The 72,089-nt window shown below is 43.9% G+C and overlaps 2 protein-coding genes across 3 annotated transcripts in view; both read right to left on the reverse strand.

The window, feature by feature from the left end:
• LOC117972946 (SAM and SH3 domain-containing protein 1-like) overlaps positions 1-6,692 on the reverse strand; it is a 51,470-nt gene extending 44,778 nt beyond the window's left edge. Inside the window, exons 1-6 of the mRNA XM_059030598.1 lie at positions 6,539-6,692; positions 4,898-5,038; positions 2,862-2,908; positions 1,009-1,049; positions 707-796; positions 326-438 (exon numbers count right to left, since the gene is read on the reverse strand). Coding sequence (XP_058886581.1) covers positions 326-438; positions 707-796; positions 1,009-1,049; positions 2,862-2,908; positions 4,898-5,038; positions 6,539-6,562 — 456 coding nt within the window. The 5' untranslated portion in view covers positions 6,563-6,692. The remainder of the gene's footprint in view (positions 1-325; positions 439-706; positions 797-1,008; positions 1,050-2,861; positions 2,909-4,897; positions 5,039-6,538) is intronic.
• An 8,803-nt stretch (positions 6,693-15,495) lies between these two features.
• On the reverse strand, positions 15,496-45,836 carry LOC117406036 (nuclear receptor-interacting protein 1-like). 2 transcript variants are annotated; one of them, XM_059030599.1, is made up of 2 exons: positions 45,725-45,836; positions 15,496-21,803 (listed from the first exon to the last, which is right to left on the reverse strand). In XM_059030599.1, exon 2 carries the CDS (start codon positions 21,407-21,409, stop codon positions 17,930-17,932), a length of 3,480 nt encoding a protein of 1,159 aa, XP_058886582.1. In that variant the 5' UTR covers positions 21,410-21,803; positions 45,725-45,836; the 3' UTR covers positions 15,496-17,929. The 2 variants fall into 2 exon arrangements, with proteins under 2 accessions (XP_058886582.1, XP_058886583.1); XM_059030600.1 differs by having other exon boundaries at positions 44,431-45,836.
• Between the last annotated feature and the right edge of the window lie 26,253 nt (positions 45,837-72,089).

Here is a 72,089-nt window from a genome sequence, read left to right on the forward strand (position 1 = left end):
CCTGCTCTTTGAACTGGCTCTTCATCTCCTGCTCTTTGAACTGCCTCTTCCACTCCTGATGTTTGAACTGGCTCTTCCACTCCTGCTCTTTGAACTGCCTCTTCCACTCCTGCTCTTTGAACTGGCTCTTTCACGCCTGGTCTTTGAACTGCCTCTTCCACTCCTGCTCTTTGAACTGCCTCTTCCACTCCTGCTCTTTGAACTGCCTCTTCTACCCCTGCTCTTTGAACTGCCTCTTCCACTCCTGCTCTTTGAACTGCCTCTTCCACGCCTGCTCTTTTAACTGGCTCTTCCACGCCTGCTCTTTTAAATGGCTCTTCCACACCTGCTCTTTGAACTGCCTCTTCCACTGGCTCTCCTTCACGTTCTTGTCTTTCAACAGGGTCACCCTGTCTTCAGCATTCAAGAAATCAGCCAGAAAGTAATCTTCCACCAAGTCTAAAGTCAAGCAGAAGAAAACATCATTGGCTTTATTTAGTGTAATATACTGTGCAGCAGTTTGTATATACGAGTAGTATTGTACACGTGTGTGTATTCCTGCACTCATCAGTGTTGTAGTGAGTCATACAGCAGTAACAGCACTCTAACAGAGAGCTTCTCAGGAGGGCTGGTTAGATCGCTCTCTTCCCCTCTCCCCCCCCTCTCTCTCTCTCTCTCTCAAGTTGTATCCACACTGTGATTAGGCAGGTTTGAACTGCTCCTGTACCTTCATGAAGACAGTTCTTTCCACGGCTCGATAGACCATTCCCTTTCTTTGTGGAAGTCTTCCAGAGCAGAGTATTACACTCCGTGTTATCTAACGGAAGGAAGAAAAGCATTTACTGAAGGACATTTCGGTTTACAGGGAGGGGCTTTTAAGAGAACGTCAAATTAGCTTTCGTTTTTGTTTCTTTTTTTACAAGTGCCTTCATCTTGCTGTACTATCAAAATGTTAAATATGAGTATTATTTACAATACTATTATTATTATTATTATTATTATTATTATGAAATTGAAAAGCATACAGACCTAAAGATTCATTCTGAGACACAGATTTCTGGATCGGCGTTCTGAAACATAAGAAAAAGTTTCTTATGATTACGATGTATGCGTGTATTTTATTATTGTACCTTTTCAAACAACAAATCAATTACTATCCTACTGATAAACTATGCAGCCAAAGAAATGTGCGGTTTGTGGCCCACGAGCAGCGTGTGGACGTGGCTTCGATTTTACAGCGGTCAAAACTGCCAGCGCTTTTATTACAGAAAAGAAATATATATTTTAACGGGAAGATAAAAAGCATGACTTTACATCTATTCATTTAAAATGTTTTTGTATGAAACGTTGGTTTGCTTTGTTGAGTGGGGTCAAACAGCGAGTTTTCATTTACAGTTTATTCAAGGGACACTGTGAACGCAGACTCAGAGCTTCTGGATTGTATTGCATGTAAAAAATGATTGGGTGAGCAGGACTATCACCAGGATTTATAGGAGGGCTGTCAATGATCCAATGAACCATCAGAAAGGGGCTTTAAAAATAAACTTCCCATTCACAAGTCCTTCAGGTTGACTGCTTTGCTACATGATGCGGTTCCGTGACTCATTTTATATTCAATCGATGACGTCACTCATTCAGTCCTGGCATGCACTCGAGGGTATTGAAATGGTCTGCTGAGGGGGTTAAGTCAGGGGAGTGCGATTAACGTGTATTAAAACAATGCAGCTCCTAAAGAATTCACACATTAATTGCAAAACTTAACGCTGATTCATTCACAGCCCTAATTTATACATGTTTAGGGTCTAAAGCTGAGGGAACAAGAAGCCACTTTGTGGCTTGGAACTTGGTTTCAGGAGACTTGGGGTTTGATACAGCGAAGTTGCCTCTAACTAGGCTGTAGATACAGTTCAGTATTTCTTGTGGATGAAGATCTTGGGAAATAAGAAAACGTTATTCTTTTATAACATTTCTTACAATTTATTGTAAAAAAAATATTCTTAAGTGAGGGCTTTGAATTTAAAATTATGATGTCAGAAATGTTTAAACTAGGACTATGTCAGTCCTGTTCATTTCTACTTCAGCTGAGATCAGACCTGTTTAAACTGGACTCTGTCAGTCCTGTTCATTTCTACTGCAGCAGAGATCAAACCTCTTTAAACTGGACACTGTCAGTCCTGTTCATTTCTACTGCAGCTGAGATCAAACCTGTTTAAACTGGACTCTGTCAGTCCTGTTCATTTCTACTGCAGCTGAGATCAAACCTGTTTAAACTGGACTCTGTCAGTCCTGTTCATTTCTACTGCAGCTGAGATCAAACCTGTTTAAACTGGACTCTGTCAGTCCTGTTCATTTCTACTGCAGCTGAGATCAGACCTGTTTAAACTGGACTCTGTCAGTCCTGTTCATTTCTACTGCAGCTGAGATCAAACCTGTTTAAACTGGGACTTTATAGTACCACAGACACAGGGATGGAAATAAGACTCTGCTTACATAGCAGTCCGATCCATTCCTGGTTTTACTGGGAGTTTAATCAGACACACCTGAACTTGTAACCTGCACACGGGGACTAATCAAGCGCATATTAAAACCTATAATGGGTGAAAGTGCTATGCAGTAGGAGTCTAATTTCCATCCCTGGTACCTGACTCTTTATTGTATTTTTTCCATGACAGAGTGATATAAATAGAGAAGTGAGGGAAGCTGGCTTGAACTAGTGCTGCATACATTTCAAAGCCTTCTCTTCTGGTATGATGTGTGATGTGAGGTCAGTGTGCCTTAGCTCCCACTGCATACGGGTTACCTCATGCACTCGGCACTATGCATGCCAATATTCAAATACAAACAGCAAATTCAACAGCAAAACGAGCAGAAAATACACTTACTTTCTTTTCTTCTTTTTTAAACCCATACTGCAGGATTGAGAAAAATCCTAAAGAAATTAAAACAAACATACAAACATATCATTGAAGGTGTTCGACTGGGTTAGGGTTAGGGTTAGGGTTAGGTAATACTACAATAAAAACCACGTTGTTTTAAGGAAGATGTGCTAAATGCATAAACACTATGGGGCAAATATTCAAAGGTCTTGCGAATTTTCTCATCTTTCTCGCAACTGCTTGCGTTGCGAATGTTTTGCGTAAAATCAAAGTGAGTGAAATCCAAGAGTTGCGGAGAAACTGCAATTATCACAGCGCTGCAGAAACGAATAAATTAACAGGAATTAACACAGGAAATCCACCGCAACTCTCTCAAGGTATAGAACCAGCGCAACTTTTTGCAAAATGAAGACGCATTATTTGGGCTTGACGAGGCACAGCCCCGGCACCTTTTCAGTTATGAAAGTTAAAACTGTCATAAAATGTTTTGCTCTCAAATGCGTTTTCTTACAATTCTCAACACAGTTTTATAATTTCTGCAAGTTCTTGCGTGCGCTAAACAGAGACAGTCCACTGCCAGGGACATTTCATTACTTTACCATTGACGTCCTTAAAGATGACATTGGCTGCGAAAGAAGGACTCCGACTCTTGTCGTTTTTAATACACACATGAAATAAGCTTACTTGGATTTGAAAAACGTCTTGAACGATACAAGCAAATTCCTACACTACTTGGTTTGATTGAGTGAGTCGTACACAACAAACTTCAATATGAAAGTGGAACATTAATTTCAATAAACAACACGTTTTAACACATATTGTAGCCTACTTCACTAAAGTGAAAACTGGCTTCTGTTATTTTTAAATAACACTGCTACTACTGCTTAATAACAGGATCAACATTTTATTCAGGTTTAGTGTTGAATTTAAACGCGTTCATGCCTGCATGTACCCCTACCTCCACGCAGGTACATTGCCTGCTAACTTCCCTCTATTCAAAAAAAAATATATACAGCATATAAACATTAAGAACGGTCTTGTTCTCTCTCTCCTTTTTTCAAATAATATAATTTAATTAATAGAGAATAAAAAACAAACCAATCTAACAACTATCTAGCCTAAACAGAAATTGATGTATTTATTTATTTATTGCAATCTTCACAAACAAAACATAGAAATAGAATAATAGTGCATATACACGGAGCAAAAAAAGCGGACCGGCAAAATACATAGCTGTCGTCCGCCTGTCGTCCGCTGAGTACAGTTGCTATACTGTTGCTGCAGGTCTTCAACGTTTCTCACACATTTCTCTAGTCTAAATGACATTTAATCCAGTTTACTAGATGAATAAACCTCAGTATTGGCAACATGCATTCATAAATCACTTTAAGAGGTGTCACTGTGTGATGGAAGTGTTTTTGAGGCTGTTATTACTCTTGCCTGAGCTCTCAGTTTAAACACGAAGACACACACATTTAAAAAGGTGCACGTTCACCTCCCTAATCCATGCAAAACCACTTCCAAGAAGATCTGAACACAAGCCAGCACTCTGGTCTGCTCTCTGCAGCCTACACTTCCAATAGATCCAATTAGTAACAGGAACTAATTAGACCAAGAGGATCACCGTCAGCTGACATTATCCCAACAAGCTCACAGTGATGATGTGAAAATGAGACATTAACCCAATAAGCTCACAGTGATGATGTGAAAATGAGACATTAACCCAATAAGCTCACAGTGATGATGTTTAAATGGTTGATTTTGAATATATTTTCTGTTTTGCTTCTGATGAAGACCTAGAGTTTGAACATCGCTGTCTTTTTCTAAAGTTGAAACGATGAAATCCATTTCTGGACTTTGTCTGAGAGAGAGAGAGCGTGGTCACTATTTTATGAACGCCTGTATAACAGAACTTAGCAGCAGGAGAGGACATTTTGGAACCTATAGGTTGTATGTATTTGGAAAGCTGCTCCACTTTCTTTAGAAGCATTTGTAAACATGATTTCTGGGAACCCTGCAATGGTACAAAGTGACATACTGACCAATGAAATGGATCGCTCCGGCCCACCCCATGTGGGCATCTCGGGGTGTGCCGCTGGGCTGCTGGGTCTGCTGTGGACTGTGTAACCCTGGGCATCATGGGGCTCCTGGACTGGCTCGTAGAGACTATCCATTGAGCCCTCCTGGAGAAACAAGGATTACCAAGACCTGTAAACAGAGCTGCCCATAGCAGTGCACTGTTGTTTAAAAGTCAGTTTAGATTTATTAAATGCAGTTTGATGTTCCTGATGAAACTGTTTTAGACGGCTCTTTTGGATTCTTTAATAAGGCCTCTTAAGGACACTGAAATGTGGGTAACACTTTCCATGAAGTGTCTCTAATTACTGTGTGTTTACAGAGCAGTCACTGAGTAAATACCGGGGCACTTACACATCATTACAATGGGATTATGCACAGTTACAATGCCCTTATGGTGTCAATCTGTTTGCACAATAAATATATAAGTACACAATTGAATCAGAAAAGGATTAGGTTTAGAGTTAGGGTTGAGGTTGGGGTTGGGGTGGGGGTGGGGGTTAGGGGTAGGGTTAGGGTTGGGGTTACATTGTAACCATGCATAATAACATTGTAATTATGTGCAAGTACACATGCATTTATAAATAACTACTATGTAAATACACAGTCATTAGAGACACAATGTAGCGTGTTCCATACAGAAATGTGTTTGTTTATCATTTTATAACGTGGCTATAGTAACTGAATAGAACCCGTACATGCCTTTCAGAACAGAGCCTGCAGCAGTGTGCAATACTGAATATCCAGGGGGCTCAGCTTCTGTGCATAAACTGCTCTGATGCTGGCCAGCCCTAACCCCTATACACAAAATATTATGAAGGTTTGCAGCGTTCCAATCAGTGCACTAAGCCCTTTATGTGTGTCATTCATGGTCTGTGTTTGTATTTATCCTGACAAAGGAACCTCATAATATCCATGTACAGCCTATTGTCTATATTCTAAACAAACCCAAAATATAAAAGCGCACTGAGACTGTATGCTGATGGGTAAAGGTAACTGCTGTATCTATACCTGTCTGAAGAGCACATTGTAGGACTGCCTGTGAAATGAATGTGTCTAAATTATAACTGTGCAGAAAACATACCCGTGCCAGATATTCATTATCAATAACAATAACAATATAGCTGAGTTTCTGAATGCAATTATGAAAACACACAAAAATAACAAGTCACACTGCCATCTAGAACACATTGTGCACTGAGCATATCGTTCATGGGTATTTAGGTTAAACTGACAAAAAAACATTATCGAACTGCTCTACTTCTCAGTGTAAGAAATGACATGGATCCTCTTTAAAAGAACATGTGTTCACATTATCAAACTGCTCTGCTTCTCAGTGTAAGACATGACATGGATCCTCTTTAAAAGAACATGTGTTCACATGTTTTTGTTTAGCTTGTTCACTGTGTTCCCCCAGGGCCAGCACAGGTGCACCTCAGTAAGCAGGAGGTATATTTGACATTGTTGAACAAGCTGTTTGTTAGGATCTGCACTGTCCAGATAGAAATCGGTACTTCACAATACCAGCACAAAACTGAAGAGCATCCCGAGGAACTGGGAAAGCCAGCAGACAGTCCACACGACCAAAAATACAAGAAAAAACTTACCAGCGAGAAACAGAAGAGATTCATGTTGCCCAGACCGTCTCCTGAACCTGTAGACACTGGGATAGAGGAGGAATTCCAGAGAGAATGAAGCTGATTCCCTCCCACAGCTCTCCCAGTCCGGATTAACGGAAGACAAAATCCCTCCAGTAATCCGATAGATTCAGAGCCATTACTAGATAAGACAGACTTCCACGCACACACTGCTTCTACATGAGAGCTAGAAAAACAGAGGGCTGCAGGATTCTCCCTGGGAACCTTCTTTTTGGGTTGATTGTGTGTGACTGTCCTGCTCTTTAAAGGGGAGTGGGTAGACTGAAGTTTGGTGGGGTGGCAGCTTGGATTTAGCTAAGGGTTTATACGAATTTGCTTTCTGTATAAACATTAATTTTCAAAAACACTAAAATATTTTATTTACAAAACAAATGTGTGCACAATGGTACCATGTTAAGCTTCCTATCTCTGTATCTATTTTAAAATGCATATATGTTAGTTTTTTTGTTAGTTATGGCAGGGCAACTTCTCAACCTCCATAGAGTTGGAACAGTGTGACTGGAGCTTGAGAAAGACAGCCGCAGCATCTGCGTCCGGGCTCACAAATACGTGAGACCAATGAGCCAGGAAGCCCCCAGCTTATCTGCACTGCTGACAGATCTGGGTTTATTTCCCTTCAGCGTGACCATGTGTTCTAGTGAGATGGCGCTCCAGCATGCTGCACTACGCCAGGGCCTGTAGCTGCTGGAGGCACGTTCCAGGCAGCTGGATTGGAAGAGGAGGCCTGTGAGTGGGAGCTCAAGGTTACCATCCACACAATGGAGTTCACTGCCTGGTCAGCAGCATCCCATCAGACCTGCCAGCAAAGAGTGGGGTGTGTTTGATTTGTCAGCCTCCGTGAAAGCTGCACTGTCCCGGGACCTGCTGAGCACTGGGCTGCTGCTGCATGTGTGCGGTTAACATTGAGACACTGTCTAGCAGACGAGCTGTATGGAAATAAATAACCCCAATTAACCACCCCCCCTGGTCCGCACCTCTCTCACCCCTTCCAGAATCGCACATGACCCAGCAGTGCCAGCCTTTATCAACTAGCAGCCCCTAAAAGCACTTTAATCCTCTTCCTGCTTTTCTCCATCTGTGCCCGTTGAGCTGATGTGTAAATTCCGGGATTACATTGTCCTGCAGCGTCGGTCCCTTCGTCCTCATAGACTGGAACTCTAATGACAAGTCAAGAGCATGTAGTGAAATATGACCTCCGTTCATTCGTGTGTAAAGCCTCTCTGCACAGACTGGAGTGGAAACAGGAGCTGTTGACAGTTCTTAACAAGGAACACGTCTAACCAGGCACCCTGACCTCCTCGTGCCTCTTATATAATAAAGCATGACTTCATTCATTTACATAACCTGAGAGACGAGGGGATTCAGCACCACTTCAAAAGGGACTGGAAAATCCTGACCAGTGTCTCTCTGGTGCCCCCTGGTGGAGATATTGACTACATTTAACCATCCCCCTGTAGGTGGCAGTGTGGTCACATTCACACGAAGATATGGTAGGTATTAATGGAAATTGTACCAGGGGGGGCTAAAGATTATCCCTATGTTTAAATACTTTCTGAAACGGCCAGCAGGTGGCAGTATGGCTCAAGCAGTTTTATTCTAAAAGTTTAAGCAGACAGTTGCCGGAGCTCAGCAGAAAGGAATATCCGGTAGAAACTGTCCTCACCAACCCCCACCCCAGCCCTAAAACTTAACCCTAACCCTAAACCCAACCCTTAAAATCATGTGATGCCCTGAAGACAGTTTCTAGTGGATATTCCTGTGTGCTGCTGCCACAGCCTGCATATTACTGTACGACACTTCCAGGGTTATACACTCACTGATTTCTATTTAAACGTATTAATGTGTCTGGGATGTCATATACTAGATCATGTAACGCTCTACTCTCTGGTTTGATAAGATTCATGAACAGTTTGCTTGTAGCAGATGACCCAGCACATGAAGTGTAGCTCTGCTGTTTAATTAAGTTTTTTCAGTGAGCTTCCAGACGCTCTGACTGGTGGGCATAAGCTTGTATTGAGCAGCTCCCAGTACAATATTCCAGATGTACTGTGGATAAGATCTGCTATTGCATTTGTAACTGTCAGCATGCCAGCATGGGTGTTTGCTCTGTTTCTGGCTAGGTGCACCAGATCGGCAGATAGAGAAAACACAAGGGACGCTACACTGTGTGCAATGCATCTGGTTAGTCTGTGCAGCGGTATCTGTGCAAAGAGTGAAGAGACCTGAAACCCAGCTGGCATTCTGACTGTCTCACATTCTCATGCTTAAACAGAGGCACAACCTAGTTTCAATCAATAGCTGGGGTTGCTAGTGCAGAGCGACAGGGATTATCAAGAACAACGTCACTGTCTATGATTAGAGCCTGAGGAGTCACAAGCCAGCCTTCTTTACGTGATTCACACGCGTCTGACCTGCTGCTGCTGCTGTCGTACGAGCCGGGAACAGCAAAGTAAGACGCGCATTCGCTGGAGACAGATGTTACATCCACAGAGACACATTCTGTACACTGTGGCTGAGACAGGCGTCTGGGGGATTTCTGAAAAAAGGCACTGTGCAGCGACATTCAGCATTTATAATTAAAAAACAAACAAACTATAAAACCACTTCTCGTTCGTTAAGGCAGCTCTTTCTAGCGCTGGTTATAGTGTGGCATGGCTGTGGCGTTGTCTCCTTCATGCTGTTTCACACGCAGGAACACAAACAGTAACAGCACAGCCACGCCACCATGTCTCCTATATACAGTATTCTAAAGCTTGATTTTATAAGTGTAAGAAAATGTGAAACAGGAGTGTTAAAAAAGTGAAGAAAGGAAGGACAGCTGTAACTGCACTGGGGGTGTGGTCTGGAGCTCCTAATGAATTCAAACACTGTTACCTTGGATCCCACCTCACACTTCAAAGCGAATCTGAACAGCAATCGCCTGTGACGTTCTTGGAAATGAATCAGGGCCACGGCCTAGTTTCTGCACCTGATTTCGGATGACAAAGGCTATGCTGGCTAAACATGTCAACCTTCACCTGGTTACAAGGAAACAGCTTGGAGACAACAGTCAAAACAACCCAGAGCTGGCCTCACACATTCTCTACACTTACTGTACGCTGCTGAGTCATGGTCCAGGCAATAGCAATGCCTGGCGTCTTCACTTTTCACTGATATGCTTGCTAATAACGCAAGCCTGGATCGTTCAGAGCTTTGAAGTGAGTGTCCCATTTTAGCATATTCTTTAATGACTTAAAACGACAACAACGAAGAGGCGTTAGCTAGAGTCCTACATGGGGTCGGGGGTCAGGCGGATTGTCAACTTTCAGGTGCGGGTCAAAAAAAATAAATTTTGGGGTCAGACTCGGGTCTGAATTTGAAATCACCAAAAACATTTTCTGTCCTTTCAGCGTACTCGGCTGTACCGCTTTCCCAAATAACGTATTAGAAGGTCAATGTATTTCCTGCACCAGAGCAGGAGGTGATTCGGGAGGAATCAGCTGACTAAGCAGTGTTCTCGGTTTGTATTGTGGCTTGTTTGATACGTTGCAAGATCCTTTTATCATGTCTGCTTGGTGATAGCGCAGGATTATATCATGTAGTGGATAACAGTGCGACGGGTAAACCACACGTGTGGAATTATATTGGAATCATAGCCAATGAAAATAATGAACATGTGACTGGATTCGCTGCTTGTAAAACCTGTCATCGTGTTTCTGTGAATGACAGCCACAAAACTGGTACATCATCTCTGTGAAAGCACAGGTGTAGCTCCCTTTCAACGGGTGGCACGAAAGCAATAGACAAGCATTTCATAGTAAAGTAAGTAGAGATAGTTAATATGTTACAATGTAAAAATACATGCATGCCACTAGAGAAAGCTACCACACTGTATAGCCCATTGTATAAACTCAATCTGTGGAGGATGGTAAAGATATCTGTGATAGAGTCAGTCTGTGAGAGAGTCAGTCGACGCAGGCAGTAGGTAAGACAAACACTTGCGGGTTCGGGTCGGGTTGCAGGTCTTATTAAAGCGTGTTGGGTTGGGTCGCGGGTAAGAAGACGGTGCTGCAGCGGGTTGTGGGTCTGGGTCAGGACTCTGGAGTCAGCACAAGACTGACCCCTGTGGTGTAAATGAGGTAGTGCATGCAAAGGGAATATACCTCAGCCCTTTCAAGACAGCCTGTGGCTCTAGGGCAGGCCTGCAGAGGTTTTGGAATGCTGGAGGAGTACCAGCCTCTTTGAATAGGCACGGGGCAGAGGGCAGTCCAGCTGTCCTTGAGGAGTACCAGCCTCTTTGAATAGGCATGGGGCAGAGGGCAGTCCAGCTGTCCTTGAGGAGTACCAGCCTCTTTGAATAGGCACGGGGCAGAGGGCAGTCCAGCTGTCCTTGAGGAGTACCAGCCTCTTTGAATAGGCACGGGGCTGAGGGCAGTCCAGCTGTCCTTGAGGAGTACCAGCCTCTTTGAATAGGCATGGGGCAGAGGGCAGTCCAGCTGTCCTTGAGGAGTACCAGCCTCTTTGAATAGGCGCAGGGCAGAGGGCAGTCCAGCTGTCCTTGAGGAGTACCAGCCTCTTTGAATAGGTGCAGGGCAGAGGGCAGTCCAGCTGTCCTCCTTGGAGCAGCTGATGTATAATATTTCTCAGTGACTTTACTACATGACAAGTGAGGATGACTATAAAACATCCAGAAAGGGTTAACTGAATCTCTTTGGCCTTACAACAGCTGCTCTTTCAGGAGCCCAGGTTTACTCTCCAGAAGCAGCACGTCTTCTTAATAAATGACTAACCTGACAGCGCCTCCCTGGACAGATCAAGCCTGAATCAGAGTGTGGTAATGGAGGATCCCGTAAGCGTCCTCTCTGTGTAAATTCTTGGCTGAGAGAACAGAGCGCTCGCTGGATGAAAATGCTCAACATGACATTTCTAACAAGCCTTGCTCATGTCCCGTGGGCCAAGACAGTCCTGCAATGTTTTCTTAATCAGACAAGGGGCTGATTGTCAAGTTCAGCTGCTAACCTTGACTGCTACCTCATGACCAGTTCAGTTTTTTCAGATGAAGGAATCGCGGGGTCATTCGTAGTTCGAGCAGGATGTACATTAGCTGAAAGTTCATATAAAGATGAGAGGTTGCTTGGAGTTTGAAGAAAGAGTAGTAAGTGGAAGCGCAGATAAAGGGGAGGTTAAATGGACGATGTGAAATGGGACTGAAGGCCAAGCCTGGCAGAGTTTTGTGTGCCTCTCTCAGCACACAGCGCTGCTGTTCTCTTTTAACAGGAGGCTCAGTAACTATCACAGTCCTCATACAGTTTCCATGTGTTTATATGGGACAGAGTGGGGCATGTATTGTGAACATAATCCTCTACAGTATTAGTACAGTATTAGTATTGTAACCAACGTTTTCAGTATTTATAGATCCCACTTTCTGTCTGAATATAGGAGTGTCGAGACTCCATCAGTAACACTGTTGATGCCAAACACTTACTGTATCAAGGGTGGGAATTAAACTTGCTGTGGTGGACAGAATAATTATTAACACACACAACAGCTTCCTTTACTCGTTCAAACAAAATAAAAGAGCTCTAATGTCAGCAATAGATTCAAAATGTAAAACGAAATAAAATGTGCTCTCGATCCAGAATCGGTCATGCTTTTGCTCGAAGCTTAGTGCTGCTAAGCCACTGCCGGTCATATCCTTCCACAACGAGCACACAACCTATTTTTACTTTTAAATCCTGACCTTGGAGTAAAAGTCTGTCTGATGCTCACAGAAAGAAAGTATGACCTGCTTACACCTCTGCTGCTGCTGCTGCTGCTCAAACCAGGGCCTTCATTTAACCAACAGGTGGGCCGTGGTGCAGACTGTTGCCACAAACACAAGAGCCCATGTGACATCCTACAGTCATTACACAGACGCTCTAGGGCTGAGACCCCCTGTGACATCATACAGTCATGACACAGAGCCTCTATGGTATGCTGTTAATATAGTATACAGTGCCTTGCATAAGTATTCACCCCCTTGGACTTTTCCATATTTTGTAGTGTTACAACCTGGAATTAAAATGGATTTAATTAGGATTTTTTGTCACTGATCTACAGAAAATAGTCCATAATGTCAAAGTGGGGAAAAAAATTTACATATTTTTCAAAATTATTTACAAATAAAAAACTGAAAAGTCTTGATTGCATAAGTATTCACCCCCTTTGCTGTGACACCCCTAAATAAGCTCTGGTGCAACCAATTGCCTTCAGAAGTCACATAATTAGTTGAATGGAGTCCACCTGTGTACAATTAAAGTGTCACATGATCTCAGATTAAATACACCTGTTTCTGGAAGGCCCCAGAGTTTGTTAGAGAGCATATCTAAACAAACAGCATCATGAAGACCAAGGAGCTATCAAAACAAGTCTGGGATAAAGTTCTGGAGAAGCACCAATCAGGGTTAAAAAAATATCCCAAACTTTGAACATCCCCCGGAGCACCGTTAAATCCATTATTAAAAAATGGAAAGAATATGGCACAACCGCGATTCTGCCTATGGTAATTCTGAAGGAGCTGGAGAGATCCACAGCTGAGATGGGAGAAACCGTCCATGGGACAACTATAACCCGGACGCTCCACAAAGCTGGGCTTTATGGAAGATGGCGAGAAGAAAGCCATTGCTGAAAAAAAACCATATCAAATCCCGTTTGGATTTTGCCAAAAGGCATGTGGGAGACACAGCAAACATGTGGAAAAAGGTTCTCTGGTCTGATGAGACCAAAATTGAACTTTCTGGCCTTAGCGCAAAACGCTATGTGTGGTGCAAAGCCAACACTGCTCATCACCCTGAGAACACCATCCCCGCGGTGAAGCATGGTGGTGGCAGCATCATGTTATGGGGATGCTTTTCATCAGCAGGCTGGGAAACTAGTCAGGATTGAGGGCAAGATGGATGGAGCCATATACAGGGAAATTCTAGAGGAAAACCTGTTTCAGTCTGCAAGAGACCTGGGACTGGGGTGGAGGTTCACCTTCCAGCAGGACAATGACCCTAAACACACAGCCAAAGCTACACTGGAGTGGTTTAAAAACAAGAACCTGAATGTCTTAGAATGGCCCAGTCAAAGCGCAGACCTCAATCTGATTGAGAATCTGTGACAAGACTTGAAAATTGCTGTTCACCAACGGTCCCCATCCAACTTGACAGAGCTTGAGCAATTTTGCCAAGAAGAATGGGCAAAAATTGCAGGATCCAGGTGTGCAAAGCTGGTAGAGACTTACCCAGAAAGACTCACAGCTGTAATTGCTGCCAGAGATGCTTCTACCAAGTATTGACTCAGGGGGATGAATACTTATGCAACCAACAAATGTCTTTTTTTTGTTTAATTAACTTTTGTGTCACAATAAAAAATATTTTGCACCTTCAAAGTGTTAAGTATGTTGTGTAAATCAAATGGTAAAAATCCCAATTAAATCAATTTTAATTCCAGGTTGTAACACTACAAAATGTGGAAAAGTCCAAGGGGGGTGAATACTTATGCAAGGCACTGTAAATCGAGATATACAACTGAATACGTGTGTGCTGTTAATATAATATATACTGTACACAAGATATACAACCAAATACATGCATGAGCTGTTAATACATCAGATTTTCATGCAAAACACCGCTGGGGCTGTTCCAGAGGGCAGGGAAATTGTCATCTTCTACACTTTCAGGTCCACAAAGCATTTTGTTAAAGAAATCAAGGGGGAAACAGGTCACAAGTGCAGGCTTCATTTGCAACCTGTAAGTCAACAAAGGGCTGCGTTTACACAGCTCCTCAGAGCCCCGTTAGCAAGGGCCGAGTTTATACAGCTCCTCAGCAAGGGCCGAGTTTATACAGCTCCTCAGAGCCCTGTCAGCAAGGGCCGAGTTTATACAGCTCCTCAGAGCCTTGTCAGCAAGGGCCGAGTTTATACAGCTCCTCAGCAAAGGCCGAGTTTATACAGCTCCTCAGAGCCCCGTCAGCAAGGGCCGAGTTTATACAGCTCCTCAGAGCCCTGTCAGCAAGGGCCGAGTTTATACAGCTCCTCAGAGCCCCGTCAGCAAGGGCCGAGTTTATACAGCTCCTCAGCAAAGGCCGAGTTTATACAGCTCCTCAGAGCCTCGTCAGCAAGGGCCGAGTTTATACAGCTCCTCAGCAAAGGCCGAGTTTATACAGCTCCTCAGAGCCTTGTCAGCAAGGGCCGAGTTTATACAGCTCCTCAGAGCCCCGTCAGCAAGGGCCGAGTTTATACAGCTCCTCAGAGCCTCGTCAGCAAGGGCCGAGTTTATACAGCTCCTCAGAGCCCTGTCAGCAAGGGCCGAGTTTATACAGCTCCTCAGAGCCCCGTCAGCAATCAGGTGAACTCGTGGTTGCTGGTGTCGGGATTACACCCAATCAGCTTGTGCTTTTTCCTCCCGTCGACCTACAAGCATTGCACTATATCTAAATAGCTGGGGGTTTCCTCATCTTGTTCCACAAAAGGGTGAAAGGATTTAAATGGTATTCATATAGACTGCTGTTTAGATCACATGAGTAGCTCCCACAATGCAATGCAGTGCTTAGTCAGCTTCTCACACTGGTTGCTATGGTGAACGTGTCAAGCCCACTGCCCTTTAGTTACTCAGTGAACGAGGGAAAGTGAATCAAAGCACTTTAACCTGTGAAGTGCTAGCAGGCTGCCCCTCACCTCTCTGACATGCACTCCCTGTTGCGAGGTAAAGAACTGGGATTGACAGAGTGCTGTTTGTTGTTGCTCGGTGGGCAGGTGCTTCTGTATCCAGGACTGCAACACGTTCTGCAGATCACTGTGATCTGTGCCATCACCACTGAACACAAGACCTAGAGCAGGAGAATGAGAACTGCCACACACCTGCCAGGAAAAGAAATGAAACCACGCCAAAAAAATAAGAACAATGTTATGCAAATAGTGCGTTTTAGTACTTTATTTAAAGTCTGTGCAAGTAAACACCAAAAACTAAAAGAAAATAATAATCATTATTTAAGAAAAAAAAAAAAAAGAAGTAATGCTGCAGCATGTGACCTGGAACGGCGACATAACATCTTGATAGCGATCTGCAATTGTAATCATAATGTTGCTATTTTACAGCTCTTTGCTCTGCTCTATATACAGGTATACATACATACAGTACATTACTACTGATCACATCAGAAGTCATGATTAAGACTTTCCACCCCCCCCCCCCCCCCCAACATCCAGCTTTAATGCTCAGGGTCCTGGTCCCTCCCCACATGCTTTTGCATGCAACAGGCTGCAATGCAGAGCATCACACATAGAGATTATCATAAGCTTACCACATACAGACACATGCAAAAGAAACAGGTTCACCCCAGGCTCGTTATGTACAATTTTACACAGAATTTACATTACCGTCAGGAGTTTTAAAACTAGTACTTTTTTTTTTCTTTGAACAATACAAAATAGCCATCTTTCATAATGAAAGTACTATTTACACAAATAGTTTCTTAATAATAAAAAAAAAAATAAACACATATATACACATCACTCGATATGACTGAACTACTAAAAACAAGTTAAAATATTTCATACTTAAGACTTAAAGCTGTGTGTGATAAACAGTACCAAATCAGACCCTCCAGTTCTTTTTTTATTTATTTTTATTGAATAAATAAAAATAGCCGAATAAATAATACCAGTATAATATTTACCAAAACCAATCCGGTGAAAAAAACACACAACAGTATCACCAACTGCATACAGAATGGCCCATTTCATTTATTTGAATGAAATCCTCTTTTTTCTAGTCAGATTTTCACTTTAGGTAACAGAGGGTTGTTTAATAAAAGTCTGGGTCAGCTTGACATTGCTCATGCAGTCTCTAGCCAACAAGCAACATCCAAAAAATAAATAAAAAGCTGACCTTCATTTATCTGAAATTCTTCTTTGTTGATAGCAACAGTTCAATTTCAGTGTTAGGGTTTGTTTTTTACATTCTGGAGGGTCTGAATTACACAACACAGTTCCACATGCGATGTGTTTCTTTCAAAAGAAGAGAAAAAACACACACAACCAAAACCTTAAAATAACAAAATAATAAAAATAATAATTATAAAACTTTTTATACAACGTTAAATAAAATAAAAAAAACACCTCTTCACAGTATAGACATGCTTTTAAAACTCAGAAACACCTAGCCAGTCTCATGACTAACACAATCAGCATGTTCTGTGATCAAACCTACGAGGGTAGGTATGTTTCTGCTTGGTCTTAACGGCATGTTACCTCTCAAGTTCAGTAAGAAGGATAGTCTACGGATTAGCATGGACAGTACAGTGATATCAGAAGAGGCAACAAGCAGAACCGCTGGTAAGGGCCCCATCCTTTCAGAGGGGAATACTGTCTTTAAATATGCACCCAGGTATTACGTTGGTTTCTCGGGAGAATTAACAGAATCAGAAAGCTCAAACACAGGGAGCTCTGGCAGGGAAGATGCATAGATGAACCAAAAGATGTACTAAAACACAGACCTTCCAAAACAGGTTTACCATGCACACAGATCAGCGGTCTGCCGTCATTACCAAACCATTAAAAGATGCTTCACTAAAAACATACGTTTAAACTGGAAGTAAGAGAACAATATATCTGAGCGGCGATAGCAATGAGCAATCAATAAGTGCCCATGAAACAAGCAGACAAACCGAGCAACCTTCCCACGACGAGCCTGGAACTACTGGAGGCTGTGGATTAGAACAGAGATTTACATCTGAATGCTGCTGAAATCCAGCGGCCCTTAGAAAAGTTTACCAAGGTATTTTTGCAGTTTTCGCATGCTTTTCCCATTGGTTACACTATGCGTTTCCCATAGTTTACCCTGGTTTGAAATGTGTATGAATATGCTTTACCATACCTCGCTATTGTTTACAATGCTTACGTAGGCTTGACCATGCTTTCACTGTGCTATGCTTTTACTGTGGTAAGCTTTTATATGGGGTGGATGATGTACTCGGACTGCTCCCACCATTACATTTCATTTACAGTTGGATTCACTTTATATAGATATATAAAAAAAAAAAAAAGAAAAAAGAATATTTATAAAGCATTAGGCAGGGTGGCGATGCATAGGACTGGGGTGCAGGATGCGCACTACATGCTTTACCAACATGGATGTAGGATCCGAGCACCTCCCTTCAGGCTGCTTTTCTTACTCTCCAAATTCAAAACATCAAGGCATACCAGTATCACATGTACAATAATACAAAATATATACACACACACACACACACACACACACACAGCAGATTGGAAATCACTAGTGCTCTGCTTGACACGCCACTTGCTCTCCGAGTTCGTCTGCTGGCTTGTCTCTAACATTAGTCAGGCTCGGTCTTGATTGCCGGCACTTTTTCCAATATATCACTCGGTCCTCCGTTGTGATTTTTACGCAGCCTGGACTGCGCGTAGCGTTTCAGGTTCATTCCGTGGTTGTAAGCTTCCTCTTCAGATGTGGGCTCCTGTTTAATTTGAACCTGCAGTCCATACTGTACCGGCTCAGGCGGGCTGACTACCTGAGCTCTCCTTTGCTTTCCCTCTTTGCTGAGGCTGGAGTTGCCTTTCTGGAGCATGTAGTAAAGTATGGGGTTTGACCTGGTCAGTCTGGGGTAATCTTTGTTCGCGTCGCACTTCTCATCCCCCCGGATTACCCATCTAATAGGGCCCTCCGCCTCACTATTGACAGGGACGAGGTTCAGTTGTGGCGATTCTTGTCTTGCCACATGGCCCCCCCAAGGAGAGCCACTCGGGCTGCTTCCGACAGATGCATGCTGGGAGATCTTGAGGTCTAGAGGGCCCGATGCTGGCGGGCTGAGATTACGCTGAAAGCTGCTGGTTTCGGGACTGTATTTCAATCTTCCGTTAGGCTTGCAGTCATTCTGCAGAACCGACGGGCTGGCTGTACCTCTCTGCTGGGACAAATCTTTCAGGCAGTTATCGGAAAGGAGCAACTGCTTCAGCACGTTGAAGTCTTTACCGTCTTTAGCACACCCAGGAGACTCGCTGGCTGAACACCCAACATGACCGACAGCCTCAGCCTCCACCTGGGTCCCAGCGTGGCGGGAGAGCCACGTCTCCGAGGACCTGCAGAGGGGCTCCGTCGAGGAGGTGTGCTGCTCATTGGAAATCTCCATTCGGACCGGGCTGAGAAAGCGCTCTTCAGAAGCAAGGAAGAGTTTTCTCTTTTTGGGGACGACTGTTCCTTGATTCAGCGTTTGCGTTTCTTTCAGACTGTTCACATTCCCATCAGTGTGTTTATTTGCATGATAAGCACTGGGCGGCTGTTTCAACAGCTGGCTCAATAGGCCGTCTCGAGGGACAGGTTCCTGAGCTATAGTGCCAGGTTCCTGCTTCATGTCTCTGGGTGAAGCAGAGACCTGGAGAGGGACAGGGCTGTGGTGTTTTTCACCTCTTTCTTCAGACTGGCTTGTATCTGCTTCACATTCATACTCGGACGTGCAGGTCTCCTCTTTGGGTTCAGTCTTTATTTTCACCTCCAGCACGGGTTCGATTAAGCCTCCGCTGCTGTAAGATTGGCCGGGCTGCCTCTCTGATAAGCCCACCTTGCTTGTGGATCTTTTACGTGTAAACCGAGTCTTTTCTTTGCTGTCGCCCGTTCCCATGAGAAGCTGCAGGACGGAGCGTCTTTCCAGCAGGTTCTCTATTTCTGAACCAGAAGCTACACAGGATTCTGCCAGAGAAGCTGGCTCTCTCATATTCATGCTGGCTTCTTCTAAAGCAGAGCTTGTATTCCTTGCAACAGGAGCACTGAGCCTTTCCAGCAAAGCCACTGGCTTGTCCGCTTTCACTTCGAATGTCTGCCTTTTACTGGCAAGCACTGAAGGCAGTGAAGGAGGAGACTGGGCTGAGTTTTGTAATCCGCATTGAGCTAAGTTTTGCAACAACTTGCTAGCACTAAATGATGCTTCTTCTGCGGCCTCATGAGGGGATGCTCCTGCTCTGCCGGCGCTAGTATTATCATTACTGCTCTTCCTCAGATCCAATAGAGGAGTCAGTGTTGGGATCACCTGCATCCTGGAAGGTGGTCTCAAGCTGTACGGAGATGCAGACGGAGATGAAGCAACAACAGCTTCTTGAGAATGACGGAATTTAGGCAAGCTTTCAACTTTCCCAAAACTCAGAGCATCTGGGGAGTTTCTTTTCATCGACTCCTCGCACCTTCTGACTGGAGTCACTCTCCCAGTCGGTGCGCCGCGATGCTCAGGGCTGAAACCATTCTGCAGCTCTCGCTTATCTGAACCCATGTCCGTCTTTTCACTGTTTTTATGATCCAGGAGCAACTGCAGAAGAGTCACTTTCTGATAAGGTTTTGTAACTGAACAGTTTTCTCGAGGTCTGGTCTCCGGGGTAGGAAGCCGAGGGGTCTCTGGGTTCCAGTTGCTTATCAGGGACTCGGTCAACGTCTCCAAGGATCCTGCTGAACCGAAGCTCGGACGGCTTGTCCGGGCTCTCAAGGAAAGGTCTATCGGGGAGCAGCGTGAATGAAAGCTTTCCGCATCACTGCTGTCTTCGGTCAGACTGTTGTCGTGATTTGAGTATTCTCCGGAGGATCGCGGCGCCGGTGAGCTGTGGTTTGAAAAGGCGTGGTAACTCCCCTCCATCAGACGATGGCCATTAACTTGCTTCTGCGTGTTGTGGTTATTCAAAAGGTGCAAAAGCAAGCTGCTGCAGTATGGCGATGCTCTGGGGCTGGGCTTCACAAAGGCGCCTCTGTCTCTCAAAGAACTGGGGTTCCTCGGGGAGCTGCTGTGTCCTGGAATGGGTGTAGGATTGTGTTTGCTCGAATCGGCACTTTTGAGGAATGGACCGCACTGACCATTTAAAGGGCTTGTCGGCTCCTTGGACAGCTGGGGCTGGCCTCCGTGTGTCTGCGTGTTGTCCTGCAGCTTCTGACTGGCAATGGCAGCAAGCCTCTCGCTGGCTGACCGCACAGCTAGTTTGGATTTTAGGGCTTGCTCCCGGGAATACTGCTGCAGGTGGGCTTCGCTGGAGAGCAGCAATGCCAGCTGGCTGCAGGCGACGCTGGGTTTCGGGGAAGCGACAGGGCTGGACCTGTGCTCGACCAGGCTGGCCACTGCCTTCAGCCTCGCTGCACAGGACAGAGGCTCAGAAGCTGGCGGCGCCGCTTGAGGGGATTCGGAAGCCCTCTCCTGACTGTTTCTCCGCCGGTAAGGCACGCTGCTCCGGCTCGGCACTTTGTTCTTCCTCTTCATCAAGCCCTTCAAGCGGCTGGATGCAATTCCGTAGCAGCCGAGGGCCTCCTCTTCATCCGGGGCACTCTCGTCACTCCGAGGATACCCCTGATGCTGCAGGCTCTGCATGATCTGTTGGGACAGCGCCACGCTCTGCAGCCTTGAGCTGAACGACTGGAGCAGGGAGGCGAGCAAAGTGCTTTCCTGATTGCATTTAGGAGAGTCGCCCAGAGCTCCCGTTAACAGGTCCCTGCTTTGTCCGTTCAGATCTACAGTGGGATCGGGCAGCCTTTGCCTCTCGGGTGCACTCCAGGCTTCGGAGGACTGCAGCAGTCTGGCTTTCTTGAAGTGTTGCGTGCCGCTTCTGGGACCTGTGCGCCTTTCCTCCTGACAGGAGCCATGGCTCGGCAGAAGATAGCTTGTGGCGGGCTTGTTGTTGTGGTCCTGGTCGCTGTGCCCAGCTTCTGACCGTCTGGTAGCTGCGGCACCTGACCCCCCGGCTACCTGATGCATTAGTAAACCTTCAAGGTAAGTTAAAACAACGGAATCCTGGTGCATCTCAGAGCCAGGCTCTTCCCCATGAGTCATGTTCAACAGCAGGATTCTCCAATATGATCCCTCACCTCGATTTAAATAACAATACAAAAAATTGGTTAAAGTCACAAAATAGAAGAATGTATTTCCTAGTGTAGAGCAATCCACTGCACACACTCGTGGTGGACTATCCAACTGTCATATTTTTTATTTTATATATATTATTTTTCTGCAGGAATGAATGCAGTGGGGCATTGCAGTGGGGCAGACTGATAATCCTCAGCACATGATGCTGTGTGATTAACGTGTTCCAGCTCCCAGGGAGTCTCAGAAGGATCCCTCCAAACTGAATCCACGGAGATGGGATCTGCTCCAAGGGTCTGCGCGCTTCCACAAGCCCACAGATTCGTTTTTTTCCTTTTCCTTCTTTTATGAAGTGGAGATTCACCTGAAAGAAAAAGAGCATGCAATGAAAACCAACAGACAGTACTATTATAAATATATCAAAAGTATATTGTACAGCACTAAGAAAGGTCCCGACAGGACTGAAAAGGTTAAGAACACAAATTAAAAAGTTAATCATTGAGAAAAAAAAAAATGTTTTAGAAAAAAATAATAAAGCTTTAGGCTTTTATTTATATTAAAATTACCTCCTCCTGACAAATATCAAATTGGGAAATTTACAATTTAAATAAATACAAACAAATCCTTCTAAACACAAAGCATATCACACAAGACTTGTAAAAACAGCAGTGTTATAGACTGGCTGTACAATTTCTGGATCTTGAATCACTGTCTCCTGTAGTGAAAAGATTTGATCTGTTCAGTTTGAAACATTCTCTGCCATACACCACCTTTTAAACACTAATGGAGTGGAACAGAACCTGAAACCTTAACCACTCACAGTTCAGTGAGGTGAATAATCTGTGCTCTCACGGACTGGTAGATAATCTGCGCTCTCACGGACTGGTAGATAATCTGCGCTCTCACGGACTGGTAGATAATCTGCGCTCTCACGGACTGGTAGATAATCTGCGCTCTCACGGACTGGTAGATAATCTGCGCTCTCACGGACTGGTAGATAATCTGCGCTCTCACGGACTGGTAGATAATCTGCGCTCTCACGGACTGGTAGATAATCTGCGCTCTCACGGACTGGTAGATAATCTGCGCTCTCATGGCCTGGTAAATAATCTGCACTCTCACGGACTGGCACTTCAACTCTTATTTATTGAGTGTGCGCGCGCGTGTACATGCGTGTGTGTGCACGTGCGTGTTACATGACTGCCACAGATTAAACATGCTCACATACACTGGTATAATTCTCCGGTTCTCAGTGGTCACATGCTAAGGACATCAGTGAGAGTTTACATACACGCATGAGATGTGTGTCTGACTAAACTACACGACAGCCTCACTGTGTCACGTATTCAAACAAACATGCCCACAGGTCTGTGACCTTTGAGATAAACACTTTTTTTACGAGTTCACAGGCAATACAAAAGGATTTACAGCAGGGTATTATTAAATCAAGATATCTGCCCGGACTGCTGGTTTGCTGTAACCCTGACTCGGGTTTCTGAACCTGGGTCTGTCCCTGAAGATGGAGATCAGGGTAACCGTTTCTGATGCACCTTTTAAAACTGTACTGGCAAAATGAACACAGGATGTTTCTTTGACTGGAATAAAAATAAATGTACAGAAAACACTTGAAACTGAAATGTTATAACCACCATGCAATACTTACAACTTTTAAACAAGCTTAAAAGGAAACCAATTCTGGACACTGTGGTTATTAATTAAAAGGTTGTTTTCCTAATAAGCATCTGTTTGCATGTAACTGTGCACAGTCTTGTTTACTCTTTTGAAACCCCTAGAGCAGAGAACAACCCATATAATAAAATCAAAGGAGTGACAGAATATTGTAAAACTACAGCATTTATCCAGTAAAGCCTTTTACTCTGTTAACCAGACCCTAGTAGTTTTCTCTACAGATGACATCGTACAAGCCGGATATTAAAGTGGGGTACACCCTACGACATCACTAGCTGGGCATCTGTTATCAGATACCACGGGGTGCACTGCAAGATGAGACCGCGCCTTTTTACCTCTAGGTCAGTACTTTGTTTCTGACCCAGATCAGTCATCATGGCAAGTCGTTACAATTGGACGCTGTGAAGTGATTTGTGTCCGTCTCCGTCGTCTTTCCAGACACGCGTCCACATCACGAAGCCCACACACTAATTGGAACCTCTCCTGCCCCCTTAGAGAGGGACATACAGGACTGCATCTCCCAGGCAGGGTGCAGTCAATATGGAGCAGTGCGGGGGGACGAGGGAGGTTAGGACTCTGGTTATGTCAATGTGGAGCAGTGTGGGGGACGAGGGAGGTTAGGGTTAGTGTTATGTCAATGTGGAGCAGTGCAGGGGACGAGGTGGGTTAGGGTTAGTGTTATGTCAATGTGGAGCAGTGCGGGGGACGAGGGAGGTTAGGGTTAGTGTTATGTCAATGTGGAGCAGTGCAGGGGACGAGGGAGGTTAGGACTCTGCTTATTTAACTAAACATTTAAAGTTTAGCCTAAAACAGGTTTAATCTTTATAACACAATGCACATTTTTTGTAACTCGCTCATCGATAAAGCCACCATGAGAAGCCCTCCACTCGAGGGCTGTGCCCTTATGTTGCACCGTGACGTATACGGACCAGACTACTGTATATGTGTGCAACATTCATGCTTCTATGAGAAAGGACAATCTGAAATCTTTAAAGGAGTGTGAATGAATAAAACAGCAACATCCGTCTGACTGGTTTTGACTGGAGACAGCAGTCTGCCTCTTAGGTAGATGTAGAACCATGGTCTCAAATCACTGTTCACCGACTCACTGGAGTTGTTCAATACCCAAAGCAATTTAAATGTATTTATTTATATATATTTCATAACGCTCAATCGGAATTCTAAGGGACTGCAAAACTATTCTGCTACCACAGTATTTCCTCTTTTCAGTACACTAAAGAACCCATTGTCTACTTGACTTGACTCACTGTGGTTTTGAAAGAATAGTTTGCTTTGAAATGTTTCCTTTGAAGTCAATCACTGCAATGACACACTGCAATGACGCCACCAATACGAAAGGGACAGTTAAAGAAAGGCTAGGATGAAAAAATAAAAGACACACACACACACACATCTTAACTACTGTGTCGGGGGTTTCAGAAATGGTGAAATAAGTCACCTTCTGCATCGCTCTTATCCCAGTGTATTAGAAGGGCACAGAGACAACCCCACAGTAGGGGAAGGGTAGTGCATCTCTGTAATTATCTATTCTCTTTGACAATGTCATGCAATAACATCCTACAGCATTTTAAATGATTTTCACTAGCCCCTGGCAAGGAAAGCAGTGCGGACACAAAAGCTATCTCATCTGATGAAAAGATGTGCTCTGCTCACTTGGAGACATTCCGTATATGAAGGTCGTGACATTATTAACAGCAGTAGCTTGAAGACCTGGTGATGGTAGAGTTATGGATCTCTGTGAATATGTACCTAGATAACATTGCACAGCTGTGATATCCACAGCCAATCTACCAGCACTCAAATGAGTAGTGCAAGATTAATTGTCACCAAAATACTGGAGAATAAATGGCTTCCATTGTTCAGGAATTGTAATCCATTTAAGCTATTTAAAATGTGTGATGTATGAATTCCAGGATGTACAGTTGAATTCAAGGTCATGGGCAGCCAAGACTTTGGACTGATGTAACAGCTGGCATCTACTCAAAGCGTTTGAGTTTTAAAAATGAAGAGACAAGCCTGGCCTGGATGCCTGCATCCCTCCTAATATGGGACAGCACTCGAGATGAGCATGTGTCCCAGTGCAAATCAATGTTAAATTACAAGACAAGCCAGAGCGAGGGGAATCAAGGAGAGGCAACGACTGCAGAAGACACTTTGAAAACTACGCTAACCTTCAACCCTCTTCATTCCTGCACTGAGAGGACGCACGTCCTGGGTGCCAGTTTACTACACTCTTCCACAGGTGTTTAAATACACTACAGCATGGGGCTCATACACCAAGCCAGTGTCCTGGTGTTTAAATACACTACAGCATGGGGCTCATACACCAAGCCAGTGTCCTGGTGTTTAAATACACTACAGCATGGGGCTCATACACCAAGCCAGTGTCCTGGTGTTTAAATACACTACAGCATGGGGCTCATACACCAAGCCAGTGTCCTGGTGTTTAAATACACTACAGCATGGGGCTCGTACACCAAGTCAGTGTCCTGGTGTTTAAATGCACTACAGCATGGAGCTCATACACCAAGCCAGTGTCCTGGTGTTTAAATACACTACAGCATGGGGCTCGTACACCAAGTCAGTGTCCTGGTGTTTAAATACACTACAGCATGGGGCTCGTACACCAAGTCAGTGTCCTGGTGTTTAAATACATTACAGCATGGGGCTCGTACACCAAGTCAGTGTCCTGGTGTTTAAATGCACTACAGCATGGAGCTCATACACCAAGCCAGTGTCCTAGTGTTTAAATACATTACAGCATGGGGCTCATACACCAAGCCAGTGTCCTGGTGTTTAAATACATTACAGCATGGGGCTCGTACACCAAGCCAGTGTCCTAGTGTTTAAATACACTACAGCATTATTCGCGGTGCTAAAATACTAACAAAAATCAAATGAAGTCAGGTAGGCTAATGTTTCAGCTAGTGCCCTCTTCAGTGTACAAGGTTGTGTTGTAAAGCCCCACAACAGTAAGCTGAAGGCGGCAGGTGAAATGTGTGCCTACTGCAGCTGACTTTGTTACTTACAGTTTTAATTAAAAATAAATTAGTAATAATAATTAATAATAAAAAAAAAACACTCTAAAACTTTCAAGAAAGGGCTGATGGAAGTACGTAGAACACTGAATCTGATTGGAAGGTCATGGGTTCAAATTCTCAGACATGACTGACTTGGCCTTGAATGACGCACGTCAACAACATGTACAGAGAGGGAAATCTACTTGTTTAGATATGCAGGCGGGACAGAGCGAGCTGCCCGATGCCTATTAGTGATGTCCTCACCAGTGTAAACCTGCACGCACTGAAGCACTGGGTTTGTTTTGTGCCTCATTGCCCTGCTGAACCCTGCTGTGGGCTCCTGACTATTTGTTTTGTGCCTCACTGCCCTGCTGAACCCTGCTGACTTCTTCCTTTACTCTTCTAGTTGAACTTCACAGCTTCTACAGATCCTGTCACAATCACAACATCGTCTGGTGCACCAGTTCTGACAGATCCTGTCACGGTCACAGCATCGTCTGGTGCACCAGTTCTGACAGATCCTGTCACGGTCACAACATCGTCTGGTGTACCAATTCTGACAGATCCTGTCACGGTCACAACATCGTCTGGTGCACCAGTTCTGACAGATCCTGTCACGGTCACAACATCGTCTGGTGCACCAGTTCTGACAGATCCTGTCACAATCACAGCATCGTCTGGTGCACCAGTTCTGACAGATCCTGTCACAACATCATCTGGTGCACCAGTTCTGACAGATCCTGTCACGGTCACAACATCGTCTGGTGCACCAGTTCTGACAGATCCTGTCACGGTCACAACATCATCTGGTGCACCAGTTCTGACAGATCCTGTCACAATCACAGCATCATCTGGTGCACCAGATCCGACAGATCCTGTCACGGTCACAGCATCATCTGGTGCACCAGTTCTGGCAAACAATGGTTTAAGGACTAAGCTATTCACAATTAGTCATGTCATGTATTTATTTAAAAGTTTTACAGTATTGTGGTAGCATTTAGTAGGAACTCTTGCAAACAGTAAATACAAATGTAGGTCGAGCGCCTATGTTGAAAATACATTGTTAAGACATGGCAGCTATGGAAACAACTACAGTAACACAGTATAGTGGTTTTCTAAACTACTGTGAGAAGTGTCCATAGTGTCGACAGTACTATACTTTGACATAAACCAAACCCCATTCACAAAACTGAAACGTTCTGGTATTCATGAAACATTGCACTGTTATTAAAGAAGCCAACAGCAATCTAGAAAAGTTCTGAAAAGAATATTGAACTTTATACTCATCATCATCACAACAGATAACGGTCTCGTGATGCAGCCATCTCTGCTTGAACTGTGGATGAACTTTCATATGACTTACAGTATAATGGATCGGGCCAAAGTCTTCATTGTACCAATACTAACACTTTACAAATCAATCAATCAATACATAAAAGAGCCGATTCACAGCTCAAGCAATCCAACACACGAGCACATCACATTGCCTCCATTTAGACCTAAAAATGAATGTTTAAATAAATATATTGAAGCAATAAATCACTCAAAAAATAACCCCCACCCCCTTCAATTATTAAATCACAAAAATAAATTCTATGCCACCTCTGACTTAATTAAAGAGCTATCTGTCCTAACAGCATGCAGTTTTCATTAAATGTTTTATTCCAAATTCTAACATCATACTGTACCTAAATCATGTTGTATCACAGGAAGCAGTTTTTCTAAAGATGTCACAGAAGGTTAAGAAGTCCTGACATGCTCTTCTTGCAGCATGTAAAGCAAACAAACAAACAAACAAACAAACAAACAAACAAACATTATATATATATATATATATATATATATATATATATATATATATATATCAGCCCTACCTTTCTTCCAAAGCAGTGATGTCAAGTACAGGTACACTGTAGTAATCAATTTGCTCTGCAGGCAGCATTACTCTGCAAGAATACTAATGTGAATCCTTCTCTCTCTCTCTCTCTCTCTCGACTCTCCCCTCTGCCCCGGTCCTGACCAATGCAAAGGGAGGGCGGACTGTCTTCTGCTGAGATAACCACTGCCACTAATCAAGTGTACGTGTACAAGGGCGTGGGATTAAAGTGCTTGCACAGTCTGACTCAGGCACTGAAAAGCAGCTAAGTACACGAACGACAAGGTCAGAATTAAACCTACAGTAACCCAGCCAGCAACACACATACCTGCCAAGCAGCTCACTCTCACCCCCACACCTCCCAAGCAGCTCACACCCACCCACCCACACACCTCCCAAGCAGCTCTCTCACACACACACACACCCCAACACCTCCCAAGCAGCTCTCTCTCACACACACACACACACACACACACACACACACCCCAACACCTCCCAAGCAGCTCTCTCTCTCTCACACACACACCCCAACACCTCCCAAGCAGCTCTCTCTCTCTCACACACACACACACACACACACACACACACACACACCCCCCAACACCTCCCAAGCAGCTCTCTCTCTCTCTCTCACACACACACACACACACACCTCCCAAGCAGCTCTCTCTCTCTCTCACACACACACACACACACACACACACACACACACACACACACACACACACACACACACCTCCCAAGCAGCTCTCTCTCTCTCTCACACACACACACACACACACACACGAATAGAGGGGGGAGTCTACTTGAGTGAACTAATTCATCACATTTTACCTCTGATGGGTTTTTATCCAGAGAATGAAATAACATCCTAGAGGACCAACAGCAACAAGGAGACTCGGCGATCCTCCTAATTTTGCAAAGTTAAGGACATCTTGAGGAAAGATGAAGTGGAGATATAATAGAAAACATCCAGCCGCTGTCATGGAATTCAAAGTAAAAGCCCTCAGCACCGTTTCCAGAGCAGATGCAACAAAACAGGCTCTTCTTTGTGTTGCTATTTCATTATGTACATTGTGATTGTGAGTTCTGATGCAGGGGCACAAACTCTTTCTATTCACCTACATCGAAAGAACGATTTCAAGGAAAAACACACACACACACACACACATACACACACACGTAACGGAACACACCCATACCTGAACACACGCTCGCACACACACACGTGAACAAACGCAATGGAACACACACACACACAGACACCTGAACGAACATGCAACAAAACACACACAACGGAACACACACACACCTAAACACAAGCAACAGAACACACACACCTGAACACATGCAATAAACACGCGCAGACACAACAGAACATGCACGCACATGCACACAATTCCCATATCCTCTCCTTCACTGTTTGAACTGACAACTTGTAGCAGGAAACTGCAACAAAACACCTTTAAAAAAAAAAAAAAAAAAAAGGGCATACCACATGCCAATAGCGGTGCCCTTGACATCAGGCTGCGGTCACGTGACACTCTGTCATCCGCCACCTGGCAGCCTCTCCACCTTCACAAGCCCCTCTTGCAGGAGGCCCCTCCCCTGCAACTCCCCAGGAAGGAAAGAAGGAAGGTCAAGCAGGTCACCCTGTCCTCATCTCTAATCCACCGTCATCCGTCAGCAGGGAAGAGAAGGAGGAGGAGGGGGGGGCAGGCAGGCAGGCAGGCTCGCTACAAGGGGAGAATGCCCAATTAGGCAGCTGTCACACAAAGCGCAGGCTGCAGAATTATCCCGTCAGAAGAGAGCAGCTGTGGGGCCAATCACAGCAACCTCTTAACCCTTGAGGCTCCAGGAGAGACTGAAGGAGGGGGGGGGGGGGGGGGGGGGGGGTTGCATTCCTCTGATTTTGATCTTTGTTGTTGTTTGTTTCTTGATAGACCCCAATCATCTGCAGTTTATTATTTCATGTTTGCAGCAGTCGAGCTGATGATTCAGGTGTTACTGTACGCTTTCACATTGCACAGCAGAGCGAGCCAAACCAGTGACAACTGAGCTGAATTATCAGACCACTGAGAGGAGAAGCAGAAGTAAATACCTGGGATTAATCAAAACTGCAGTCTCACTTACATCTTTATAAATTTAAAAAAAGGGCTCAAAACGTCTTAACGGTTTCTGCCACATCCATACCTACAAGTGCAGCATGCGTGCCGTGGCGTTACCGTTAACTGGAAGAGGCCAGGACTTGACTGAGCCGATGCACACAGTAGAGCTGGGAGGGCAGCAGGAACCAACACACTCGTGGTTCAGTCAGTACCTACTGTACAGCAGAGTATTCCAGGCTGGTACAGGTACTATTACCAGGTCAAACCCAGGAGATTTAATATCTTCTTTACAGCAGTGACCTGCGCTGCCAAGCCAAGGATGAATTAAAAAGCATACGTATCAGGAACCAGAGCTGTCATGCTGTACACTTGGAATGAAGTTCACCCCAGAGCTGGAAATGCTACCAAGATGTGTGTGTGTGTGTGTGTGTGTGTGTGTGCGTGCGTGCGCAAGCAAGTATATATGTATGTATTCATGCATGCGCAATACATTTCAAAACCAAGTCTTTCATTCCATCAGTGCTTCTATCAGGAGGCAGAGCTGTGCAGCTACTTTTTGTAGCCAATGTCCATGCAGCACTGCAATTCAATTCCAGGTTATGCAAGCAGTTATGAAAACTAAGCTTTCATTAAGGCAACAAAATGCAAAACCTCAAGATTATGAAGAAAGTAAAAAAAACAATCCCTGACCCAAGTGTCACCACCACTGGATTAGCATTCCTTTCTTTGAGTCTTATTAAACCCACTGTGGGCTTCTTCAGAACAAGGCTTTCTTAAAGGTTTAGGGACTACAGTTTTACAGTATGCCTTTACCCAAGGCTTGTGTCTTAACAATGAAATTCCATTTATTTATCAGCATTACAAACCATTAAAGTACTGTGTGTGACTAGGGGACTTCCCTCGAGCCAGAATGCCAGCCAGCTATTTATTATTATTATGCATTTGAAGTACGAGCTCATCTGATAAGCAAATCACACCTGTACACCAATCCTACTTCTTCAGAATTACATAAGCGGTCTGCCCGTCTACCTGTATGGAATATTTATGTACAGTACAGCGAGTGCATGGCCCTTTAATATAATGCTGGATCTCTCTAAAAACTACAAGCCGTGAACGCATTGTAACTCACTCGGGCACCTCCATTCATTGTTAATGATCCCAAGCTGGTGCAAGTTGAATCTAAAATGCCGTTGCTGCTGTATCTGCAGACTGTATCTTGGGCCAGCTTGTTGACCACAGAACCACACTTAAAGAAGCTTAATCCAGCACTACCATGCTGCCTGGACACGCACCCTGACGCGTGTGCAGACGCAGCAGTGGAGCTGGTGGTGGGGCAGCTTCAATCACAACCATTCATTCGAGCTTCTGCTGACGGGGCTCCTGTAGTATGGATTAGAAACCCAGGCGCGGAACCTACAGTACAGTCTGGATTTACTGGAGCCTGGCTCTCTCCTAGCGATACTGCTACTGCACATCTTGAAGGTTTTACAGGAGGCTGACAGTGTTTTGAGTAACTCGTTACATTTGAAGATTTGTAGCCCAATGAAATCACCTCCTGTGCATTCCGATACCCTTTAGAATCAGTTGATAGACATGCAGTCCAGCGGGTCCTCAGAAACGCATGCTAACCACACGGCTACAGGAGGCTAGGAGTGTACTGTACACAGGCATGGAAAGAAGACTCCCACTGCATAGCGGTCTGATCCGTTCCTGGTTTTACTACTGTAGGAGTTTACTAAGACACACCTGAGTTTGTTACCTACACACTGTGGCTAATCAAGCTCGTAGTAAAACCTGGAATGGGTGAAACTGCTATGCAATCGGAGTCATATTTCCATCCCTGGTATGATGAAAGTTTCTTTAAACGTCTTAACATTTATTTGGAACACATGTTGAACAAAACTCTTGTTAACTTTACAGCATGGCCTAACTTCCAAAAACCTAGAAACATAAGAGTTTACTAAGAAGACTATAAAACCAAGTCACATCCCCAGCTACCTACAAACAACGAGACACAGCAGGGGAACAAGAAACCCTCATGCAGATCAATCAGTGGGAATGCAACGATATTTGTGACATCACTGCATCTTATTAAGACTCCCTCACTCACTACAGTAAGCAGCAGAAATTACAGCTAATAACCCGGGATAAAAATAAAACCAGCGCAGTCACGACGATGACCAGAAAACCTGAGCCTGTGGGGGCTGAAGCCGGACGTCTAGCCCTTTAAATAACTGAAATCCTGCTCCGTCACCTGCAGAGCTGTTCTGAAGCCTTTAAACTTTGTCCTGTACGTGTGCTCTCACTAGGATAAGAGAGAAAAGAAACCGTGGATTATACGAAAGAGAGAGAGCAGTGAACAGTAGGGAGCCGTGTAGTTGGAGAAGCAGAAGTTGAAGTCTCATGCAGTACAGTAAGAGCTCAGGAGTGTGTCAGCTGGCTGAATGCAGAGGCGATCGCACTGCATCGTGTTTGCTCTGTTGTTGTTGAACGTCACAGGGCAGGGTTAGACTGACCTTGAGCTGCAGCAGCGGCACAGCAAGGGTCGAGACGCCTGCAGAACCCCTGTACAGGATTTGAAAGACAAAGACCTTCAAACTGTCTGAAGGGCATGATCACGCATCTCTCAAAGCCTGCTTTTTATATCCTCTTAACTAATCCGCACTGCTCTGAGCCACATCTGTGCAGGAAGAAAAAAAAAGAAAAGCAGCGTTTCACCAGGACGGCGTCTCCTTAACCTCACGACTAAACTCAAAATCAGACTGCAGTCCTTCAAAAGGAGTGTTTACTACTGTAGAGACAGGGAAACCAGCCCGTTTTAAAAAGGGCTCTTATTAAAAATGTAACCTGAAACCTTCAGGCACAATGAGACGCACTGCCAGCCAAGCAGCCTTCCACTTGTATTTCTATGGTCAGAATGCAATATACAAGATAATAATAATAACAACAGTGTTGATGCAGTACTGGCAGACAGTTTCAACTGTATTTATTATTTGTTTATTTAGCAGACGCCTTTATCCAAGGTGACTTACAGAGACTAGGGTGTGTGAACTATGCATCAGCTGCAGAGTCACTTACAATTACGTCTCACCGGAAAGACGGAGCACAAGGAGGTTGTGACTTGCTCAGGGTCACGCAGCGAGTCAGTGAGTGAGCTGGGATTTGAACCGGGGACCTCCTAGTTACAAGCCCTTTTCTTTACCCACCAGACCACACAGCCTCCTGTTGTAATTCAAGGTCTACTTGCTGTACCTCACCTGCTTTACTGAAGAAGCTGCACACATACTGCACCGTCCCGCTGTACCGTATATAAATATCTTTCTATGTACTGTATTTGCAGGTCTCTGGGGCAACATGTTTTAAACAGCTTGCATGTGCACAGTGTGTAAAGTCCACAGGCTGTAACCTGGACAGACAAACAGTAATTAGTTTTTTCTGCAACTGTTTATGTCACATTACAGATTATGTGAACACCTGTCACAAGCTCAGATAAGGAGAAGCACATTCATACCAGCTGCTCCGTGTGCATCAGAGGTCAAGGCTGTGCAGAGCAAGGCGAGGGTCAGAACCAGAGAGTCACGGCTAAACAGCTAGAAGGAAAAAAAAAACACTATCTTGTGCAATTGGTTCAGGGGCTATAAAAACCACCTAAAGTGCAGACAATGAACAGCACTGTAACTGTGCAATGAACTGGTGTGACAGTGTTTGCAGAGTCTTGCACAGCAGTCCGTGGAACGACCTTAAACTTTCCCCTGCAGGCTAGAGAAACAATCCCATGGTTATACATTAAACACTGTCTTCATACACACTGCAGTATCACCAGCTTGAATTTTATCAACAACGACGACCGAGGTCAGTGTCTGAAGGAAGAACCAGAGCTCACTTCACCGCTGTCACGGAGCACATCGGAGCTCAGCCTCGGCAGACAGCCAGTGCAGAGAAGAAGAGCTGTGCTGACTGTTCAACTCCACTTCAATACTGCACTGTGCTGACTGTTCAACTCCACTTCAATACTGCACTGTGCTGACTGTTCAACTCCACTTCAATACTGCACTGTGCTGACTGTTCAACTCCACTTCAATACTGCACTGTGCTGACTGTTCAACTCCACTTCAATACTGCACTGTGCTGACTGTTCAACTGTGCTTCAATACTGCACTGTGCTGACTGTTATATTCCCTGTATAACTTGGAACAGACAAACTTTCTGCAACAACGTACTGACTGCATTTGAATTTGTTTTAAAGCTAGAATGACAGTTCATCTTCTGAACATTCACGACTCACAGCGAGAATCACAGTTCATCTTCTGAACATTCACGACTCACAGTTCATCTACGGAACATTCACGACTCACAGCGCGAACAGGCCTTGAACTTCAGGCGAGATTTTTTTTTTTTTTATTAATTATACACAGCTGTAATATATTTACATGAAATAAAATTGGGTTAAGTGATAGAAACATAATGCAATCATATTTCTTACATCATATCCATCTGATCAAAACAGAGACACTACTAGGAAAACTGAACTGAATACATTTCAACATCATATTAAGAAAGTTGACGATGAGGCAGTTTCTTTTTACCACAAAATCAATCAACCAATCAATAAATGGTTGGATATTCTTGGAACAATGCTCAATGGAAACCAACAGCTGTGCTTGAATGTTGAATGTTCTTCCCATTAATAATCAAGGCCACGTTAAGCGTTAAACAAAAGCTGTGCGCTGTGCCTCGGAAACTCCCTCACACCGCGCCGAGCTCTGCTGAACTTCCTCTACGGTACATATTCAAATTTTAACCTCAGTCTGCCCTTCAGCACAAGGCAATAAACTTTCCCTTGAACCCAGGCTGGTGATAAGCGCAGCTTGCATTCATTTACATGGATCCACATTGTTCCAGAGTGAAGTCACCGTCTGCAAGGTTACAAGACCCCCTCCAGCAGGCAGAGCTGGGGATTTAGGCTGTGTTGCACCACAGTAAGAGATGACAAAAACTTACCAGCAACTGTGCAGGGGAGCAAGCAGCGTGCTAAAAGCAACACCACACACCTGCTGAGAGAGACGAGCAACCTGAACGCAATGCTGTTAAAGAGGTTTACAAATAGTACTGCAGTGTCTGTCCATTCACTGTGCAGCTCCCACATGTGCACTTATCCAAAGAACAAGATCACATACTGGACTGGTATCACATGATAAAGTAAGCCAGCATGCCTTACTGTCAGGTGATCTGCAGAACTGTAGCTACAGTATTACCCCTGATAAAGAAATCACACTCATTTTAGGAGTGTAGAATGCTGCACTGCTTGTTATACAGAAGAGTTTAAATGACAGTTACACTGCAGTTCAGCTACCATGGCCGAATCAGAATAATATAAATCTACAGCACAATCAGATCACATTCCTTTTCCAAACCTTTTACTGAACCGACGCGACCCTTCTTTTCTGCAGGCACAGCGAGTTATAAATAAAGGAGCTGAGGTTCACCAAATAAGGGCATCCTCCTCATTCTGTAGTGCCTACCCTGGCGCTGCAAAGACTGGCCCATTTTATAAAGGATACAAATCCAGGTTACAGAACCACAAGCCTCGTCAACCAGGCCAAGCCACAGCGAAAAGTGCAAAAGTAACAGCTGTGACCGTGTCACTTCCTTTATTACTACTGGTGAACGAACATGGAGCTAACACTGCTGCCACTCAGTCTATAACACACTGTAGAGGCGGCAGTGTTAACAGTGCTACAGTACAGGTGTAAGAAAATAAATGAGGTGGCATTTCTGTACTGCAAGTTCAGGCACACTGCTGCTCCTGGTTTCGATACTCTCAATGTTAAGAACATCCACGCCAAGTTTAACTACAACTGGAAGGACTCTCTCTCGAAGTCCGAGTGAAAGTACTTGTGGCCATCGTTAACATGCATCCCCGGGGGGCGGGACTAAAAAGCACATCTCTGGTAATGTAGCCGTATCTGCAGAGTCTCAGCTGTTCAGCCCTCTTTGCCAACGGCACACAACAAAGCAGCAACACCTCCAGGAATCCCCAGATCCGAGCCGGAACGAACGCTGACTGACTGCTACAGCAGTTCCATTCACTGATGGGCAAGCGCACACAAAACACATACAGCAAGGAGCCAGACTATCAACACATACTCTACTGCAGCTCCCAAAATGCATGCTTCCATTCACAATGAACCCACTTCATTGGCTTGGAGGAGATCATGTGCTCCACAGGGCTGACATAACATCTTATAAAACAGAGGCTGACCTTGGAGCGACTTCAAACTTGGAGAGCAACCTTGAACTGTAACTGAACCACCCATAGACCTCGAACACTTTCCATCCCAGCATTCATTAACACAAGCCATTATTACATTACAGGTCACACAAAACACAAAGTGACATGCTGTCAAACAGCAGCTTAACTGATCAAAGACCGTCTTTTTTAATACTGTGCAGCACATAAAAAGGTCATTTTCTACAGTCTGATTTGCAGCATATTCATTCTTCTATTATTATTATTTATTTCTTAGCAGACGCCCTTATCCAGGGCGACTTATTGTTACAAGACATCACATTATTTTTACATACAATTACCCATTTATACAGTTTTTAGGGTTTTTTTTACTGGAGCAATCTAGGTAAAGTACCTTGCTCAAGGTTACAGCAGCAGTGTCCCCCACCTGGGATTGAACCCACGACCCTCCGGTCAAGAGTCCAGAGCCCTAACCGCTACTCCACACTGCTGCCCTCTACGTTACAGTGAAGAGGCATTTCTGAAAGTTAGGAGACAAGAGAAGTAAAAAAAAAAAAAAAAAGTGTTGGCACAATAAAATCGACAATATCGATAATCACGATAACTGTTTTCCAGCGATAAATTTCTTGCACTGAAAAATGATTATCGATGATCATAACTATCGCCCGTGACCCAGTGAAGCAGGAAGCGGCTGTACATTGTGCAGTGAGCAGCACTGCACTGTTTGAGGTGTAAACATGATCCGTGTGAGTGCGGTGTACATGTGAAGTATTGATTTTAAACAATATGCTGACGCTTTTAACTTTACATCAGGGTTTCGTTTTGGTAATACATTGGCAAAGCATGACGGGTTTTCTAACATAAAAACACAAATATTGTTGTTTGTAAAACTGAAAAACCGCTCGCTGTAAAATTACTGCAGAAAAGTGCAACTTTTGACTATTAAACATTGACACAGGATTTCTTTGTTTTTTTTACATAAATTGAATATAATTGCAAAAAGAAACTACAAAACCAAAACAAAAAAAACCCACACTCAACCGCATGGCAAACGTTTACTACAGCCTAAACAGCTTTGTTGCTTCTTTATTTGAAACTACAGTAAAGACAGGAGTTCTGCACTGCAGCCTATGCACCGCACAGGGAACAATAAGCTTGATATCTATCTGTTCCCACGGTGTCGCTATTGTAAAATAAATAGAACAGAGTCATCTTTTAATGGAAGGAGAGGCAGTTTATTAGATTTAAACTGTCTGCAAACAAGCAGCCATGTGCAAAACTCAGCATGTTCCTGTACAACTATATATATATAGAGACACACACACACACACACATAAAAATATACAGATGTATTTTATAGGAAAACGACATCATTTACTAACATGCAAATCACAATAGGTGTATTTTTATGCTCACGTTTGTTCTGCGCACTCAGCAGAAATGTAAACTCAAAAGCGCATATACTGTCTAATTATTTATTTATTTTTTTTCTTCTAAACTCAGTGACTTAGTCTGGCGGTTGTCATGCTGCTCAAGTATACATTTGACAAAATTATAAGAATTTTTAATGTTTTATTTATTCGGCCGATAAATCAGGATTATCGTGATAATTTAGAGACGATAATCGATAGCTGAAGATGTCATTGTCGTCCAACCCTAGCGCAGAGATGAGATGATACTTTATTAAATCTAGACAATGAGAAGCACCCCTTTGGGTATAGTGCACCCGAGAAGAAGGGCGACCATGACCTCTTTTCAGATCTGTATGCAGACTTCAGCTGGTCTATTTCAGTGCAGGAGCAAACTAAGCAGTGTGGAATAATGGTTAGGGCTCTGCACTCTTGACCGGAGGGTCGTGGGTTCAATCCCTGGTAGGGGACACTGCTGCTGTACCCTTGAGCAAGGTACTTTGCCTAGATTGCTCCAGTAATGTAATATCTTGTAACAATTGTAAGTTGCCCTGGATAAGGGCGTCTGCTAAGAAATAAATAATAATAATAAAATAATAAGCAAACACGTTTCATAGAAGGAAACTAAGCTTACCTACAAACAGAGCGCAGAAGACACTGCCGGCCATGTGAGCAGTCATGACCGGGACAGTGAACTGAAACAGAAGCAGCCAGGGCGAGTCACATCCAGAACTGGGAGGGGAAGTGAAATACTGTCCCCGGGGAGAGTGACTGCTGCAGCTGTGATGCAGAGGCCAGTGTTAGAAAGCTTATCCTTCAGGAATGTCCCTGCAAGACCACTCCAGCATTTTTTTTTTTTTTGTCTAGGATAACCCCCGCAACATACCACCAGTCTGTAGAGCAAATTAGTTTGGGAATTCATATTTGCTTGTACTCGGATTGCCGATTAGAATGACTTTCTGTTTTAGGATTCACATCATGTTAAAAGCCCCCGTGCCTCAACACAGCTCTCAAATTCTGCATGTCTTCTCTCTAAGTATTATTATTATTATTATTATTATTATTATTATTATTATTATTATTATTATTAATTAGTAGACGTCCTTATCCAGGGCTACTTACAATTGTTACTAGATATCACATTATTTTTTACATACAATTACTCATTTATACAGTTGGGTTTTTACTGGAGCAATGTATAGCTGGTACACCGGAGTGTAACCTAATGCGTCCCCCTGCAACTCTCTCCCCCCAGTGGACGTAACACACATCAGAAAGAAATACCACGTACAAGTGTGGTAACTGTTACGTCCACTGGGGGAAGTGTGTTGCCGGGGGGGACATGTTAATGGTTACACTCTGGTGTACCAGCTGTAGAGAAGACCTGTTTGAGAGGACACAGGGTGCTTTAAACTTGTGGGTCAGAAGTCACCTGGGTGTGACGATGAAACACAGTGATATAGTACTTACACACATCATACACAACACATGTTACAACCAGCAGGTATGATCACCCTTCTCCAGAGTCTGAAACAGAAACGCCATTCAAATCTTCACGCAGATCAAATGCACAAATGCAACGTTAGGCGTGTTCAATTTTATCAAGAGCATTGCCTCACATTCAAATCTCTCGTTTAATTCTCAGTTTTCAAAGGCTTTTGGAAAGAGAACAAAAATAACTGGCTGGGTTGCAGGGGCACAAGCGGCCAACTTCAAACGATCCTACCTTTAGAAAAGTGCTCAGAACCTGGAGCGCCCCTCCCCTCCGCTCCACCTCTCTAAATGACCTGCTTCCACTAGCTGTGTGGGTGCTTTGTTTCCACGGCTCTCCTTTGTGATTAAGCCCCCCTCATGGGAATCGTTGTTCTTTTCTCAATAATGGGTGAGTTATACTCACAGCAGCTGGGCAGGGAGCTGCTCATTCACTTCACCTGGGGATCACATTTTCAAGAATCCACCTCAGCTGCAAACGACACACCCAACTGCCCCCCCCCCCGGGTGAACGTGTATGATCCAGCACTAAATCCTGTCCAGGAGTCTCTCTCTCTCCCCTCCGCCTAACGAGCACCGCGTCCTTGCCTCAGCACTGAAGGTTGCCAAAAGGACAGCCTGTAAGGGAAGCTGTGAAGGACACCCCCCCTCCCAGACAGCACTGCAAACGGCCCTGGACTTTGAATTCTACTGCTAGACAGGCTCGTACATCAATCCTTCAGAGCTCAGAGGAGAGTTAACCTTCAGGAGAGACGAGATTGGCTAGAAATGACTGGCATCTCTGACAGCCACGCTGCTCTTTGCCTTACTGTAGCTCAATATAACCCAGTTCAAATGAAGGCACAGTTGAATAACAGTCCTCAAGTCTGCAAGAATCCCATTTTAAGTGTCACACCACTCAGCCACTTGTGTCCCTCTAATGAAGCTTACCATCTCACGCTGTGGCCTTCGATTCTAACCTTTCACCCACACCCCCACGGTGCAAGTTCAAACACATGAGAACCATCTCCTTTCTTCACGAGGAGCTGCACAAGGCTGCTGAAACTAATCTGTCTCCTCGTGCTCTTGGTGCACGTTAGCCATTCATTTTACCAGCGCTGCCTGCTAAAAGAAATCATTCATTTTGTACATCGATAAATCTGATACCCTGCAGCAGACATCTCTTAGAAAGAAAAAGCAGGGACAAGAAAACCCAGCTCCCTGTACACTAAAACACTGTTAAGAGTAGAGAGGAAAAACTAAGCATGTTTATTCTGCATCCAAATACGGCACAGAAGACTTCTCATCTGCTAGGAAAAATGACATGAGTTACTGCGTGAAGTATCCATGTTGTAGAGCAAACTTTAAATAGAAAATACAGCACGTGTGCTGCAGATCATCTACAGAATGTTTTATAAGTTACTTAAAATTACTGTATTATGTTCCAACTTTAATTAACCTTGTCCTTTGAAAAGCATCAGAAGATTGCTTTGGGCTCATTGACTGCATTGGGTCAGTTAGTCTCTCCCCTAGAAACTGAACAAGATGAAAGCAGACTTCAATTACAGCTCGTCTGGCAACACCAGCCCCTTTCTTCTTCTTTACTACAGTACACTCATCCTTGCCCTTCCAGTGTTGATTCGACTCACAGCTTGGGGACTTCAAAAGATATGGAAGCCAAGAGGCTGTGGAACTGCATGGATCCATCACAAAATATAGGTCTGACCTGGATCTCCGATCGGGTTTCCAAATCATTTTTCATGTGTGTGAATCATTCACCTCAAAGAGCTAGGTGGGAAATGATTCATTTAAAAATTAGAAAATTCACCAATGAATGCAGGGGCGTTGAGTGGAGGCAGGCACGCATTTTAATGTTTCTAATAAACACACCCCCGTTTTAAAAGGGGTTCCCATCAAAACCATCTAAGAAATTCAAGTAGTCAAGTTGACAAACATTGTGGCTAGTGCCTTTGTCAGTGTTCTGATATTGTCATGCCAGCGGTGAAAGAACAGTCTCCCCGCCTTTGGAATTCCTCACCCACTGGTCAGACAAGCAGAGTCCGTCCCTGTTTTTAAATCTCGATTCTCGATTCGACTCTTTGAAAGGGCATTTCCTGGTACGTTGCCATATGGATGTGAATTGATTTTAAGTAGCTGACTTAACAGCTGAAATGTTACCTATTCGTTTTAAAACTATTCCTTTTAAATCTTAATGCTCTGCTGAAACTTTCTCAGCGCTTTGAGAGGCCCTGGGGTTGGAAGGCGTTATACAAAGTCCCATGCTGCTGTTCTTGAACTGAAAAAACGACTTGTTTATTTTAAAATGTTAATCACTGGAAAAGCCACATGAGATGCAAACAGCTGATCAACAAGGTGTGACTGTGCACCGTTTATACAGAAACATGTGTTAGTTGTACTGTAGCTTACCGGTGTCACATTATACCTTTCAGTCCTCCTTCACTTAGACAACATCGGTAAACAACAGATATCTATTTATACCCATCTATCTATTTATAAACATATATTATGCCTGTTTGTCTCAGAGAAACTGGGACTAACTGTTTTTAAATCTAGATTAAAAACGACTGTTTATAAAATGAGCTTCTTTAACCTAAGCTTTTAATACTTGTTGATATTTATTTTGCTGCTGTTTTACTGTTAAAGTGCTTTGAGGTCCTGTGATCAAAGCCACTCTATAAATCCCTATTGTATTGTATACAGTAGGTCTGTACCATGGCACACACTCTGCACACAGACCCTGCAGTGAGAGGCACCTGAACAAACAACAGCTTGAAGACCAAAGAGACCTTCCCCAAGTGACCAGCATGACCTTTTGACTGGAACCTTTGACCTCTTGATCCCGTACCCTGATCAAAAACAGCAAATAGTCAACCACCTGAAAGTCCACATCATAAAAGCAGCGGCATTGTGAACTAACTACCAATGCCAAGAAGGATGAAAACATTTCAAGATGATCCTTCTTAACATACAGTAAAGCAGGACACAGCCTGGATCATTCTTCTCTGCACGGAGTTCCAGGTGGGCTAACTGTGAACGTCCAGTCAATGTGAATAATACTTTAGGACTGCATTTTTATTTTTTGGTTTCAAAAGCCTACAAAGAACATGCAAATAATCCAAGCTACAACTTCCCTCCCAATGAAACAACCCAGTTTAAAAGTACGATGTAGATTAGGGTTTAATTGCGTGAGTTTGTAACTTGACCAGTCAGGTACCAGCATGCTGTTTAAGTGGGTGCTAAAGTTAGTGACCAAGCAGTACTGGAACACAATCAGAATGAAACTCTATCCAGAAGAAGAATCATGTAGTGAGAAGTGAATCCCAAAGCCATATACTGGTCCCATCACACCCTTATTTGCATAATATACATCCAGCTCACAGGCAACGTCAGCTCCAGCACAAAATAGCAGCTTCTGTATCTGCCCAGAAGCTGACACTGTCAGCTGGGAGGGTTCCAACAACGTCCTGCCTATGGGACAGACACACAGTACAGTATGCTTTATAGGAGCTACTGCGCAGCAGCATGCAGGGAGGGGAATAAGACAAGGTGGTCGGCTGGCAGGTGCTTCTGTTTTAATGACGGCACAAACAGACATACTTAACTGATACCAGAATGCAAAGACAACGACGTCACCTCATCGAAATGTATTCCTAAACCCGACGTCACCTCATCGAAATGTATTCCTAAACCCGACGTCACCTCATCGAAATGTATTCCTAAACCCGACGTCACCTCATCGAAATGTATTCCTAAACCCGACGTCACCTCATCGAAATGTATTCCTAAACCCGACGTCACCTCATCGAAATGTATTCCTAAACTACAATCACGTTTTAGCGCTTCATGCTGTTGTGTTCCTTGAACAAACTCAAACCACCAACTGCTCTCAACTTAGTGGGCAGTTTCCAACTGAAACAAAACTAGAAAACGCGCTGATCACAGCACAGGCTGGGAGAGCCCACGCAAGTACCAGGGACGTTTGGACCCATACCTTTTATTTTATTTGCATTTATTCTTAAATAAAACAACTGTAACCAGGCATTATTTCTGTCTGAATATGACAGTATTACTGTATTTACTTGATAGGAGAGTCATTTTAATTTCTCATTATTTCTCTCAAGAATGTGTCGTATTATTATTATTATTATTATCATTATTAACACACACTATTAGTAGTCGTAATAATAATAATAATAATAATAATAATAATAATAATAATAATAATAATAATAATAATAATCACATATACTGTACAATAGATGTATGACTTAATGTTTATTAAATGTGTCTGAAAAAATAATCTAAACCTCTAGTTTTTAACGAGAACCGAAGCTGGTTCGCAATGAAACTGCACTTTGTATAACAGAATAAATACTGTACACACACTCTCAGAATCAGAGGGATATTCAGCTGAATCACACGGTTTGATTCTTGACAGCTCTTAGCCTCGTAGTCAGTACCAATGTCCACAAGCTGCCCTATCAGTCTTGCATGTATTGCTGGTCGCTGCATTTGACCCATCACTATGTGTTCTCTATACTGTGACAGTTTTGCGCACAATCGGATCGGATCCCACCACTACGACTACAAAGAACTAGAACAGTGACTAATAAAGAATGGACGCGAGGAAAAACTGTACTCCGTGTGTCTTTACATACAGGTTAAAAGCAAACAACAGACTCTCCCTGCTGCAGTCCGTGCACCTCGCCCGTGATTACCAGGCGATCATGCTCGAAATGCACGGGGATCGGGACTCTCGCTCCAGGACGAATGCTGCGTTGTGTGCTTGCATTTAACAAAATGGGGGTAAAGAAAACTACAGTACTGCTATATAATCATGCTTCGCGGCTTCATGTCCAAATCACTCTTTCTAATGTGAATTATTAAACTGGGAGGGGGATGCATTCACCACCATTTCACAACCTGTAATTTGCAACCAAAATAAATACATAAATAAATACAATTATAACTGGTTAGCAGTCTCCCTCACGACAAAAAAAAGAGACATTTTAAAACGCTACTAAATTCAAATACTTGAGAAAAATATTCGATGGCCCTGCTCTGCCGAGCATTTCACAGCCTGCTGCTGCTGCTGTATACACAGCTCTCAGTCCGGACCACACGTACCTGCTTCAACGAGAGCGGGGGGAAACGCGCTGCTTCTTCTAAAACGTAAGAAATCCTTATTGTTTCGGGTGTCCGTGTGTTTTTGTCTTCCGTAGAAACCCAGTAAACAGAATGTAAGGCGCAGTGGCTGGCAGACCGATCCGCTGAGGGAGCCGCTCTCGTTCTCCGCGCTCCGCAGTCGAGTCTGAGTGAAGACGGTTGTTTATACAAGGAATCCCCGCACTCAGCGAGGCACAGCCCGGCCCCTCCCACCGACACTGTGGACCGGCGTCTTAAAGGTACAGCGTCGTTTTTCAAGACGCGGTTTCAGAGCATTTAAAGGACAGGGGTGAGGGGACTGTCTAGTAGAAACGAAACGGATATTGACAGCCGTACAATTAAATATTTATTATGGAAGTGTTAGCAGTTGCAGGAATTAACTAGTCTAGTATATATTGCCACGTAACGCGTTATTTTATTTCCGTGTGTATCGAATCGATGCAGGTCCGCTTTTGTAGTTTTGTAAATTTAAATGTTTTTTCATGCTACTTTGCATGTGTTTTTCCAATGCGAGCGCCATATTAAATCGTGGTTTTATGATGTATCACGTCTCATGACGGTGAACGACATGCTGAAGTTGTGTAAAGATGGTATTCGCATTAAGATGGATGCAATGAAGAAAATCAATTTAAATTATCCAAATTGTACAAGTGGACCTACAACGGATTTGGTACATAAATAGCAATGTGACAACAATAGACCCGCTCATTTCAACAAACATACCCGCTAGTTCCATTAGTGAAACAACTTTCATTGAGAATATTGAATTTATGGCCGTCGTTTTCTAGGCAAAATTCCCATCTTACCTTTGTCCCTGTATCGGTGTAAGATAATAATAATAATAATAATAATAATAATAATAATAATAATAATAATAATAATAATAATAATAATAGGGGGTCACTATAAGTAGTGTAAAAGCTTGCATCATCACTCATCAGGCTTGCCACCTCAGAGTCTGAAGTACAAAAAAACGCGACGTCTGAACGGAAGGGCGTTATTAAAAGTTTAAGCTCTCTAGAAATCCTACAGTCATCCAATAGGTAACATTGATAATATTAGTACTGTATTGTAGTCCTGACAACCCATGCATATTGTGCGTCTGGTGCTGTAATGTTGTATATTGATTTATCTAACTTGTAGTCAATTTATTTGAAACGGTTAAAAACACACACACACGGAGGGAGGCCGGAAGCACAGCCGGAGCCGCGCTCTAAATGTCGGCGGCTGTTTCATTCATTTTCTCCCAACCCACCGCCGAACACAAACAAGTCTAATTCCTTCTCTGCTCCTGCTGGCTGTGCGTGCAACCTCCACTGCAGACAACCCCGCGTTCACATCAACGACAACATCCAATCTCTCGAATGGATGAAATCAGGGACTTTTATGTTGTGCTCAGCTTCTTCAAATTATCCAATTGACACCTATGAGGGCTGAGAGCAGAAGAGCATCAACATGCCAGTGAGATCTGTGCTTAAACACCAAAAGCAACGTGCAATACAAAATTAACGAGCTTTAAAACAAGGTGATAAAATCCAAACAAACTAACATTAAACCAAAGCTGATCAATCAAACCCCCGGGACACCTTCCTCAAAACCGGTCCTGGGACAGCAGGGACAGCTGGCGCGTCATCATGCATTACGTTAACCACAGTCTCGCATGTTACATTTGACACTGTTTGTAAACCACTGCAGTTCCATAAATATTTTACAACACAGATAAAACACCCGGAGACTGTAAAACAAACAAACAAAGCAGTTTCATTGCAGCCACTCCTCTTTCCCAACATATGCACACCGCGGGGAAGCCTTTCTGCAGCCCCGGGCAGCTCCCAGCTCCCTGCTGAGGAAACGTCCTGATTCCCCGCGGTCGCCGAGGCTTATCACAGAGAGTGCATGTCTGCTATAGCAGGTGGATTGGGCAGTGGTTATATTATTAGTGCAACATCGGTCAAAGATAACCAGTCCTACTCTATATGATAGTGATTGAGATCTGTATGCCAGCTGTCCCATTTTTCAAGAAAGCTGTCCAGTGTGTTTCACTCTGGGACTGCCTTGTAATTGAGCTGGCCTCAGTCTCAATGTGTGAATCTCCTGGTTAAATGAATGCATCCACAAATACAATAAAGCTGTTGTTCTCAGATGGTTTGCTAGTTTGTACAGTTGACTGTGTTGGTGATACTGGGAGGAAGTGAAGCAGTGCTGGAGATAGTGCTTGTATCATTGAATACACGTCAGAATACAGATCCATCAACGGCAGCACTGACTCTCTCCTGATCTGACTAACGCATCAAAAATGTGAACTGTTGATAACCGTGAAAAAGACAAGGGCTCTGAAAAAGGAAAATATACAGGAGCAGCGTTGCAACCAGAGCTGCCATTCTCCCGAGATCACACCGAGGATTCAAGCTCTAGCTACAGTATTTATATGACTGCTTGGTATTTACTATTCAACCTCCAAACCTGTGTTACACAGCAAACCAACAGAGGAAATGAAGGAGTCTGTTGTACTTCACCAGAATGTTTACATGAACATCAGCATTGAAGATGCAAAAAAACAACCACAGACACGACCTCTGAGTCTCACAGCTAGTGACGGCCATGTCCAGCAATACTCTAACAACTTACTGTAAACATGGCTGAGCCACGAATTAACCACATGAGGAGCTCTGTGCAATGCACGTACACTTCTGTAATCTAAATGAATACATGCACTTATAATAAAACCACATGATCAGGAGAATCCGTTTTGTTAACAGATCTGTGTGTCACGAGTGTCACTCCATGAGTCAATACACTGAGTATCTGCTTGATGTTACAGCACAGATCTTTGCTCGGTACTCTCCTACAATGAGACACGTCATTGCCATGATTATTCAGCTGATGATCTTCCCTTCAGACGTTCCTGTGATGAAACAGTGCTGAGAACAAGGCCCTCCTGACCTCTGCTGAAGACATGATGATTGCATGTCTGAGTCAGAGGCCTCCAGATGCCCCTCGGGGCTCCAGTATTTAAATGACACAACTCTAATACATGCAAAACACAGACAGCGAGCGACTGCTGAGGGGCACAAATTACAATTCGCTGGTGTTTTGTTACCTGTGATGTGCCTTAAGCTGAGGGAACACGAAGCAGGAATAATGGCTTGAAACCTGCTTCCAGGAGACCGGGAGACCTAGTCTGAGGCAGCTTTGCTGTATCAAACCCCGAGTCTCCCCTGGTGTGCCGTGCAGTAGCCTGAAGCCTAGTCTCCTGAAAGCAAGTTTCAAGTGGCTTAGTCTTCCCTCAGCTTTAGTCTTATCACCTACACTGTCCCTTTCCCCTTGTTTAATGTTTTTGTACTTTTTTGTCTCTGTGGATTATACCTTTCTCTCTCTTTGCCTGCTACAAGGACAGGACAGCTAAGACATCACTTCCCAAACTATGAACTGCTCTAGAAATACACAGTAATTAGAGACAGGCCATGCAAAGTATTACCCTTCACCTGTGTGTGGATGGCAGTACATTCCAATGATTCAGTGCAGAATGTGAATATGCTGTGTTGTAGGAATGTGAACTTGGCAGAGAATGCGAAAGGTCACTCTGAGTACATTTTAAAACATCAATATCTTCTTTTGAATAACCTGAGGCCTGCTTACCAAGAAACTGGTTTCTTACAGAGAAATGGAAGCAGTTCTGCTTTGAGCCTCCTTATTGTCAGTTAAAGGTCAACGCAAAATCTTTCTCACAATTTCTTTTCACTGAAAACCCCCCCCAGTGTAAATACCATTTAGAAAATACAGAGGGGAAGTGTTCCGCTGTATCTCTTAACATTCTACGATAACAGACAGGACAGAACTTCAAGATTCAGAAAAAACCTTGAGTCCACTGCAGCTGAAGATTTGTGTTGATGTCTTAACATCTCATAGATCTCAGCTGCTGTTCTAAAGTGGTGCTTTACTGTTCCACTGATGGATTGCATGTATTTCATTGTAATTCATTTTTTAATCATGAGTAAAACACAATGGACCTGACTGAACGCTGTGGGCATGTTGCCCGTCTCATACATTTGCTATGGAATTGGTCATTTCCCTGCAGTTTGCCCATAGTGGAAAATATAGGCCAATATACAGTATTTATGTATTGTGGTAACTCATGAAATGTGCCTTGGCTTAAAAAAGAGTTTAGCACACTAATATTCCCAGTCTATAGTAGAGTTTAGCACACTAATATTCCCAGTCTATAGTAGAGTTTAGCACACTAATATTCCTAGTCTGTAGTAGAGTTTAGCACACTAATATTCCCAGTAGATAGTAGAGTTTAGCACACTAATATTCCCAGTAGATAGTAGAGTTTAGCACACTAATATTCCCAGTCTATAGTAGAGTTTAGCACACTAATATTCCCAGTAGATAGTAGAGTTTAGCACACTAATATTCCCAGTCTATAGTAGAGTTTAGCACACTAATATTCCCAGTAGATAGTAGAGTTTAGCACACTAATATTCCCAGTAGATAGTAGAGTTTAGCACACTAATATTCCCAGTCTATAGTAGAGTTTAGCACACTAATATTCCCAGTCTATAGTAGAGTTTAGCACACTAATATTCCCAGTCTATAGTAGAGTTTAGCACACTAATATTCCCAGTCTATAGTAGAGTTTAGCACACTAATATTCCCAGTAGATAGTAGAGTTTAGCACACTAATATTCCCAGTAGATAGTAGAGTTTAGCACACTAAAATTCCCAGTCTATAGTAAAGAGTTTAGCACACTTTATCTATATTAAGCACAAGTGCCTGTACTGTTTTTAACTATTGCAATGCATCAGCACTGTGTGTTATCAGCTCACTGCGACCTTTGCCCTTTGCAGACCTTTCTTCCTTGAACTCTGACCCCTGACGAACCCAGATTTAATTCCATCTAGTTATTTGAGAACCCCCTTCCCCTCCCAACCCCCACCCCCCACAGCACGCATTTCAGCACAGGAATCCCTTAACCTTTAACCTCAGCAAAATCCAGGATGACCTGCCCTTTAATCTCGGAGGCCTCGAGTGCATCTCATGAAACATTTTACAACTGGGCTCTGTTCACAAAACAATAAGGACTGTTTTAAGAAATGTTTTGCTAAGGACTGTTTTAAGCCTATTTTTGGATTCATGAAATCAAGTTTGCATTTCATGTTTACACCCTCTTAAAAAAACAGTCCTTAAAAAGACATTCTATGAAAGTGTCTTTAAAATTGTTGTGAACGGGACCTGTTGTTTCAGAGCATTCAGTATGAATCTCATTTCCTATACGTAACAGTGCAGCACATTCAGAAGCCTTCAGCAACGTTTGTTTTCTTGTTTTAACAAACCTTGAATGCAAACTCTCCTGAGAACCTGTGCAACGAACGTACAAAGCAGAACACACGTCTGTATGTAACTGTGGTGCAATGAGCAGTGAGCAGCAGTGTGGAGTAGTGGTCAGGGCTCTGGACTCTTGACTGGAGGGTCGTGGGTTCAATCCCAGGTGGGGGACACTGCTGCTGTACCCTTGTGCAACATACTTTACCTAGATTGCTCCAGTAAAAACCCAACTGTATAAAAGGGTAATTGTAAGTAAAAATAATGTGATATCTTGTAACAATTGTAAGTCACTCTGGATAAGGGCGTCTGCTAAGAAATAAAAATAAATAATAATAACATGTAGGACACCCCAAAAACTACAGTTCTGCATTTCGGTACATTTGTCAAATTAGCTGGCTGAGTAAGTTGCTAAATAAATGAATACATACATAATTGCAGTCAGCTGCAAATAAAGATTCACAATACACAGTTATGCAATGATAAACAGCCCAAGTTCTACTAGTGAAAGGAAAGGGTTAAAACAATGAGGTGTTGCAGTATACTGGCAACACTGGGCAGCTTACTTGTATAAACAGCCCAGCACAGCCCAGTGTCTTTTGTGTAAAGTAGTTGGAAAATTGTTTCTGATAAACTTTTCACAGAAAAACATGGTGCTAAATATGACGTTTTTAAAAAGGTTGAAAAAATGGATTAGTTGTCAAAAGGAATACAAGGGTATGAATGTGTTTGAGTTACATTATTTTGTGTTACGTTTTGGAAATTCCCCTGAACACAGCTTATTATTTGTGTTCCCACAGGGGTTTAGAGCACAGCATAGCATTTGAAAACATCATCAGTGGCATTTTGCAGGGACTCTTCCCAATCCAATTCAATTATGCTAAGTGGCAGATTAATACTCTTCAATTAAACCACAGAGAACGGGCCAAAGTTTGATCAAATAAAAACTTTAGAGGAGCATGTTTCATTACAAAAGCTGCATGGTGCAGTGGTTAAAGAAAGAGTTTGTAACTAAGAGACTGTTGGTTCAAATCCGAGCTCAGCCACAGATTCATTGTGTGATCCTGAGCAAGTCACTTACTCTCCTTGTGCTCCATCTTTCAGGTGAGACGTTGCTGACGTAACTGTGCAGCTGATGCATAATTCACATGCACTGGTCTCTGTGAGTTGCCTTGGATAAAGGTGTCTGCTAAATAAAAGTGGAACCCGCCTAATTTTTTCAACTTGAAATAATTCGGCAACCTAATTTTAAAAAAATAAGTTCAATGATGTTCCCTCACCACTGCAATTCCCCTCACAGCTCAGGAGAACTGCAGGTGAGAGCGAGCTACTGCCCTCTAGAGAACAGAGGCCAGCCCTGCAGGTGAGAGCGAGCTACCGCCCTCTAGAGGACAGAGGCCAGCCCTGCAGGTGAGAGCAAGCTACCGCCCTCTAGAGGACAGAGGCCAGCCCTGCAGGTGGGAGCGAGCTACCGCCCTCTAGAGGACAGAGGCCAGCCCTGCAGGTGGAGCTCACCAGACGCCTGGCCAGTAGGGTTCGCTGTAGCACGGTTTTTGCCTCACTAACCTGCGGGAGCACCAGATCCAATGCAACACTCTCCGGGATCTCCAGCGCAGACCAACGACTTCGCACAGACATATGGAATCTTCTAAATGGACATTCAAGTTACTGTGTTATAAAATAGGCCTTGCAACATACAGCACATCATTCAACCAATCAAAAGCTTTTATCCAGATGAGTCAATTGAGAACAAATTCCCCATTTACAATGAGGACCTGGCAAGAGGCTCCCACCCCACAGCAAACAACATGAAACACAATGAACAAGGAGTGAACAACACATCATCAATCAGAAAGCACAAAACTCAGCAGGACCTAGCAGGTACAGATGTAGTAAAATGTGAAGAAACATGTCTTTGTCTGTGTCTGGAGAAAATGTGAAAACCTATATTTAATCAAAAACACCCTTGTTAATGATTAATCAGTATAAATAAACACCTAATACCATTAATCAAAATGTCCTTCAATAATACCGCAGTACTGAACATACCATAATCAAAGCCTCCTGGTTTAGCAGATGCACGATTGAATACAATTCGTTTTTAGACAGGCAGTCAAATCAAAAAGGGTTGGAAGATAAGGGGTTAAGAAATCCCTCACATAGTCATGCTCTTCCTGCTTACACCCTGTGTGTTCCAGTTTAAAGAGTTCATCTCTTCATTATTCACATGCCTGTCCTGTTCAGATAAACAGCTGTGGACTTTGAACTGCAGCACCTGATTATCTACCTATCTACACAAAGGGATGCCAGTCAGTGAGCCAGCAGACATCGAACCCTGAACCCCACGCTGGTCTTCCTGTTCAACAGGAAGAGTGAAGGGCAGAGACAGACGAGGTCACTGGCACGCAAGCGCATGGACTTCAGTACAGTACCTTTGCACTGACACACCAGGGCCATTGGCTGAGTCACTGAAACAGACTGTGGATGAACTGTGTTACTTAGTAACAAGTTCAATGTGCTGTTTCTGTTGTACCCTACAGACCACAGGCATGATGCAGAGGTAGGTACATGTGCTGAAACCAGGAGCAAGTTGCCAAAACAACATATATTTATCAGTGAGGGATTCTTTAGTAATACCATTATATTATATTATATATTATATATTATATTATATATTGTACCCTTTAAAAAACTAGCCAGTAAAAAAAGCTCAAAACTGGAAGTTAAACGTGTTTAAAGGCACCTTTAAAGATGGTACTGCAATAATGTTGACATTTCTTTTGAATTAGTTTAGAAAAAGGAGGAGACACAGAGAATTCCAAACCAGCACACAGCTCTCTATCCAAGCAAAATCACTCATCAATCACTAGAAATATTACACATTGATATGGGATATTAAGATGAACGAGCTAATTATTCAGATAGAGCGGTTCAGTTATATATCACTTGTTTTCAATACATGAACACAATGTGTTAACATGTTAATTGATAACAGTTAAACTAAACCAAAAAAAGTTCCTTTAAAATAAAGTAAAACAAGAAAACTATTTTAAAATGAGTCCCATTTCATTTCTAAAAGGGGGGGGGGGGGGGGCTGACAAACCTATCAAACCAAGCTTTATATTTTTAATGCAACAAACAAAACTAAAAAGAAGGACGTGGTCAGTGGAGCAGAACGTCTTGAGAAGATGCATTGCCAGTCTGTGCTGCTGATCAGTAGGAGGATTCATGGTTTATAGAGAGCCAGCTGAGATACAGTCTGGCAATGAGTTTGGATCGACCCATTCACACAGCAGTAAGAGTACATATTACTAACAGATAATTGATAGCTGTCTTCAGTAAACAGAGCTGACAGTCCTCCTGCCTCTGCATGGAAATGCTCAGTTAGTCTGAACAGCAGTGTATCGAAACACCACCATTGTCTGTTTGGACCTCCTTATCCTTATCTTGTGATCTCCACAGCAGTTTGAACTGCAGAGTTCCTGAAGTAATTGATCTTGTGATCTCGACATGAAACACACACTCTTTATTGTATTCCACTGTCCTTGATGAGCCACCATATTACAGGGCTGGCACTGTTCTGTGCACAGCGTGGCTCATTTGCACAAATCCCGTCTTCAAATGTCCGGCCCCTTTGTGCCGACCTGTCTGTTTCTGTACATGTGAAATGTGTTTGGAGAGATGAGATCCACTCACAGGGACAGACAGAGGAGCCAGTGGAGTGTGTGAGCGTCTGGTGTCCAGCGCCAGTCCTTCTTAATGACTGCCCTGCACGTTTCCCCTTCACACAGACAAAGACAGCTTGTTTGGAGGAGCACACACGCACAGCCGAGGCAGCCCAGGCCATCTTAAGACTGAGAGGAACCCAGCTATTACCATCCAGTTAACCCCAAACCAAAAGAGACATTGCAATGAAGCAATGATGACGCAAAGATAATATAATTGTTGAGTGCTAACAAAGGGGTCGGGTTTCACATACCATGCAGGCATTCACAATGATGATCCACTGGAGCAGTGAGATGCCGTGTCAGTGTTAGTGTGTTGCTGAACCAGGCATTCACAATGATGATTCACTGGAGCAGTGAGATGCCGTGTCAGTGTTAGTGTGCTGCTGAACCAGGCATTCACAATGATGATCCACTGGAGCAGTGAGATGCCGTGTCAGTGTTAGTGTTCTGCTGAACCAGGCATTCACAATGATGATCCACTGGAGCAGTGAGATGCCGTGTCAGTGTTAGTGTGCTGCTGAACCAGGCATTCACAATGATGATCCACTGGAGCAGTGAGATGCCGTGTCAGTGTTAGTGTTCTGCTGAACCAGGCATTCACAATGATGATCCACTGGAGCAGTGAGATGCCGTGTCAGTGTTAGTGTGCTGCTGAACCAGGCATTCACAATGATGATCCACTGGAGCAGTGAGATGCCGTGTCAGTGTTAGTGTTCTGCTGAACCAGGCATTCACAATGATGATCCACTGGAGCAGTGAGATGCCGTGTCAGTGTTAGTGTGCTGCTGAACCAGGCATTCACAATGATGATCCACTGGAGCAGTGAGATGCCGTGTCAGTGTTAGTGTGCTGCTGAACCAGGCATTCACAATGATGATCCACTGGAGCAGTGAGATGCCGTGTCAGTGTTAGTGTGCTGCTGAACCAGGCCTGCCATGAATATGAGTTTCAAATCCATTGCTCTGGCAATGCTGCTAATGGTCTGTTAATGGCTCTGCAGGGTAATCCAGTGCAAAACAACACTGTGACCTTTTCAGTCCTGGGTGCCATGACAACGCAGTAAGTGAAACGCACCCAACCCTTTTCCCCTTGCAATAACTCAAGAGCTTTCGTCTAGCAGCTATTCAAAACTAGACATGCAGGGCAGGCAGCATTCTCTTTTTCTTTGTTGTTGTTTGTTGCTACATGACTGTAATAAATGATATTAACAACGACAGACCATGTTCATTTCAGCTTGACAACAGATCCAAAAAAAAGAAGACTATGGCGATGAGCAATGTATCGTATTACAGTGGAAAACATAAGATGAGAAGGATTCCAGGGCAGCACGTTGTTATCGGTGCAGTCAGGGCAGCATGGAGACCCTGGCATTGACATTCTCAAGATACTCATTCATGCATGGCTTGTTTCTTTTGAAAATATCTTTTTTGCTGTGTTTTTGTTTTGGTAACACTTTAAGTGTCTCTAATTACAGGGTTTTTTTCATTGCTGCTAATACACGTACACTTACACATAATTACAGTACAGTGTTATTATGCATAGTTACAATGTTCTTAATGTGGAAATCATTTTGCATATTTAAGCACACAATTGTATCAGAAAAGGGTTAGGGTTAGATTTGGAGTTAGGGTTAGGTTTGGAGTTAGGGTTAGGGTTATGGTTAGGGTTAGGGTTAGGTTTGGAGTTAGGGTTAGGGTTAGGGTTAGGGTTAGGGTTATGATTAGAGTTAGGGTTAGGATTATATCGTGCTTAAAGATTTCCACATGAAGCACATTGTAACTATGCATAATAACATTGTAATTGTGTGTAAGCACACATGTATTTACTAGGTAACTACTCTGTAGCTCCACAGAACCGGTAATTAGAGACACTTCATGTAAAGTGGTACCTTTTTTTCTGTACTTTGCTCTCTATGAAAAGTGGGTCACTGATCATCAACGTGCTGTATGCATGTCATATGAAATGTAAGCTGTGCTAGATCAGATCACATTTGTATATCTACAGGACGTTATTGTGTTCTTCATTATCCCTCTTGCATTGTCGGTGTGTCTTGCTGTCCTACTTTGTAGCCTTTCACTAAGCCAGTGTTGTTTCATGGGTGGGCAGTCAGGGTGGAGCCGTTTTCTTCTTCATTCATTTCCATATCTGATATGATCTCTAAAGCATCTTCCCTTTAGTGTTTTTAATGGTTCAGTGAAATCCAAAACAATGCTTCTAACAACTAACCTACGTTATCCCTTAGAAAAGCTCACAATGGCAGTGCTGCAGTTTTCCCATGGTTATACGATGCATTTACCATGTGTAACCTGGCGGAGGCTGGGCGCGACCCAGCGACCCCGACACTGCATGCAAGCATCTTAACCACAGCTTTTATAAGGGATGAGTCTTCCTGAATCAGTGTCGTTTCCAGCTCCTGATTCCTGATCCAGGCATGATGTATCAGAGTCTTCCTGAATCAGTGTCGTTTCCAGCTCCTGATTCCTGATCCAGGCATGATGTATCAGAGTATTCCTGAATCAGTGTCGTTTCCAGCTCCTGATTCCTGATCCAGGCATGATGTATCAGAGTCTTCCTGAATCAGTGTCATTTCCAGCTCCTGATTCCTGATCCAGGCATGATGTAAGAGTATTCCTGAATCAGTGTCGTTTCCAGCTCCTGATTCCTGATCCAGGCATGATGTATCAGAGTCTTCCTGAATCAGTGTCGTTTCCAGCTCCTGATTCCTGATCCAGGCATGATGTATCAGAGTCTTCCTGAATCAGTGTCGTTTCCAGCTCCTGATTCCTGATCCAGGCATGATGTAAGAGTATTCCTGAATCAGTGTCGTTTCCAGCTCCTGATTCCTGATCCAGGCATGATGTATCAGAGTCTTCCTGAATCAGTGTCGTTTCCAGCTCCTGATTCCTGATCCAGGCATGATGTATCAGAGTCTTCCTGAATCAGTGTCGTTTCCAGCTCCTGATTCCTGATCCAGGCATGATGTATCAGAGTATTCCTGAATCAGTGTCGTTTCCAGCTCCTGATTCCTGATCCAGGCATGATGTATCAGAGTCTTCCTGAATCAGTGTCGTTTCCAGCTCCTGATTCCTGATCCAGGCATGATGTATCAGAGTATTCCCAGAGAAAGCTGGAAGAGGTCATGGAGTGGCACAGCTGTTAAATGATAACCAGGGTTTAAAAATCAATTTCCATACCTATAAAGCAGCACTGTTACTGACCCCTGTTTCTTGGGTTGAAGATCTTTGGGGTCTCTTTTGTCTTGGGTGGGGTGAATGTGTCCCCATTTTTTAAAGAAAGAACATAAGAAGAAATAAGAAAGTTTACAAACAAGTGGAGGCCATTCAGCCCATCTTGCTCGTTTGGTTGTTAGTAGCTTATTGATCCCAGAATCTCATCAGCAGCTTTTTGAAGGATCCCAGGGTGTCAGCTTCAACAACATTACTGGGGAGTTGGATCCAGACCCTCACAATTCTCTGTGTAAAAAAGTGCCTCCTATTTTCTGTTCTGAATGCCCCTTTATCTAATCTCCATTTGTGACCCCTGGTCCTTGTTTCTTTCTGACTACTTTGATGACTACAGTATTTTGCTCCTATAAGATTAATAGGACTTCAAATGTCTTCAAAGTGGATGTTTCACAAGCTGCTTTTGTACTTCTCTCCCCAGCGTTTTCATCTGGAAATGAACAAAGCCATCAGAAACGTTTCTTTCAAACACATTCATTTCACAGGCGCTGATTTGCACTTCACTACATCATGTTTCCTCCGGTCAGGTATTCCACTGCCAGTCTGGGTCATAACAGTCAAGCAGTCAATAGGGTTCAGTATACGATACAGATATTCAGATATTCATACAGTGACTATTTACCTTCTAAAATGTCCTTCAGACTCACCCTCATCCCATCCTTTAAGAACTGGCTATATGATTGTGCTCTTATTAAATACAGTTATATTTTAGTTAATTAATTGGATTTGAAGAAACATGCACGCTTGCCTAAAGTGCAATTAATATACCACTGTTTAATCAAGGCATGCAGAACAATTAAGCTGCTTAAGATGACTGGGTTGTCAATTTCAGTAGGGTTAATTAAGCAGCAGCAGCACCCAGCTCTGTATCTATAGCTGTGTCTCATGCACTATACTGGTGTGCTGCCCTGCTGTACAGTCTATTTTTATATTACTTCCAACAGCTTAGCTGTGATCACATAATATTGCTTCAAACAAGTTTCACACACAGGCAGGCAGGCAGCACGTAGCAGCCGTATGCAAGCAAGCAAGCAGAGGACACAGGACTCACGGAGCAGCCTCAGCAAGGTGAAGCAGGTCAAGCTGATTACCTCCTCCAGCTTTGGCAAGCGCAGAGCTCTGCCGGGGTCACCTCAGTTCACAGGGAGTTATTGACATTCAAGCGCCCTGATTACTCATTACCAGATCAGCAGGGGACTGTCTGGGGCCTTCAACTCTTAACTGGCCCAGTTTCCAGAGAGAAAGATTCACATCAGATGCCACAGGAGATACGACCAGGAGGCTACAGGGCCCAGTGGTTACACTGTGAACGAATACAGGCAAACTGAACATAAGAGGTGGGATTCAGTGTCTAATTCACAACAGGGAACTGTGGAGTCTGGAGAGTGGAGAAACTCCATGTATGTGTGCTTCCTTTCCTCCTTTCTTTCTTTCTTCCTTACTTTCCTCCTTTCTTTCTTTCTTCCTTACTTTCCTCCTTTCTTTCTTTCTTTCTTTCTTTCTTTCTTTCTTTCTTTCTACAATGGAGTATTACATGTATGCAGTTCCTCACAGAAGTAGCAGGGGCATAACAGTTTTGTTTCAGTAAGAGACTGTCTGAAAGAATGGCAGATCGCCCTGGATAAGGGCGTCTGCTAAGAAATAAATAATAATAATAATAATAAAGTAAACAGTGGCCCCTTTGATAGCACAGCAGCAGTGGGATCTGTCACTGATTTTATCAGTTATCTCCTCCCAGCAGACTCGACCGATACTATGAATTTGAAAAGGGTTTTTGGGACTATAGGTTTAAAAAAAAAAGGTTAATTCTCCTGTTTCAAAAACGCTCTGTAAACTTACATAACAGGTGAGGTAACGTTTCATAAACAGAGCCCATTGTGTTTCTGCCTCCTGCATCTCGGGGAGAGGACTAGACTGTAGCGGAAATCTTTCATATCAGTCGGGTCATGCAGGGTAAATATTTAACTCAGCAGTGTCAAAGTGACATTGACTGAATGCGCGCTGCTTTTATTTCCACAATGTTAATAAGCCAGGAGTAAGAATATGCATCGTTATTATATGCAGCTTCACAGTGTTGAGGAGAAATGGGATCTGGATTTGCACAATGATGCAACCAGCCGGCGGATTTATTCCAGGTCCCGAGCCTTCGTTTATAAAGGACTGTCAGTTTCACTCCCTGTAATTAAACAAACAGCAGACAAAGCAGGACCCGGGTAGGCGTGCCAGTGTGAAAGGGGCTCCAGTTAACCTTCAATTACAGGGGAACAAAACACATGGAAACCAGGCACTGCACAACATCCTCTCAACCGTTTCAAACAGGGGAAGTGATTATTCTCTTGATAAAGTATTTCTCTGAAAGCATGCCTCCACACAGGCCGAATCACTGGGAATTCCACTGGAGAGCGTCGCATTGGCTCTGGCGCCCCCTGTGGGTTTAGCGGCCAGGCACCCATTGAGCTCCAAAGTGTTGCCCGCTGACCTTCAGTTCTCCTGAGCTCTGTGGGGATTGCTGCAGTCAGGGAATATAATTGGATATTGTGAATTGGGGAGAAAAAAAAAACACCTTTGCTAGGATTTGACCTTAGAGCCCTGAGGTCACTCCTATCAATCAGCTTGCAGGTATTTCCAGCAAGCAAAGTGCATGGACAGAGGACACAGCTGACCTGATCACACACCCACAGCAAAGTGCATGGACAGAGGACACAGCTGACCTGATCACACACCCACAGCAAAGCAGAAGCCTCTAGGCACATCAGTTTAAGGTTATTTTATTTCAGAAGATGTATTTGAAATATCTGGTATATGCTTTCTTAATCCATTTGTGACCCTGATTAGCACTAATCTCTGCTGCTTTAGGAAAGACAGTCCAAGATTAGACATAGTGAGGGAGCATGTGATACAAGTCTCTAAGGCTTTGTTAAGTGTGTCTGATGAACACAGACCCAGACTGGGTCTCAAAGTGTCCAAATGGACGATCACTGTAACCAAAGCCAACCTTCTAAGCAAGCAAGCTAAAGTGTCCTCCCTATTCTTGGAACTGCATGTATAATTGCACAATCACATGAACAGAACCTAAACAGCATGCTGGTAGACCTGTCTTTGGATGTCTCGCATTCTATGCTGTGGATTTCTATTGACGGATCTGTTTGCAATATTCCATACCAGAGAGCTTGCTCACTAAATAAAGAGCAGATTATGGAAACCGCACAAGTAAAATAAGTCATTGACCTTGCGGTGGCACTGTAACACGATCCCCAGAACGACACCCTGGTCACTGACCTCGCGGTGGCACTGTAACACGATCCCCAGAACGACACCCTGGTCACTGACCTCGCGGTGGCACTCTAACACGATCTCCAGAACGACACCCTGGTCACTGACCTCGCGGTGGCACTCTAACACGATCCCCAGAACGACACCCTGGTCACTGACCTTGTCTAGCACTATATGCAGCAGTGGGCTTGGATCTCAGAATGGGGTCTGAACTCTCTCTTTACTGAGCTACAAGACAGAAGAGAGATTGTGGCTTCCTTCATGTCGATATATTAATCGAGGGTCAATTATCGGAAAGCCTTCAAGTCAAAATCAATGTTTAGTCAATCAGCTTGTAAAGCACTTAAAGCAGCGAGTCGGAGAGGCCCCCTGCTCAGCTGCACCGTGTTGAGATCACCACCTCTCTCTTGTCAGGACACTCCACTCAATAGCCACACATTAAAGTAAAGGACCGGGAGAATGGACCAGTTCATTACAGTACCTCCTTGCGCTTCAATAGTTTCCAGCACACCCCAATCCAATCAACAGGACAAAGGTGCTGCAGCAAGAGATAGACTCTCATTGGGGGTTCGTGCTTTACATTGCTTTACATTGCTTTACATCGCTCTACATACTAATGTATGGGACTGGTAGTATAGTAAGAGGATAGAAGAGACTGGTACAGGGTCGACAGCAGAGAGATGCAGATAATAAACCACATTCAGATAAGAGTTTGCACGCCGGGTTTCAGCGTAAAGCAAATGACCTTTGTGAATGATTTAGTTCCTTGCCCTGTGAGGGGATTCGATACGAAGGTCGTTTCCTGCCGGTAGGAGCTCGGGACAGCCAGGTCCTCAGGTGACTCTCCCAAGGTCACCCCTCCTGTGTGTGTCAGCCTGGGACTCTGCTCCGCGCTGCCACTTGATTAGCAGCACCAATAAGAGCTGGCAGGGACTCTGAAGGAGATATTTAATTAAGCAGATGTGTCGAGTGTCCCCTGCATCTCATTGCCTTTCCTCTGCTTGATTGCTTTGGTAAAGCTGCTGCTAAACGTAACGAATGCCCTCTTCCGAGCTGCATTTAGCTGGGCTCACACACTAGCATTTTTATTTCTTGGCTCTTCTCCTTCCAGGACCCCCTTGTAAAATAAATGAATAGAAAATTGGGAAATGTGAGCAGAAACAGTGGCAATGAGCAGGGCTGGCTTTATCAGGATTTCCCCTTTAACCTGACTGAGTACGTCTGTAATCACAGCACAAGGGCTGACACATTAAACAGGACCGATCTGCAGAGGAATGTGAAAGAATATACAACTTCTGTGTGTGCTACTGTAGCGCATCTTATGCATATGAGAGGTGTGAGTGGCGAATGGGAACAGCCCTTGAAACGCACCAGGATATACCATATAGATATACACATACATACATATATGTTCTTGTACAGTAGTTGAAGCTTAGCAAGTAATGAAGTATTAATTACTGCCTGTGAAGCAGTGAAATCAAGGCAATTGATCTGAACGGTGGCTGATCTAAACACCACCAGCATTTAAATCATAACAGCAGACTCCTCCCTGACATCTTACACATCTGTATAAATACAAGAGGCCAGCACAGGCACGGCTGGGTGTTTGAGGCCTCTCTTGAAGTTTGCAAAGGGGGCAGGATTGCCACGCAGGACAGAGGAATGACACTCAGTCTCTGGGAGGGGGTCGGGGTCGGGAGCAGCCCTGAAGCGACGTGCTCCACATCAGTCATGCTTGTTTTTTTTAGACAGGATTACCAGCATTAGGAAGGGGAGGTCGTGCACAGTTCATGACTCATCCGCGGGTGCAAATATGATTTCGATTCAGGAGGTGAAAAGGTCAAAGCTTGGCTGCAGATGAGCCGCATTCTGTTCACCCAGTTAATACTGTATTGGTAATCAGACACTATGATATGCACTGATGATATTAAAGATGAGATTAAAAGAAACTGTAGGAAGATGTATTAACAAGAACATGTGGGTAACACTTTACATCAAGTGTCTCTGTTTACTGAGTATTTACATAATAATTACAATGTTATTATGCATAGTTACTTAATGTGCAAATCTTTTTGCACAATTTAACCCCAACCCTATCACTATCCATAACCCCAATCCTCACCCTAACACTAACCCTAACCCTAACCCCAACCCCAACCCTCACCCTAACACTAACCCTAACCCTAACCCCAACCCTCACCCTCACCCTAACACTAACCCTAACCCCAACCCTCACCCTAACACTAACCCTATGCTTGAAGTGCGTGTCTCAACACAGGTTTGAATTCATACATGCTATAGTGACTGGGGGTTGACCTTTATGTAGGGGACACAGGGAGTGAGGATGAGAGGGAAGCGTGAGGGAGACTTGTACGCAAGACTGTACGGCTGCACTGTCCCCTTTTGATCTGTACACCTCCTCATACCGTGTGCTCTTGAAGGCTTGCAGATGTTTGAGTGTTTGTTTGAGGGAAGCCTCTGTTTCGCCTGTACTCAAACCACAGGGAGTTCTCTGAAAGAGCTAATTGACCCCTTGATTGGAGCGGGCTCTGAGACGTCCCTGCTGAGGATCCCACACGGCTCTCAAGCATCTTTATTAGAGGCCTCATTTACAAGCAGACAGCTGATAGGAACAGCAAATGAAACAGTATTGATAGCACAACTAACAGCTGCATGCTTGGTATTGATTCAGATTAAGCATGTGTCATTCTGAAGCCAGTATACTGTCTAATGGTAGTTAAGTGGATGTGCTGCTGAGCAGCAATGAGATCCTTTTGGCTGTGTGGTGCTTTAACTCATGATGTCTGCTGGCACTCTGTTGTGGCAGCTTCAGAATACACATCTATAATAACATGCACATTTGTAATATTAATAACCAGAGACCACGAATAGTGTGATCACATCATTATTAGCTGCAAATGAACATGTTCATTCACACTGTACAATATTTCCTCTGGCAACCCTAATCGTCCAGAATAATTTACAATATTAAAAGCATACTGTACTGCAGGCACCTCTCTACAGGCTTGGATTTCACTTTATACAGCAAGAACACAAAACTGCACTCCCCTGACTGCATGACTCACCCTGCACACCACGCGGTCGTGCCTTTACCAGGGGAGACCCTGAGGGATCCCTGCGCTGCCCTGACTGCATGACTCACCCTGCACACCATGCGGTCGTGCCTTTACCAGGGGAGACTCTGAGGGACCCCTGCGCTGCCCTGACTGTATGACTCACCCTGCACACCACGCGGCCGTGCCTTTACCAGGGGAGACCCTGAGGGACCCCTGCGCTGCCCTGACTGCATGACTCACCCTGCACACCACGCGGCCGTGCCTTTACCAGGGGAGACTCTGTGGGACCCCTGCGCTGCCCTGACTGTATGACTCACCCTGCACACCACGCGGCCGTGCCTTTACCAGGGGAGACCCTGAGGGACCCCTGCGCTGCCCTGACTGCATGACTCACCCTGCACACCATGCGGCCGTGCCTTTACCAGGGAGACTCTGTGGGACCCCATGACACCAGTTAACTAAGCTTATACAGTATAGTAATATATTTAGCCATGCCTATTTGTATATGTTTTTCAGTATAAGATACAGAGACTATTTTACTAGTTATCCTATGACAGTCTTCCTACAAAGGTATTGTGCTCAAAGAGCTAGCTTGTACAGTCTATCAATAGGGAAAGTGTCCCATTGGGATTTTGCTCTCCATTCAATGGTTACTGGATCCCTTTAGTGTTCAGAAAGTATTGTGCAACGCTGAACTACCAGACTTCTGTCCATATTGTTTCTGTGACTATGGCAGTGAATGATGGGCTTTGCATTTGCATTTGACTATTAAAATAAAGGTGCTCTGTGCTTGAACCCGTAATCTGTGTCTGGACTCTCCGTGCTGCCTTCTGACCATCAAACCAGCCTGGCCACTGATACAGAGCCAAGGAATGCATTCTAATACATATCTGTGCCAATCGAGCATGACTTACTGGGACAACATCTGCACCAAATAGTGGACAATGGTGATCCAGATATAGATGAAATGCCTTGTATGTCCCAGCCAGACAGAGAGACTCATTTACACTAGCGGCATGACTGACTGCACCCCGGTCAAGCACTTGTCTTCTATCCAAGACATGCATACAGTATTAACAATGCACTCGTTTATTTGAGCAGGCTGCTGTAATTACAGGCAGCGCATTCATGCACGTGGGGGTTCTTTTTGTTTTGGTTGCTCGGTTTATTTTTCTTTCTACTGCAATGCACATCAGTATGTGTGGTTTAATTCAAACCGCGTTGGGTCACAGCCAATGCACAGTTCAGTGTATTGCTTCAGACCTGCTCAATCTAATATAAACAGCTCCATTCACTTTGTAAGAAATCAATGGCTTATCTGCAATGGAGGGTGGAAGACAAGGAGAGGGGTCAGGCCAGGCCGGGAGGATGCGTTGCTGTTTGAATGCATGAGCCGTCTATACAGAAACATGGAGCTGGCAGGCTGTGTATCCACACATCCATTTCATCAGCATGAGCCGTCTATACAGAAACATGGAGCTGGCAGGCTGTGTATCCACACATCCATTTCATCAGCATGAGCCGTCTATACAGAAACATGGAGCTGGCAGGCTGTGTATTCACACATCCATTTCATCAGCATGAGCTGTCTATACAGAAACATGGAGCTGGCAGGCTGTGTATCCACACATCCATTTCATCAGCATGAGCCGTCTATACAGAAACATGGAGCTGGCAGGCTGTGTATCCACACATCCATTTCATCAGCATGAGCCGTCTATACAGAAACATGGAGCTGGCAGGCTGTGTATCCACACATCCATTTCATCAGCATGAGCTGTCTATACAGAAACATGGAGCTGGCAGGCTGTGTATCCACACATCCATTTCATCAGTCCAGTGGGCCCTGCAGATCCCTCATGGGGATCCCAGTGACTTCTAGTACAGCATGTCAGCTGCCTTCTGTTCTGACAGTCCCATTGATTTGTGTTAGTACTTACTGTAGTGTTTTTTTTCCCAGTGATAACCTAATGTTTGCACTGGCCCTCTGAACTGAAACTTGAAATATGTTGGCCAGCCTCCAGTCTAAATATTATTGACGTGTTATTTTGTTTTATTTTGTATGTGTTTTAATAGGGAGTCACAAAGTGATTCGAAACAACAACAAGGACACAAAGCTGCTCCTTGAGTTTTACCCATACAGACACATCAGCCCACGTTACAATTATACAGCATGACAAACCTGATCTTTGAATAACAGCAGGTCCACGTTTACATTCAATTCTCACTCCGGGTACAGTATGATTCGTAATGGAGAGGACACTGTTGTTGCTGGAGCGGAAATGAGTGTTGCTTTTTCTGGCCCCTCTGCAGTTGATGTACCCTGACACTGCAGGTCACTGTGACCCTGGCTTGGAGATCTCGGAGGCTCTGTAACAGTATCTTATCAGCAGACTCACACCTCCTCATGATTACCGGAATGCAACCGCCAAAAGATAGAAGCACAAAGGCTCAGACGGTAACCTGCAGCATGAGGCAGGCTCACAGTACACACACACATACAGCATAAAAAAAGTTCTATAAGCGGAATGCACTTTCTGATAGCTAATCTAATAGCTTTCTAAGAGCCGTTAAAGACTGACGAAGCAAGCTTTCTGCAAACTCAGATCAGCAAGCACAGTAATCTGACGGCCTGGAGTGGGTCACTGTCTCCAGGTCCTAGACAGATTTAGGCAGAGCCCAACACATTCTCCTTTCCCCTGTGGGTCCTATGAATTGATATCCCCTTTGCCATCTATCAGGTGACCTCAGACTGAGCAATCCATGCAAAGAAATCATTCTTCCTGGACCTCAGTACACACAGTGCTCAGGGCTGAAGCAATATGGATCAATAGCATTCTGCTATACATATTTAAACATCACAGAAAGGGATTCCTGCCGGCCTGCACGGCACACCTCATTTGCACATAATTAAATAACAAAAGGCTCCCTCTCTATAAAGCCTGGCAAACTCAATTAACACAGAGGCAAAGCGGGATGCATTTGGGGAAATCAAATTCTTTTCAAACCATGAATTCTCTCAGGAAAGCAGGCAATAAGACTCCTTATCTAATAAACATGTTGAATAATTCGTTTGTGTTAGTCATGCCGGTTGTTATTCAATAATTAGTGAAATCTCTGATGTATTTAAAGGATTCAGTGCTGACCTTGAAGTGCTGAACATGCAATACTGTATATGTGACAAATCCACCTGTGTTTCTAGATCACTCTGTATTTCAAGTGGCCCTTTCCGTGTTTGATCCAGTGGAGCTGGCAGTGTTATGAGATGCACTGCCCTTTCCGTGTTTGATCCAGTGGAGCTGGCAGTGTTATGAGATGCACTGCCCTTTCCGTGTTTGATCCAGTGGAGCTGGCAGTGTTATGAGATGCACTGCCCTTTCCGTGTTTGATCCAGTGGAGCTGGCAGTGTTATGAGATGCACTGCCCTTTCCGTGTTTGATTCAGTGGAGCTGGCAGTGTTATGAGATGCACTGCCCTTTTCGTGTTTGATCCAGTGGAGCTGGCAGTGTTATGAGATGCAAGATTACTAACAAATGAACAGATGCTGATTGTTGGTTCAGGCTGTGTAATTTAAAAAGCCATCATCAGATCGCTACTTCAGGATGATCAGCTCCAAGACGATCACAGCACTGAACCGGGTTCAAATGGGTTAAAGGAACTCTTCAAGCTGCAGTCATGTTTAGCAGATTAGGTTTCATTTAGTCTTTTAGATTTGTTTAATAAATATGCTATCATCCATAACTATTCAACAGTCAACAGTTTTACATTTAGACCAAGGTTTCCACTAGGAGTCTTTCCCATTGAAGACACTGACAAGGGCTTCTACTCAAAACGGTGGTCCCTGAGTTTAATTGTCTTTCAGGATTTCTAATAAATGGTTTAATAATAACACAAAATCAAGAGCATTTGTTAAACGTGTCAGTAAGCAAGTCGTTAGCTAAGAATCAGTGACCGTTGTGTGGACTGGTAGAAAGACTCTTTCAATCTGGCTGACGCATGCAGAAAAGCCTGTGTCTGTGCGAGGCGTGTGACTGAAACATGACAGGATTACAATGCAGAACATGTCATGCCCTCATCTCCTCGCCTCGTTTCAGCCTTTCATTTTGTTGCCTAATAACAGCGCCAGTAATTTGTCTGCTGACATCAGGCACTGACCTTTCATTAGACCAGCTGATTCTTCACTTCAAAACTGTCGTTTTTCATCCAAACGGACAACAGCAAGCAGCGGGACCCAGGAGAGAGGGGTTTCGGGTTGATTCTTCCCCAAGGCCAGCTCATTAAATTACTAATTATGTCTGTCCATTTCTACTTGTTCATTATGGGTTAAGGCTTTTTAAATGAGATAGCCCCTAGTCCTGCAGTGTTCTGAGCGGCAGCCTTTTGAAGGAGGAATCACAGAGGCTTTTAAATCTTTGATATCTGCACACCACCAATGAAAGTAGAACAATACAGCAGCAAAGAGCCAGCAGATCTTCAGCACGTCTTCATCACTCATTGAAGACACTGCGCTGGGCTTGTGTGTCACAGAAGCATCAAGCAACGGAATCCCTAATGGTTCTAGAGCTCTATAGTGAATCCATTCCAGAGAAAGCCACACACAAACAATACAGCTCTGCATGCGGCTGGACTGTCTCTTATAAAAGTAGACCACAGTATTTTTGCTGTTTTCCCCTGCTTTTCCCATGGTTGTACTGTACTGTGCATTTCCAATAGTTTACCTGATCTGCCATGTTTCTTATTGTGCTTTTCCATACTGTGCTATTCTTTACCATGCTTCCCTGTGCTTTACTATTCTTTTACTATGCTTTATTATTATTATTATTATTGATTTCTTAGCAGACGCCCTTATCCAGGGCGACTTACAATTGTTACAAAATATCACATTATTTTTACATACAATTACATTATTTTTTTACACATTATTTTTACATACAATTACCCATTTATACTTTTTTTTTTTTTTTTTTTTTACTGGAGCAATCTAGGTAAAGTACCTTGCTCAAGGGTACAGCAGCAGTGTCCCCCACCTGGGATTGAACCCACGACCCCCCCCCACACACACACACAAACTGACACACACACACTGACACACTGACACACACACACACACACACACTGACACACTGACACACACACACACACACAGACACACTGACACACACACACACACACACACACTGACACACACACACACACTGACACACATACACACACTGACACACACACACTGACACACACACACACACATTGACAAATACACACACACACACACAGCTATGGACTGTGTGTAATAACCATGAACATGCCATCGCTAAGCAGTTTGTTCTTTGAGTTAGAGTGCATTATAAATGCAGGTACGAGTGCACGATTGATCGGCAGTAAAACAGGCTCGCAGACTTCTATTAGCCAGTCTGTAATTGATTGCTGTGCAATAATATAAACCGCAGAGCAATATAAACTGCAGACTTACGCATGGAGTTGTTTGTTTTGATTGGGAGGGTCGTCTTATCTCGGGCTTCAAGGCACTTTGCACTCTGTGGAGTGGCTTCCTCTGCACCTTGACGTCACTTTAACATGGCAAAGCAAATTTACACTGGAGCAACAAGAGAGCAGCTGTATCTCACAGGAGCAACAAGAGAGCAGCTGTATCTCACTGGTGCAACAAGAGAGCAGCTGTATCTCGCTGGAGCAACAAGAGAGCAGCTGTATCTCACTGGAGCAACAAGAGAGCAGCTGTATCTCACAGGAGCAACAAGAGATCAGCTGTATCTCACTGGAGCAACAAGAGATCAGCTGTATCTCACAGGAGCAACAAGAGAGCAGCTGTATCTCACAGGAGCAACAAGAGAGCAGCTGTATCTCACCAGAGCAACAAGAGAGCAGCTGTATCTCACTGGAGCAACAAGAGAGCAGCTGTATCTCACAGGAGCAACAAGAGAGCAGCTGTATCTCACTGGAGCAACAAGAGAGCAGCTGTATCTCACAGGAGCAACAAGAGAGCAGCTGTATCTCATTGGAGCAACAGGAGAGCAGCTGTATCTCACTGGAGCAACAAGAGAGCAGCTGTATCTCACTGGAGCAACAAGAGAGCAGCTGTATCTCACAGGAGCAACAAGAGAGCAGCTGTATCTCACCAGAGCAACAAGAGAGCAGCTGTATCTCACTGGAGCAACAAGAGAGCAGCTGTATCTCACTGGAGCAACAATAGAGCAGCTGTATCTCACTGGAGCAACAAGAGAGCAGCTGTATCTCACAGGAGCAACAAGAGAGCAGCTGTATCTCACAGGAGCAACAAGAGAGCAGCTGTATCTCACTGGAGCAACAGGAGAGCAGCTGTATCTCACAGGAGCAACAAGAGAGCAGCTGTATCTCACTGGAGCAACAAGAGAGCAGCTGTATCTCACCAGAGCAACAAGAGAGCAGCTGTATCTCACTGGAGCAACAAGAGAGCAGCTGTATCTCACAGGAGCAACAAGAGAGCAGCTGTATCTCACTGGAGCAACAAGAGAGCAACTGTATCTCACAGGAGCAACAAGAGAGCAGCTGTATCTCATTGGAGCAACAGGAGAGCAGCTGTATCTCACTGGAGCAACAAGAGAGCAGCTGTATCTCACTGGAGCAACAAGAGAGCAGCTGTATCTCACAGGAGCAACAAGAGAGCAGCTGTATCTCACCAGAGCAACAAGAGAGCAGCTGTATCTCACTGGAGCAACAAGAGAGCAGCTGTATCTCACTGGAGCAACAATAGAGCAGCTGTATCTCACTGGAGCAACAAGAGAGCAGCTGTATCTCACAGGAGCAACAAGAGAGCAGCTGTATCTCACAGGAGCAACAAGAGAGCAGCTGTATCTCACTGGAGCAACAGGAGAGCAGCTGTATCTCACAGGAGCAACAAGAGAGCAGCTGTATCTCACTGGAGCAACAAGAGAGCAGCTGTATCTCACTGGAGCAACAATAGAGCAGCTGTATCTCACTGGAGCAACAAGAGAGCAGCTGTATCTCACAGGAGCAACAAGAGAGCAGCTGTATCTCACCAGAGCAACAAGAGAGCAGCTGTATCTCACTGGAGCAACAAGAGAGCAGCTGTATCTCACTGGAGCAACAAGAGAGCAGCTGTATCTCACTGGAGCAACAAGAGAGCAGCTGTATCTCACTGGAGCAACAGGAGAGCAGCTGTATCTCACCAGAGCAACAAGAGAGCAGCTGTATCTCACTGGTGCTTACTGCGCTTGCCTCTGCTTTACTATGCTTTCATTATGCTTTACATCATTAGCTATGCATGCTGAGAATATGTCCATCTGTGCATTACCACAGCATTTACAAGAAAATGCTCATTCGCAGATTCAAAACCATTTTCCCCTAATGGCAAATCATCTCTGAAAAGCTCCACTAAGCTTCTTTTATGCAGCTTTTTTCTAATTTGCACAATGCGAAGACAATGGGTGATTTGTGAGCAGAAAACTGGTTTATGTTAAGTTTTTTTTAAACCTATTAAAATAAAAATACATGTAACATTGACTTTCCACCACTTCATATGACAGGACTTAGCAAGAGCATCAGAGGCACCAAGGCAATGGGACCGCCGTGCTGCCCTAAACCCCACCTGCTCCCCAGTGCAGTCTGTGAATGCATTATTCATATGGCTTCTAAAGCACTGTAATTTAGGGTAAAGGCAGGCATTCAACACGGAATCACAACAGAACCTTGTGAGGTCAAGAGAATGCTGCTGAAATATTTAGATGCAGGGGCATTTTAAATGCCATTCATCCACAGCACTTAAACTACTTCTAAAATAGGTCATACATGGATTATAATTTGGGAGAGTTTAGCTACATACTCACTTCTGATCTTCTCCTTTCGTTTCAGAAGCGATTAAAGGTTCATCTAATGTTTATCCTGCTGTATAATTCTGTAACACAGGGCTGTGACCCCACTTCTTCCATTGCAGATCGGTCCTTTACTAGGAGTCCTTAAAACACAAACAAGTAAAGATTTCCTGTTTTACATGTCACATTATTTCACAAACCATGAACTCAGTGAGGGGTTTTTTTTGTTATTATTTTCATGTACTATTCTATAATAAATTACAAATTCTATTTTTGAACAATGTTAATACAAATAATGAAAACGTTTTTTTCTTGTTGTTTTTTTCTTCAGTCAAGCAGGCGTGTACAGTGTGCATGACCAGGCAGAACACTGATTTGAATCTGTACGTGTCTGAAATAATTGTACTTACAGTACCTGAGACCTCACGACCTGTCTGAGCCTGAATGGAAATGTTAGAATTAGTACAGCATCTCGCATCAGCGAGGCTTGCTAATTCAGTCAGTTGTAATGCAATCTTTCCCCTGGAACTGCAGCACTCCACTGGGAGAGCCCCTCAGGTCTCTGTCTTCACACCCCTTGATCCCTACGGGGTCAGGACTGTGTCTGGTGAGAATGGAAAGCCTCGCTCCTTCTGCAGAGGGTGCGAATGGGGCCACTCACAATTACTGCAGAGGCTGTGAGACGGGCGCAGAAGAGCATCACAGGGCACTCAAAGTAAAAAAAAAAAAAAAAAAAACATTTCAACATCCTGTTACTAAGAAAAAAAGGTCAATTCATTCATTTCTGGATGGCTGGTTCTAACTTTCATTGGCTTTAGTCAAGCAGCCGCATATGTCTTGCAGCATTATTCCTGATAATCTTTGCATAGATGGCCGTGAGGCTGAGGCACTGTTCATGTGTGTTAATGCAAGTCAAGGTACTGCGGTCCTGAATGGGGGTCTATTCATCTGATCACTGCACTAACATCTCAGAGTGCATGTGTGTCTCTTTAGTGCATTTCTGCCTGTGAAGATATTGAAAACAGCAGAGAGGGTCTGCTTTATTAAAAAGCATCTTAGGTATGAAATATAATAGCTCTCTTAACTAATGTATTCTTCTTCTTGTTTAGAATCACTCACCACAGCATAACCATTAACCGGTCCCCTCT

This window comes from Acipenser ruthenus, chromosome 9, assembly GCF_902713425.1.
Source record: "Acipenser ruthenus chromosome 9, fAciRut3.2 maternal haplotype, whole genome shotgun sequence".
NCBI lineage: Eukaryota > Metazoa > Chordata > Actinopteri > Acipenseriformes > Acipenseridae > Acipenser > Acipenser ruthenus.

Excerpts from the sequence above, each read along its gene's own strand:
- LOC117406036 (XM_059030599.1), bottom strand. The coding sequence starts at position 21,409 with ATGACTCATGGGGAAGAGCCTGGCTCTGAGATGCACCAGGATTCCGTT.